We start from the raw sequence: 72,089 nt of genomic DNA on the forward strand, positions 1-72,089 counted from the left end.
GCTCTACAACATACTGAGGAGACCTCGGTGCAACGTAAAAATTGAGTTCCGTTTTCAACGTTAGCCATGCTGGTCTTAGGGTAGATGAAAAGAATCAGTGCCGTTAAAACAGACGTTATGTCAAAGATTTGTCACGTGTTAACGAAAAGGCGATCACACAAAGGCTGTGCTTTGGAAAATGATAATTGTAAGTGATTTAAGAGCTACCGGTAGCCTATGCGAAAAGTTTGTAAATATAAATTACCAGATAGACTTTTCTAAAAAAATTTAAATACAGGATTATACCTCCGATTCTAATGACCTGTCCAGTGTCCAAATTAGTCTTCAAATATTAAAGTTTAATTCTGAATAAAAAAAAAAACTTATCTAGCCTACATCGTCGCTGGAGATAGGGGGCGGCAGTCGTTTCCTTCTGCAAAAAAAAGTACTGTTTTCTCTGCTTTTGAAAGACACGTGGGACGTGGCCAAATAGCCCAGGCTAGGCTACATCGGTTCCTTGTATCGACTGTAAGGCATTTCCCAGGTTACCAGTTCCAAGTTTCTTTGATTACGGTTTGGGTTATGACTAGGCTAGGGGTTAGGGTTAAAAGTATGGTTCGACAACCCTTGAAAATATTTGAAAATTGCCGACAATTTTCAACAACTGCCAGATCTACGAGTTTTGCCTGTAAAACTGGGCTAGTTTTGCTTCCCAATTACGGAAATTATTAGCACTTAATGGTGAGTTGGGCAGTGATGTACACGCATACAAAAAATATTGACGCCGCCAGCGTAAACGTTCCAAAAACCATACGCCGTATGCGTCAACGCAACTTGTAAAAAATGTTGGCGGCGTCAGCGTTTTAGCGCATACACTAGCGTAAACTAGTTTTGTTTGCTAGGTGCCAAACATTTACACGGTATAAACCACTCGCAACGAACAAGTTTTATTTTGAATTTCCACGAAGAAACACAAGCATCTGAAAGTGTTTATCTGACATTTTGCTGTGTTTTGGTTTCCAATATGTGTTTGCCCATTGAAAACATTTATTCAACTGCAGCGCTGGAGCTGGAAGGTATTGGCGTGTTGTAGCGAAAATAATACATTAACAAGTATGCGTTGACGCTATGCGCTAAAAAACCGCGAAAACTTTACGGCGTAGCCTCAAGCGCAAACTATCCAAAAAAATGTGGCCGCAATGGTGAGTTAATTATGAGTTGGGGTAGGTATGGTTGAATTCTTTCATTTCCTATTATTTGGAATCGAATAAATACTAATTTTACTTGAAAACATCCTGCAAATACTGACAATCCCGACATTGGTCTAGTCTAGTCATCCCAAACACCAGGCAACGTCATCTCCGTTTGCAAGGTAAACTTTTACGGATGTCAAGAAACTGTAATATCAATTTAGAAGTGGACTGCTTTAAAATGACATAACATTAGGCTGCAACTTAGCAAAAATAATTCAATAAAATTTTATTTCTTAACAACAGCTGCACTTTTTTAAAAAGCAGAAAATTAATTGGCTATGAACAACATTCAAACTAAAATAAACGACAAACTGCTATGCAATCGCAACTAGGCTACGTGACAAAAAGCAATATAGATTATAAAATACATTGACAGTATAGTTTAAAGTTGAGACAACAGAAATGCTAACGTGACGTCACAAAATACGTTATTATTAGGGCCCGCAAAAGTCAATAAAGTCAAAAATTTTTAAGGATCTCGTCTGTCCACGAATCAAAGAAGAAAGTTGTTTTCAGCACCTAGGGGACTATTTCTAAGAAGTTTATAGGTCAACATAAAGTCAAAATTTTCATAAAGTCAAAATTTGTCAAATTATGGCTTTTGACAAACTTCCTGTGTTTCTTGAGAGTAATTTTTGTCAAAATCCTCGTAGAATCATTGTAAATCAAGAACTGCGACATAATTAAACCATAAAAGCAGGAAATATATCACAATGCCCACTTGGATCAGCAGTAACTTTTATCGCAAATTGTCCATTGTTTATTCATTGTTACGTATTTAAATAATTCTTATAAAACAATCCCTCTTCACAAACGTGTTTTTTTCGAAGATCAACAGTTTGGATTTTAGGAATAGCCAACTGACATTCTGTAATACAAAAATGCCTAAGCAAGCTAAATCGTATTCAGCAAAAGTTAGACAGATTTGTCGAGATTTTCCTGGTGAATTTAATGCAACTCCCGGGGGTGATTTAAGGTGCAATTTTTGCGAGTTTATAGTGAAGTGCGAGAAAATGTATTTTGTTGAAAACCACAGGAAAAGTAAACGCCATCAAGCTGGTTTGGAGCAACAACAAGCATCGCAATCAAGGCAAACTTTTACTGAACAAGCCCCTTTTATTGAACACGTTTGGGTTTGAAATCGACAAGATATTATGTTTGAGTAGGCTAACTGGTATCAATTCAAGGAAGAACTGTGGCATCTACAAACAAGCAATTTCGTTAGGTCAAAATAAAGTCAAAACATTTTTTTTAGGTCAAAATAAAAATGGCCCTAGTTATTATATTACAATAGGATATGAAACACAAACAATCAGTCGATGCAAACAAATTTTACAACAATTCATACTTTTTATGCTTAATTTTTCAATGCTTTTTCCAATTGTTTGTGGAAAGAATAACGTCAAACCCTTGGCTGTGGTACGCTACAAATGGTAGGCTGAATTTAAATAATGTGGTTTAAATTCATATCTTTTTGCTGGCAGTGTATGTTAGCCTACATGGCATTAAACTGGAAAACAGCCTAAAGAATTTGTTACCGACCTATGTTCAGAAACTACAAGCATCCTTAACCAAAGTATTGCACACAAAAGAAATAAAAGATGTTTTGTGGCAAGTGTGAAGATAAATGTTGACCTTTGGACAAAAAATCTAGTGTTAGTTTACACTTTAGTAGCCTACTAGTGTAATGTTACGCAATGTTACGTTACGCAACAGACGTTTTAACGTAAGTGATACGCTTATGTAACTTAGGTTAATAAAAAATTTGCACCGACAGAATTGGCATTCAAGGCACGTAAGTAAATGATGTCACAGAGAAAATACATAGGCCTAGACACCATGTGAAAGTGCATACAAGCAGTTTTTAAAATATAACACTTGGTGAATCAAATATGGCAAAACAAAGATACATTCTTTCGGAGATGAATTGAAACTTGAATTATATAATTACCGCTTTCCAAACCACATGAAAAGCAACACGACGCAGTGTTGAAAAATGTAGGCTATAAATTTATTTTGCCAAAAACTTCAAGTAAACAAGTAGCCTACCTACATTGGTAGTTTGTTCCAACGTTACTTTACAATGGGCAGTCACGCATGAACGTCGAAAGCATATTATGTTACGTCAGTGGGGCTAGATTTAAGTGGACTTTTCATAAAAGAAACAAAACAACAATAAGATTCAACATATTTAAAAAGGAACTGAATAAGAAAACGACTTCGAATCAGATTGAAGTCTGTTTTATTGCAACTGAATTCAGGAAGAAAAATATTAAAAAGCAATTTATGTGTGTAACAATCGAGATGCCGAGGCTGTAAAGGCCAGCAATAACCGTCCCTCAGATAAGAAATCAGCCGTTTTTTACATTGATTCAATGTCTGCAGACGGGTTGCCTATGTTATTTTAGCAATCAAGTAGCGGTGTTCAAAAAACACACTAAGTTTAACAGAAATTGTCGAAATGACATCACTTTTCTCGGACGTAATTTTTGTCCGATTCTTGGGGTGCAAGGTGGTATTCACTTTCTAATGATTCAAAGTCTGGGTCTGTTTTTCCTCCAGCAAGGAATCTCTGTTTCACCTCGTCCTTTTTTCCTAATTTTGGGGCACTGCAACAAAAAGCTATGTTAAGCTATGCAAGGCAGATTGCAACCAGTGTTAACAGTTGATCAATAACTTATCTAAACCAGTTGTTCTTAACAGCCGGTCCACGGACCAGAAACGGTCCGTGGCACCTTTTGTGTCAAAACGTTGGCTTAGTTTGTTTAGTTTGAAAGAGCTTCGGTGGAGAGTTTGTCTTGTTGAACCATAGGCATACGAAGCCAAGCAATGTGATCAAGTTGAACATATTCAAGTTTATTACATTCACAGAAAGACAAAACTACGCAACAAATTAAGTATCGAACGTTTTGACAACGCAAGATGTCCTCTTCGGGAATAACATACAATTTAAATACATCTGAATAAAATACAATGGCTTACTGAATCTATAAACAGAAAAAACAAAAACTGCACAGTACTTCTGACTAACTTCTGACTCACAGTACTTCTCAAACTCAACGATATGAGTTCTACGAGAATCAAATGTAACTGCATCAAAAGTTGTTGAACAGATCACATAATGTGGTAGAAAGACAAGGTGCGAACTCTTATTTTAAAATACAGAGAGCAAGAAAGATGAGCCGCAAGCATACAATTGTCTGTTCAAAGGTGAGTTTGTTCAGTTTGCTCAATGAATCACTTTTCGCTTCTTTGTTTTGGCATTTTCTTAGTGTCTGCAGGCTATGTATGTGTGTGTGTGTGTGTGTGTGTGTGTGTGTGTGTGTGTGTGTGTGTGTGTGTGTGTGTGTGTGTGTATGTATGTATGTATGTATGTATACTGTTATGCCATTTCTAATATGCTCCTTTGAGGTTAGGCTTATGCCAATCTTACTTCTAACACCGATGTTGTTCAAACTGATCGTACAAACACACAGTACACACATCATTGTATTTCGTTGGCCGTGTCAGCTAAACATGTACCTTGCCAGCGAAGCTACCACCCGCACTACTATCCATGTCTGTTCACAACCATATAATTTTGCTACGTTTTCACGTTCACTGGCATACTACGGTATACCGAGTACTGTAGATAATGTTGCACGTTAACCCCGGATAAGTAAACGACAAAAAATAAGAGAATAACATTCTCTTTACGTTAAATAGATGTTATTTTGATGACAAAAGCTGCTCAGTTATCGCGCAAGCAGTTGTTATTCCAAAGACACAATGCATCAGTTATAACTGAAGTGTTCGATGCAGCAAGAAGAGTTGACATTGACATAAAAGTCAAAATCTAACAAGTTGTGCGCTATCTAAAGATTCATACCAGGCAAAGGTCAAGAGCAAACTCAGAATAGAATATTGTTATATTGATTGAATAGCGGCGGAGTCAAAGCAAAATTGAGTCTTTTTCTTTTAAAAATTTCCAGCAACTTTTTCACACCAAGTCTCACCTGACACCAACAGCTTTTAGCTTAGCGCTCCATTGGTTGACTCTGGATAGAAGAAAGTGTTTGTCTTTTCCTTCCTGAAGAAGAAAAATGCATCAGTGATAATAGTCAAAAATGCGAATAAGGTGGTTGTATGAAATATCACCAACACATGTTAACTTTACGCTTGATAACGCAACAACAACAACAACAACGTGAAATGCTTCACAGTATCTTCATAATCCAGTAGTACCGAAAAATAAAAGTGAAATTTTTATTTTTTTAAAGTGTAGTCCAACCAACACAGAATATTTAGCAGTCAAAAAATTTGTTTAAATTTACAACATTGGGCTAGAAAGGGTAAATTGAGAGTATTATTTTATATGATTTTCTTCACAAATATTCATTTTACTCTACCAAAGTCATGCACTTCTCAAAAATCTTTGTTGTGTATATACAACATTGAGAGCTACTGGGTTTTAAACGTTTTTATCACGTTACGTTAAAAATTATTAAAAGGTTTTCATTATGGGAAAAACGTAAATACGTTTTGGGTTGCTCGATAGAAGATAACCGCTGATGAGATAACCGCTTTTTCATAGGAATAATCCCTTATTCCTGTAAATTGTAAAAAATATGCCTACAATCAACACTGGAAAGTGTAACAAGGAAAATGAACCCTTCACCATTAACCGCTGATGAGATAACCGCTGCTCTCCCAAAGGTCGTTTCAGTGAATAAAGTGGATATTGAAAGAGGAAGTAATTCCAGGGTAGTCAGTAAACATTCCACAATAAATTAGTAACTTAAATAAAGACACTCAAGTTTGGAAAGATTTATACATAGAGCTGTCGTCACCGTAAAGGCGACTTCATCAGTATTTTTATTCAAAAGGAAATCCAAATTGAGAATGAAATTTTGAATTTAATTCAAATTGAGAATGGATATCGCTACCAAACTATCACTACAATATTTGGTCTCCATTTGGGGGTCTTAATCGGGGCTTTTGTGGCATTGGATGGAAGTAGTCCATTGTAATTCTGAGGTTTTTTTTGCAGATTAAATTAAGGTTATAATGTTTAATATCTTTTCAGGCATTACCGATGTATTGTTTTTGCATGTTTTTAAGATCCTTTTGATAATCCCCCTTTTAAGGGTGAAACTGTAGTGTGGAGGTTTTAGAAAGCAATAACTATATTTGATGTAATTTTCTCTGCTTGGATTTTTTGCTTGGCATCGAGCACTTTTTGTAGTATTAATAGTATTTATTGTTTGGTTTTGACACATATTCTTGCCATCTGATAAATGCAACTTTGTGCACAAAGAGAAAAATTTTATGTCCCGTTCTTGTATCAAGTTACATAAAACAACAAGACAGTCAACTTGGCCTTACCAGTGTCAGTTGGATTTTGAGCACGGAGATCATCTCCCTATTAGCGAGAGCCAGTGTGAAATAATAATGGAGGATCAAGCTGAAGGAAAATAGAAGATGTAAGTCATATCAGAGTTTAAAGCGACAAACAGATCTAAATTTAAAACAAAAACAAGCAACTCTCGTCATACGAATGCTTTTTCTTTCCCTAACAAGCTATTCCCCATTCTTTCAACCTCGAGGTTAGGTGTTGGAAAGTGGACACATGTCAAGGAAGATTAACATGGCTAGCAGTTTTTGTTCCGAGCAGTCTTACGCTGTAACAAGCATTAAGGTAAAAGTACACAAAAAAAAACTTTTAGAATTCCAATAGTAAAACTCAGGTACAGAACCTCTGCGGTTATGATGATATTGAAGAAAGTTCATTCTCACCTTAATATTAAAATTATAAAAACAGAAAAGCCAGGAGTGCCGAGAAACCAGAATGTCTGTTGAGCCAACATAGGAAGCTTTTCCATGGAGGCAGTGATAACGTAAAACATTCTGGGAAGAAGACGGAACGGTCCGCAATCCTTGCTTGGCTCCATTCTGGTCATAGATAAGAATACAAAAGCAGCTTATAGATATTTTGATGGCGTAATGCGTAAGTATAGTAAAGAACATTCGGTCTATAACACTCTATCACAGCCATCTGGCAACACAAAATCTGGGTCTCTGATAAACCTTATTGACCAACAAAGTAGCCGCCCGTACAAGAAACTCAAAACAACAAGCCATGCCATACCATACGTATACCACACGTATTACGTAACAATGTATATTGTATATGTTTGATACATGCAGCCTTGTGAGATTATGACGATATATCAGTGGCAAGACTTCAAGAATCTGAGTTGTAGTTCAAGTAAAGCTGGGCTACAGTCGCTCATAGTCAAACATGCGAAATAGCCCCTAGAAAAACTTTAACATAGTTTTAAGCTTCAAATGTAGGGTAATGATTTGCTGTGATTGACAGCGATACTAAATGATTTTAATGTAAGTCCACTGGTAAACCAACCTCAACAATATGCTCGGCTGTGCGATTAAACATGCATAATATGTGAAATACACAGCGCTTTAGCCTACATACAGTCGCATACCATTACGAGTTTTTAATATAAGTTTCGAGGACATTTGGAAAGCTGAAGATGTTTCGTGAACGAATTCCAAGCTCAGCTTTTCAAATACGTACATTCCCACACCAATGGCCACTGGAAAAGCAGCAACTAGGAATCCAAACAGTAGAATCAGATAGTAGAAAGTTCCTGTCTTGCAAGCCTGGTAGGCTTTCGAACCAGGCCGGCAATTGTAGAGAAGTGTCAGTTTCTTTAAGTAGAAGAAAATGAAAAACTGTAAAATGACCATCACTGGCAACAAAGGGGCATAAAAAGAGCCAATCCTGAAACAAAAGTAAAAAAAAACATTCAAAACTAGTAATAATAATGTGCGGCGATGATACAAAATATTCGCTTTGAAAAACTGCTCAAGCTTTGAACGAGGAACAGCAAAACATCAAATAGCACTGCTGCTGGAATTGATCCAAGAAGATCAGCCAATCACAGAATGAAGTAACTCACCAACCCACGGTCTGTATATAGACCAGGTCAAGCACATTGGCAGGGATTGAAAATTCTTGTTGCCCCAACCGCTCGGAAAAACCGTAGCACTCTAAGTGGGTTACGATCAACCTGAGATTCAAACAACAGTGATGAATTTTTGTCATAAAAAAAACAGGCTTTCCCAAGCAATACGTGAAATGTTTCTCTTTAAATTTCTGTTTGTGTTCTGGTAAATAAAAAAAATGTTTTGCTTTATTGGGAAAAAAGCGATATTTTATCCGCTTTAAACTCATGTTACAAATCAAAATGAAGGGATTGAAGAAGTCGGTCAACTAAAACAAGAGCAAACAATTCAACGAAGCCCAACATACAAGTTACAACAGAGATTGTCATGTCTGACATTTAGGCTGATTATAGATTTCGCTCTAGCATACAAATATAGAACATTCATAACCAACCAACAACGGTAGAGGCAACCAACGATTACGTCACAAAGCAACGTCACAACAACCAACGATTACGTCACAAAGCAGCCTAAGCAAAACCATTCGTTTATAAATCTTGTTGTTCATTCTGATTTCTTACCGCATATCCAAAAAGCTGACATTTTTGTACGCTTTGCTGGTGGCTTGCTTTCCACTAAAAACCTTAAATCACTTTAAAACCAATCTCACTCTTCTTATATAACATTATTATGCAAAAAAAAACAAAAAACAAAACGTAACCCTTCTTTATAGTGTTGCGGATAAACAAAAAGCGGATGTAGTTTCGCATCCCTATGATCTACATTCCCTGGTCTTACTATGTGGAGTGAACAGTGTCAGTTTCGAAAAACCTCCTTCACGACGGTTATACGATGCAGCCCAGTCAATAAATCGCCTCTTTTTCGCATTGATCAAACGTGTGTAGACGTTTCACCAATGCAAAAAATGGTTTGGTTGGTTTGGTTTTGAATCTTTATCCTCGGACTGACAAAGCCTTGATAGGTTTTATTCCTGGTAGTTTCGCATACTTGTAGAGGCTCTTGACGCATGGCTGGTTACCGAGATTGACAGAGTGAAGTTTCCGATTGCTGAAGTGTTGTTGACGGAGAATTATTCCATTCACTAGGTGCCGCTGAATGGAGAGCAGTCATGAAATGCGTTGCTCAAGCGCACACCCCGAGAGTCGAACCAGTGCCGAGTGATCTTGAGCCGGGCGCGTAACCGCTGAGCTATCGGGCTATGTTGAAGTATGATCAACAAGGAGGAACTCACGTTCTAGGGAATTCCACTATGAAGGTCAGTCCGAGGACGATGAAGAAGTTAAGTAGCGCCAGCTTGTACATCTCCTGTCCCAGGTGCGTCTCCCAACACTGCAAGCATAAAGAAACGTCGTGTTTTCGCAAACAGACAAAGCACGCAGAACAAAGATCTTTTAATACAATCCATTGGTTTGAATTGGTAAACACAACTTATTTAAAGGTATTGATTTACAGTAGTTCGACCTCTGCAAGCGCTAAGGGTTGGATGCACAACAGCGGATTCTATAAGCGGCTGATTAGGCTAAACATTTGGTTAAATCAATCTGTGGATCAGTAATCGGCAGTACCAAAAAGCGGATTACGGTTGATGTACAAAAAAGTTGTCTGTAAAAGAAGTTACTTTAGCATGAAATTTGCTTAATCGATGAATATGATCCACTGTTAATGCATCATAAGGAGCAACACCAGTCATAAGGAGCAACATAAGTCAAAGGAAAGTGTACAGTTGGAGTAACACCTCTAGAAAATCGTGTCAGTGCATCATAGTTGATGGTAAAACTTTGATGAACCGGATGTAACAGTCTTCTACTCTCCCACACAACTTTACGTTTTTCTTTCCTCTAATCCCTTCCAAAAAATAAAACAAACCAAGTTGTTTTTTTATTCTTCTTCTTCCAAGTAATCTCCATTTTATTACTTAGTAAGCTCTCATGCAAAAAATGAATTACAAACATTGCAAATCCCACCCTTGCTTTCTTACAGCCACTACAACCAGTTCCCCAGTGCTCCATGGTTATGGATTTTTTTTTTAGGAAATTGAATAAAAATATTATGTGTTGTTTACCACGGGAGCACGTATCCCATGAAAGTGCATCACCAATGCACCCACGATAATATCCTTGCATCCCTTGTGTCACAACATCATCATTATGATTATGTGTCACAATATTATCGTTATGATTATGTGGTCACAAGATTATCATCATGGTTATGTGTCACATGAGTATAATTTGTCTTTATGTCTCGAATCTACGCTCAACCAAACGTTTGCAGACGTTGAAGCAATGTAAAATACGGTTGATTTGCCATCTGGGTATTTACCTCCACTCCAATGCAGATGTTACAGATAGGGTTAAACACGTTAACGTTGTTAGTATCGCAGTTGGTTTGCACATAAACGGCAACATACAGGAAAACGATTGACACCAGTCTCAGCAAAACCGCTCTGAAAGGTAGTGTTCAACTTATTAATTGATGAAATAGAGAAGGAATTACGGAACAAATTTTTTGTGTAATTACATCATCAATTTGATTACTCCATTCTTACATTAACGAAGTCAATTTCACGAAATACGTCTCCTGAGTAATCACACTTTCATTAAAACTGTTAATCAAAAGGAAATTTTAATCGTTTAAAATGATCAACTTTTCGTCTATTTGTGTTGCTTATGCAAGAAGAGCTTGTTGAGTGACTTACCTTATCAATGTGATGCGGATGGTGACCTCCGGAGTGTACTCCTCAAAAGTGACGAGGACCTCAAAGAGCAAGGGAGCGATAAAGTTTAAGAAGGTTATGAACAGTGACGTCATATAAGTGACTAACAAATCAACAAAGAAGCTGTTGTTTTTTGAGGTGTTTTGAAGAGAATATTGAGCCGCAAAGAAGATGCCCACCAAAGCACCCACAAGAAAGACCACAACGATGAGGTTTACAATAATCCTTTGGGAGTACAAGATAAACCTCTCCTTCTTCGTTCTGTTTTTGTGTTTCTCTTGATTGCGTTCTTCTTCAATGGCGGTCTGCAATCAAAAGATGACGTCATAAAATGTCGTCTTTAGATGATATCATTGTCATCGCTTTTAGCTATTATTATCAATCATTATCAAAATAAGTTTCTCCTAATGTCGTCATGAAATGACGTAATTATCATCACTCTGAAAAGAATGACGTCAAGTATGCATAACAAGTGAAAGAGGCCGTCAATTTTATTTATTATGAGTTATGTTTAAGCAAAATCAGTCAAGTTGGTAGCACAACATTTAAATCAGTTGATATTAAAATTAGCCACAAAACTTCAACGTTAAGTTGCAGCAAATAGACAAAATAAGATATAGACGGTATGAAGCCCGAAGTGGTCTCTCTTGGAGCCAAGTGGGATTTGTGGCACTTTGAAAAGCTATTTCGGAGGCCCAGCTCGTATTTGCCAAATTGCTGCAAGGGAATGAACAGAACACAATCAGAACAAAGGTGAAACAACAACAAACAAAATCTATCACCTTTTGATGAATCGCTCTTATTGCAAGTAGCCGTACACATACAAATATATATTCCAAGGATAAATCATATAGTAATTGCAAACGAAGTGCTCAATGCAGCTAGCAGAGCTAATACAATTACAGAAAAACTAAACTGGCTAAGCCATGCGCTACCTAAACTTTCATGCTAGGTGGACTGGCAATCATCAGGTGGAACACATATTCAAATAGAATATTGATATATATACTGTATTATTCTGGCATAAAACCTTAAATAGCGCATGACTTAGCTATTCAAGTTCTCCTGTAATCATATGCAAATACAAAAGTGTTTTTTTACTTGAGTGGTCGTGAAGAATTGGTCTCGCAGCCACAATAACTTTCTATTATGACGTTGATCCAACATTAGCTTTGATTTAAACTAAGCAATGGTTTCCAGCTGAAGCTGCTTTTGGCCAGGATACTCCAAACCACTCAAGGCATCTTTTATTAATCTTACGTTTACATTGATACTGTGTTGGGAGACGTCAAAACGATTCAACAAATGTGAATTAATCACTGCTTGGTTAATAGTAGGCTACAATATTAGAACAGATTCTTCTTTCTTATCTTCCCGGTAACTTTCCACAAAATAACGTATCCACCGCAACATCAGGGTTTCGTGAAAATTTCAAACAACTCCAGACATTAAATAACTTTGTCAACGGTTCGTAGCTAACCAAATATGTCCTTTTAACATTGGTTCAACGTCTACAGACAACGATCTATAGTCTATAACGATAAATAGAAATCGTCTATAGTCTAATGAAAAAAAGGGGGTTTAGATTTAGCCTAAATCTACACAAAAGCATTGAAGAATATCATTAACAAAATCATCAAAAAATAAAAATAAATGAAATATTAAACAAGGTTTAATACTCGTGTGAAAATAAATTCCTGTGTATTAAACAAGGTTTGTGTTAAAGATGATAAAGTATTGAGTATATAGGTAGACCATAAAACACCAATCTTTACTAGAAGACACGCAAAAAAGGCCCGAAAAATTCAAAAAGCAAAATAATAGATAAGAGAAATAAACGCTGGTATGTACAATAGCGTTGACATGTATTGCAATCCGCGATAGATACAGCGCTGATAGATACAGCTGATAGAGCTTGATGGACGCCACAGTTTTCAAATGTTTTTAATGTTAAAAGCCAAACTGCTAAAGTTTTCAAAAGAAAATTTGTGTCGGAACTCTTTCACATGAAGATAGACTGGCTCGGCTCACAGACGACAAAGAGAAATCCTGAAGCTGTTTTTGTGCTTGCATAGCACTTACTGGGATGGTGCAAGGTTAACGAACAAAGGGACGACAAAAAATGAAATGCTTTGACAATATCAAGCAAATTACCGGAATAAAAAATATGCCAGAAGTACTAGCAAAAACAAACAGAGCAAAATGGAGAGAGTTTATACGGGGGACCACAGCTGATCAAATATGATTAATCTGTTGAAGAAGGTAGCACTTACCATTATCTCGTATTTTAAATGTCCATGTTTCCAATCAGCAGCCCGTTTGTCAGTGAAGCAATAGTCCCACCCACAGAACACCTTGTTGACATAAGCGGTTGCCTGGTCACTATTGGATGTGGAGCTCTTAAGACCTTCGGCAGCCCTGGAAACAACAGTGTAACATTGTGGATTGAACAGTCAAACTTCAAGGTCGATAATAATTATCGATTTATGACGTCATCGATTCAACTTGAAGGTTGCGATTTCCTGGGTCCATCAGTGACTGATTTAGTTTCTGACTCAGAAACGAAAGGGCATCAGTTCGACACCCAATAACAGCAACTGGCTGTATCTTTGCAAGGCACTTAATAGCATGCACGAAAGAAGATGGCGAATGATTGGCGTGACGAGCATGCGCTTGGGACACGATAAAAGTATAGAAATCCAGTTAGTTTCTATTTACATTGATTTTACTGCAAACGTTGAATCAATGTAAGATACGACTGATTTGCTTGCCGAGAAGAACGTCATTTTCTTCGTAGCATAGTCAGGTGACCGTTGGTAACATAAAAGACAAACAAATCAATTTAGCAAACCAACGTTCGAAACTCAATCTATTGCACAATTTAGCAAACTTATGAATTCGCTTATAGAACTATACATAAATATACAAAAATTAAAGAACTTCAGTGAACCTGCAGCTCTTAGAGTTAACCTGCAGCTGTAGTGGATAAAATCAATAGCAGGTCGTCCTCACCTGCGCGTCAAAAGAATTAAGTTGAGAAGTAAATAAAAAAACGCGACCAGCAAATATGCCAGCGGCATGTTGTAGTGGAAGTTGAAATGTCGTGCTGACGTCAGTGCGTTGCTATAGTAACCGTAAAACAAAAGCGTGTTTTCCATGAAACCCTGAAACAATAAATTTCAAGAGCGCTAAGCGATAACCCACTTGAAAGCTCGTAAAAAGTGACCTGAGCCATGCAGAAGCATCTGCCAACTGCTGACGTCGCTATGAACAGCAACCTTCAACTTGAGGTGTAACTGGAACAATAGGTGATCCGATGAGGTAGTACCGGAACAAAAACAGAACGTCCGGTTGAAATACTAAAAGTTCGGGATAAAAGATTGAGAGCTCAGGATAAAAGACTAAAAGTAGCAGTGGGACATCAGGCTGATATTATCCTGAAAAATTGAACCAATAACTTTTATGTCACAAACACACACACCCAGGTACCAAATCGTTTTTTTTTTACATTGTAAATCATAGACAGACAAATATAAGTTGCTTTACAGGGTTTAACATAGGCTAATGTACCTGTATTGCAAAAAAACAAATAACATAATAAAATAAACTCTAACGTTTTTGACACGTAATTGTGTCCTCATCAGGAATTAAAAATCTGATTTTTGTGTTTAATACATTGGTAAACCCATTAAAGTTACTTGTCTATGGTTTAACAAAGCAAACTCTCTACCAAAGCTTTATCAAATCTTAAATCAACGTAAAAAAACTGATTTTCCATCTTGGAGATATTAAACTTGTCCAGAGTAAAACTAAGAGCTTGAATTAAAGTAAAAATGATTGATTTTGTTCCTACAAACAAACTACCTGTCCAGTGAACCACCAAATCAAGTATCGTGTGAAGGAGTTGATGGATTGTGGGTCATAGGGGCTGTACGCGCATTCGGATGACACTGTAACGCACAATATCGTTACAGCGAATTCGATCAATGTTAAACGTAAAACTATTTTACTATACAAAAGTCGTATCTCCTATTGGAGCGCACTTCCGGATACAATGCGGTCAACTGCTTTAGCCTTATGTTATTTGACCGCAGAAAATGTCTGCCTAGTTCAACGATAGAGCAAGAGCTTGCGTGATGCTCTGGGCTACGGCCGTGTGACACACGATGAAGAAGAATTCAAAAGTTGGCAATACAAATCCACTCTTGCACTCCATTCGTTTTCAGATAGGTGCTATTTGAAGATGTAACGTTTTTGTTAATTTAATTCTATTAAATTTGCTTTAAGTTCGTGGCTGGTTAGGCCATACACTTGCACTGAAGTATGTACGCCACAACTACTTTTGTACAAGCCAGAAAGAAATGCTACAAACAGCGAAAAAAAATCTTTTGTTGCAGTAATTTGAACTTACTCTTGCAATGGACTGAAGTAAAAAAAAACTACAAATTGTTTGTGCTGAAACGTATGAACGTCTACTTATTAAAGTACACAATAATCACAGCGCAACAAATATCTTGAGATCCTTATATTTTCAAGTAGAGCTATCGTGAAAAAAAACGGCAAAACCAAGCAGATACGGCGCAACTTTCGGTATGTGTTCTTAAGCAACGCACTTTAAGAACTTCTCATCATCCAACGAAACAGTACAAAATGAACAACATGCCACAAACAACATTCAGCTGCGTCCAGGGGATGGAAAATGCACAAGAAACTCTTGAACAACAACCGGAAACTTTGCTTTGTTAATCTTGCTGATATGGCTTGCGTCAGTGGTTCAAGGTTCCACAACTACGTGAAACTGCAAGGGTGAAGTTTTCAAAATTATTTTTAGTTTAAACCATACGATAAGCAAATTAATCCATGTAATAAACTTAATATTCGCAATAAAACCATAATCATAATAATTAATCAACATAATCATTGAATAAACATTCAAGCAATGACGTAATTTTAGTCACACAAAAATTGTAAAACATCACAAAATCCTGCGCACCATTCACCAGGGTGTCGCTGTTCGTGATGAAAGTTGAATTGCCCAGAATTTCAAAGACGACAGTTGGTACAACAATGAAGACGAGCGGAAGCAAGAATGTCAGCAAGTTGACGAGAAACAGCCATCGTAGGAACGAGAAGTATGAACCAATGCCGTGTCCAAAGCGCCCTGTGACGTCATCGAGTCGTTAGATAAAACACGCTGCAATTGTTGATGTGAAAAAAACATCTTTTTAAAATTTAGCTCTAAGTTATTTATTTGAAAGGAGTGTGCTATTAACAATGGTTGGACCGTTGAGACATAGGCTGTTTATTAACAGCCTATGCTCGGGGCCATTGCAGAGAATACTGTAAATCAACCGAGCACATTACTGATATTATACATAGCGGATGGAATAATTCCCTGTCAAAAACACTTCAACAATCGGAAACTTCACTGTGACAACCTCGGTGACCGGCCTGCATCAGTGATTCAAAGCTTCTACAAGTATGCGAAACTGCCAGGATTAAGCTCTGCAAGAAGCTTTTTCAGTCCGAGGATAAAGATTCAATCATCTTGGCTAGACGAGTCCACATAATAATGCACTGTGCAAGAAACGCTTTCAATAAGAAACAACACAATTCTTCAAAATAACCTTCAGAATATGAAGCGTGTTGTTGCAAATTTAAGATAAACTATCAAATTTTATTACTCGGTGAGAATGAATCAAAAATTTTTCGGCGAAAACCAATAATGGTAGATTATACAGTATACATATTCCATAACGAGAATTGTATTTGAATAACTCCTTCTGATGATCTCCCTTTTAGGAAGAAACAGGCTGTAGAAGTTTCAGAAACTACTAACTAATTAACTATATTTGATATATTCCGTAACTACATATGCTCGATGACTACACATTTATATACAGGTAAAACCACTAGTCTAGGATGGCCAAGGTAGATCCTACAGAACTGGGCCTAGTTGTGCTATCCACTTTGAAAAATTATTTTCTATTGCTGTGTTAAGAGCAGAGTGCAGCTAACAATTGTGAGAAACAATTTATGAATAAACAGGATTCTTTAAATGGAAAGAATGTTCAACTTTGCATGCAAAAAAAAAACACAAATGATGTACAAAAGTTACAAATATTTCAACCAATGATGCATGGTTGCCTCTCACCGCTGATCTCAGCCGAGATAAAGCCAAATATTGGCTCAGTGTCAAAACTCACTTGATAACAAAGGTAGCTTAACAGCTACAGGGAAAACTTGGCCTAGTTACGTAGCCTAACAGTTACATGGTAATCACATTAGGAGTGGACGGTTGGTTGAATGTCTTGTTCGCTTACACTCAGAAATCCATTAATTTTGCTTTGCAAAATTATGTTTAAATTTGCACTTCATTCTCAAGAATTTAGCTTGCTTGGTTTTTGAATCTTTATCCTCACACTGACAAGCCTTGATAGGTTATTCCTTGTAGTTTCGCATACTTGTAGAAGCTCTTGACAAAGGGCCGCTTTCCGAGATTGGCAGAGTGAAGTTTCCGATTGTTGAAGTGAAGCTTCATACAAAAGTGTGAGTACGGTACCATGAAAAATGCACTCACACTGTCTAGAAACCTCAGGCTACTGGTGGTTGAGAGCCGTTTTGCAAAAATAAAATGAAACATGACAAAAATGCAGATAAAATAAACAACGAAGAAACGTTGTTTTTTGATATATAATAAATTTTTGATATAATTTTTTTTGATATCTAAAAATTGACATATAATAAAAAATATTCTCGTTTGTTTTGTTAACAATGAACATTAATTTTGTAACATTAGAAAATTCCCATAGCGCAGAATTGTGCATATTACACAACACATACAGAGAATCATACACAAACTTTAAATGCAAAGCGGTTATGAAACAACAGTTACACGCAATGTTACTCAATGTAGCTGTTGTATAACTGTTACAATGACAAATAGATGCCAAACCTTCAATTTCACGCATGGACGACCCCCACAGCTGAAATTGGTTGTGTGTGTCACGAAAGTTTTCTTTGAATCGTCGCCATGTCTGAACAATGAACATATCAAAACCAACAAGCAAAACCTTACTTTCGGTGTTTATTTCGAGCAGAAATGGGGTGGTAGTGCACATTTAGAAGCACCAGTTTATATCTTTCCTGTCTTTTTACACACTTTAAACTTAAGCTTCTCATACAGCTTCCAACCTAGAGTTGTAATTTCCTTGCAGAAGTAAATGAAGAGTCATCTTCAGCAACTACGCCCACCCAATTTATTATACCTGGATAGAGGTGAGCGGTATTTTTTTAATAACTAGCTGAAGCCGGGAGTCGAACGAGGTTGGCATTATTGAAAAGCCAGTCTGCTACACCATCCCACCACCAAAGAAATATCATATGGGTTGCAAAAAAGGTCAGAATGAAATGACCAAAGCAAACGGTAAACTAGGTTTATGAATCGTGCCTTGATAGTTCTGTTTGGCTTCGCGGCATTAATTCTTTCCTTACACGCAGTTTAGAAGGTTCTTTGGATGAAAGAAGTTACTTCCAATTTATGAAATATTGCCGGAGGGTAAGATCGGCATAATTTAAAGCAGACTCTGTGATAAAAAAAGAAAAAAAAAAGTTTAATAAACGGCATTGCAACATTTCTCTGATACAGCCAAACTTTGCAAGCTGTTGTAAGCATGTAATTGTGAAAAAGTGGTTACATAATAAACGGACAGAGACACATTCCAAGATGATGGGCAACCCAGCTGGATCAAAGTATCGTTGAAGGTATGGTGAAAGGAGAAGATGTAAAAAAAGACGAAAAAGAAGTTTTGGAGATGAAATAATCCATTTCTTACTGAAAATCAGAGAAACAACAAGAGGGGAGGACTTAGATTTGTGAAAGCAATTGATAAAAAGTCATGTACTTGTGAGAGATATCTTAAATCGAATTTTATCACTCGTGTCTTGTGATCTGTTCAAACGTTTCGGATAAGTAGTTTAAAATTTTAAATCTTGACAGTGTAAATTAGTTAATGAATAGGCGCCGTACCACGAATACGTACCAGACCAGAGCTTGGAGACCATTCCGAAGTGTTTCCAAGTTTGCCATGGTCGTCAAAAATCTTTGCTCTGAAAATACAAACTAGTGTCGTGGATGTTGACATTTTAGACTTTCACCTTGAATGTCACAATCTGGTTATCAGCAATTTAGTGGGCTTCAAAACGAACTATGACATTGCCAACAATCCAATTTAGTGGGGTAGGCCTATATTGTCAATCGATTAAAGATTACAAATTGAAGCCATAGCTTACGATTTTTTACAAACACCACCTTTCGTTTAACGTGCATCTGGAGCCTACAACTTTTTTGAAAAACTTCTACCTAGTATTAACGTGTACCATTTAGGCAAAAACAATCTCCAGAATTCGATTGAGTTCCACCATACCGTTGTAATTTGGGCTGTTCAGTTACACTGGTTCGTTTCTATTCGTGTCGTTTCAATCAAGTTTGAAAAGTTTAGAGGTCTTAGTGTTTAGATTTTAATACTACTTATGATACAAGTTGTTTGAAAAACGTCGGGCCCTCCGAACACCTAAGCCAACGTGAAAGTAGTTTCCGTTTTCATGTATATACAAATCCATTGCTTGTAAATGCCACATTAATACAATCTTTCACGGTTGCTGTGAAAATTGTTCGATTGAGTTTTTCAAGAGTCTTAAAAATGTTCCTTAACTAAACAATTGAGATTCTTCTGAAATTTGTTGCATATTTACAACCGAAACTCACAGCAAAAACGTGACGAAAACGGCAGCAATTGGTAATCAATGCGAAGAAGTGAGTCTACGAAAAAATGTAGGCAAATATTCTATTTTATCATGGCTTATATAAGCAAATCTCCGTTCTGATAATTGCTGTTTGTTTAGCCATTTATGCTCCTTCCTAGTGTAGCTACTGTTACACGAAATCCTTGATGTCTGACTATCTCTGACGAACTGTCTTACGCAAACAGGTAGCTTTATTTAAATCTCAACATGTACTCAGACTTCAACATAAACCAACAACACAAACATAACACTAAAACGATTAAACTTATTATTGAAGCTAGAGTTGGAATTGGAATGTCCCGATGCTGTCAGGAAATATTTAACAGCGGCTAATCAAGAGGTCATGGAAAACGAATGCGAAACACAAGGTGCAAACATAAACGGCAAGTTCTCAAAAAAATTACAAGTTTAAAGGCACGTTTCCAATGTTACACCCAGGACTAACATTGAGAGCATCTTGAATGGCAATCAAATGTCGAATTTTGAAGGAGCTCCTTGTTGTTCGAAAGTAATTCATTCAGCCGCAGGGGAGCGGGCTGATCTCCCGACACCCAGCTCAGCGGCTGTGAATGACGTCGGGGAAGTACGTTAATAGCTTTAATTAATGACGATCAGACATTGTTTAAATAAAACAATGAAAACATTTAATATTACTGATTTACTGTATACTTGGAGCTGGAGGAACTAGAAAACACGTATTCATTGTTAGATCAAATTTCAGTTACTATTTTCTAATAACCAATATACAGCCTGTTTTGCTCTTACTGGGATCATCAAAGAGATCCTGATAATATGCAAAAATAATAAATCGGTAATACTTGAAAAGATAAACATTATATCCTTAATGTTGTCTGCAAAAACATCTCAGAACTATTAGAGGGCTACCACCAGCAGATGCCGAAAAATCCTTAATTAAGACGTCTATTAAAAACTAAACCAATCTAAATAACACCATTTATGACGTCATTGAGAAGAAAATGCTAACGCAACCTGTAGTGTACAGCATGCGCCATGCACAATTCAAGGAATACAGTACCGTTAGCCGAATACAGTAAGAAGACACCTTAAAGAAAGAAGACACGTCCCCAACATTCTACAACATCTGACGCTGCAAAAAGAAACCACTTCGGTACTTTGCAAATTAAGCAAAAGAATTCAGATAGAAATAAAATGATTTTGAGTACGTATCAGAATCCTGCAATGCTAATTCCCTTTTGTCTTCATCGCAGAATGAATCTCATAATCATATCGGTCAATGGAATAGATTACCCAGACAGCAAATCCGTCATTTATACATTGATTCAATGTATGCGGAAGATGAATGAAGGAATCTATGTAAAAGTGGGGGATTTTGTTGTCTGGGTAGGTGACTTTTGTACTGTTTTCAGTCTCTAAATATATTGAAAGCATTTAATTCCATAGTGAGATAAATAGAATTTGACAAAGCTTTAGTAGAGATGTTGTATGTCACATTATCCTAATATACATTTTTTAACTTTTTTAAACTACATTGTCAAGCAAAATAATATACCTTTTGGTAACACAGACTAAAGAAAAACTCATAAGATAAGACTTGTGTTTTAGTAAATAGAAATTAAATATATATATATATATATATATATATAAAACAATGAAAACGATTAATACTACAAAAAAGTGCTCAATGCTAAGCAAAAAAGCAAAGCAGAGCAAATTAAATCAAATATTAAAATATAATTAATAATTAAAATAAATTCTGATGATCCGTTAGGTGAAACAATTTGTAAAGGCTTCAGATAGTAATAACTATATTTGATTTATATATATATACACACATCATGAAGTATTTGTTTAAAAAGCAACATGATTTCTAAAATGTTTCACACTCAATTTTAATCAAAGCATTAAGTTTGGAGAAAAAAGCAATGTTTACAAACAAGACACATTCATCAACATTGACAGAGCAATGTTTCTGGTTGTTGGTCTGTGTTTGCGAAGACTGATGCTTGCTCAAATGAGTTAGCCATAACAAGGCTGTGGGAATACCCCCTAAATTTCACTACCATAGTTAAATACTGTACAGAAATTAATATACCATTTGAAAATCAAAAAGTTTAAAAAAATTCATATGATAAGTGACAAAAAGCTATATGAAAACTATTGTTATTACCAAGTATGAAAAACATCAACATAGCTAAAATAGTTGCATATTACATACCTCAACTCTTTCTTTTTTGACATAGGCAAGCTTAATTCTTTCAAGGTGTATAAATCCTTATAACTCAATTCATTCAATATCTGACTTGACATTGATACAGCAGATAGAAAAATATCAGGTCCACTCATAGTTCTTGAAGGCCCACCAATGTCTCCTAGTTCCAAATCTTGAGATCGTTGATCCCTCAAAGTCGTAGATACAAGTCCATCTCTAGCCAAGCGCCTTCCTTCAAACAATTTTCTGCGAACAACAGCCGTTCCTCCGCCACCGTGCCTGGCTTGGTGAGAAAGCATGAAAAGGGGGTGTTCCATTTCACTGCCCCTCCTGGCCCTGTTGGTCCGATCTAATTACAAAGATAAAGAAAAGGAATATTTTATATACGATAGTTGACACAAAAATGCACAAGCAAAACAAGTGTGTATCACAATTACATATAATATAAAAATATTCCAAGTGAATCTGAACATATTGATTATTTCTCAGCTCTGTTTTTTAGCTTCAATAGCGTTGCCAGTTCAGTTCAGTTTATTTTTTGTTTTGTTGGCGAAAAAGAAAGACACAAAAAGCAAAAACACAATAAACACAAATAATTCGCACAACAAGGATGGCAGCGAAAGACCAAAAGGTCACCAAAGTCAGCTGCCACCCAAACATTTAAACAAAAGACCCAAACTTAAGAACATTAACACATATGTATATAATATATAAGATATGCTAGATAAGGAAATCTGCCTTTATTTGAGAAAAGTTTAAAGCTGTTAAAAACAAACACTAGTAGGCTATTTTGGAATTTTTTTTTAGTCCTGGGCAGATCAAAACCCTAACCTTATTCCTAACTCTAACCTTTACCTTAAATACCTTACCCTTCCTAACTTTAATCCTAAATCTGGCAACAACTGATTGGAACCATGGCAACAAGTGGGTAGAAATAGCCAATTAGTTTTTTTTAATGTTGTGGTCAATTTTCTCATAAAAGTGTTGCCAGATGTAGAATAATGCCCAATATTTGAGAAAAGTGAAAAGCGAAGGAAGAGAAAAACTTGTGACTTGGAAAATTTAGAAGTTTGGGCAGGAAAAGAAACCCAATCACAGCCCTAACCTTAATCTTAACTGTGGCAACATCTGCTACAAACAATGCTTTTTGATAACCACTTTCTTTGTTTTAAAGATTTTTTAGCAAGAGTGTCGTTGCAATTAAAGTGCACAGTCAGATTTATCTTTTAATTCTTATGTACCGTAAGGAAAATGTCACATGGAGGTATATACCTTCATGGCCATTCCAGTGTAAACACTGCACTGACAAGACCGGAAGGTCGAAACGGTGTGCACTGTCTGCAGTAATATTATATGTATATTGCATATTCAAAGCAATTCTTGATTAGGACACAAGTACGCGTTGAAAATGTTTCTGTTCATTTTAATTATGTTGTATTTGTGCAATAAAAAATGTTAAACCCATTGAAGTTGCTTTGTTCTGTGGTACAACAAAGCAAACTCTCTACCAAAGCTTTTGCCAACACAACCAATGAATTTAACTAGTCATGAACAGTTGATAGGTTTGAAACAACTTACCTGCTGCGCTTCCATTATGAGAATATGTTGAGCAAAGTTTTGGTTCCGAATGTTGAGACATTTTGAAAAGTAATCCTGACACACCAGTGTATCACAATATGTTGGTTTTGATCAATTTGTTCACTATTATCCTGTGTTGACAATAAACAAAATTGTTTGCATGAAACAATGAAAACTATTAATACTACAAAAAGTGCTCAATGCCAAGCAAAAAGCAAAGCAGAGTGAATTAAATCAAATATATATAATATAGTTATTACTATCTAAACCCTTGACAGCGTGTTTCACCTAAATGAGAATCATCAGAAGGTCCTTATTCAAATAGAATTCAAATTGTTTGCATATATGACATATTTAACACTAAAAATAAATTATGTTAAATCAAAAATTACCATAACTTTTTGTGACTGAAACGTACAATAGGCTAAGTGAAATAAAGGCTGTAGATGAAGTAGCGGGCTGGGGTAAACTATATATATATTATATAACATGCTTTTGTTCTAGGCTGCAGGCGACCCAGTACGAATGTCTAAAACAGGCTTCTAAGTTCTCAGCGGCCATGGCAGCCAAGAAGTTGTTTGAAGTTGACCTCCAAAAGTACCGCACCTGTAAGCTATGTTAGATCACTGGCTTCTGCAAGCCAGAATTTCTACACTCTGTTGGTATTTGAAGCTTTTTTTCTTCACTCGTTTATGTACAGAGGTGGGCACCAGCTACTTTTAAAGTAGCGCGCTACTCGCTATCGCTACTTGGACCAAAATAGCGCGCACTGCCGGTACCCGCTACCAATTTTAAAAAAAGTGCGCTACCCGCTACTCGGACCAAAGTAGCACGCGCTACCGCTACTTCTGTCTAAAATGACACTAGGAAGCACTCTTCAAGTCCCTAGTGACGTAAAAATGACCTTGAAAACGAATGTGATCATTCGTTTACACTGTTATTTTAACGTCGTTATAGAGAACACATTCAAAGGAAATTTATTGTTACGCATCTTTTAAAAACACGTACATTTCAAAATAAGAGTCACTCAGTCCTGCCTGCTTTGGCTTTAAGCACATCTTTTCCAACAGAGAAAAGTCTCTCCACCGCAGCACTGGAAGGAATGGTGGTGTTGTATTTAATGAACAGATGTTTTAACTCGGTAGACCTATTCGAAAAGCTCAAGGACTTGCTCTTGTCCGTAAAAAAAAGTGTCCACAATTGCTGTTTCCTTCTGCACCGACGTTTCACGGGATGGCGCCAACACACCAAAAAATACATCCTTGGAGTCATGACTGGTGTTGGTGTCACTCTTCTCAGTATCAACCTGGCTTGATGTCTTCCGCAACAGTCGAATTACAGAACATCTGTCTTGACTTTTTCTCGCAGTGTGTCAGCATCCTCCATGGAAACGTAGTGTAGAAATTGTAGCCACGACGTCTTGAAGGATGGGTGAAAACATGATGCCATAACGCATTTCATGACGTTGAAGCACTTGTTGAATCGTTTCTTCATCTCTTCAAGGACTTTTACTCTCAACTCCTCACAGGTCACAAAATCACTGATCACAGTCAACTTCTTCGAGCAAATTGTAATGGTTGGAAGCAAGACTCTGTAATACACCTTGGACTCGCCCTGGAGAATGCCTAAAGCCTGGTAGATAGGCTTCATCACACGTAAATATTCATCGAAGAAGTTGACGTCAGCTAGAAATAAATGAGCTGTTTAGAAATAAAATAAACTATGTTGTAACTTCTAAGTTGTATGCAAAACAAATCACACAAAATTGCCCTGTAATGATTTCTTTCAACAAAAACCATCGTGTAAGAATACTTTATCAGCAACAAATATCTTAGCTAACCATTTGTCAACAGACTAAGATGTCCAAAAACCTTATTTTTGGACATCTTAGCATAGGTGATGACTGATGAGGTAATATTCACTGCATGTAGTCTATATTCTATATAAACCATATATATATATACAACTTTACTTCGGCAATTATTAAAATGAACATTATCGATTTCATACCTTGATTGCAGGATCGCAGCTCCACACCAGAAAACGAGATTCTCAAAAGACCGAAACTTTACAACCAAACCGATTATACAGGCTATATAATATAGCTGCTTGATCATGCCAGTGCGACTGAAAAAAGTAGCGCTTCTCCCGCTACCGCTACTTTGAAAAAAAAATACCGACGCTAAGTCTGCAACAGCTACTCCCATTAAAAAGTAGCGCCGCTACCGCTACTTTTATAAACAAAGTAGCGTGCTACTGCCCACCTCTGTCTATGTACGTGAAACTTGGTTTTCTTTATTCAGATTTGCAACTTTTTTTCATAAACAAGGCAAAACTAAAGTTTCTCAAACGCTGATGAGAAATGTTACATATAAAAGTTTTGCAATAAATCTGAGCGTTGATCTATAAACAATTGAACACTACCTCTAAACCTACTTGGGAAACATTTAAATACAACTACAAATACATTTTAGGGCTTTATTTACGTTGTTCTGACGGTTCCTGAAGAAACGCAAAAACACGATGTTAATTAACGGATTATTAAAAACACAATTTTAAATTTTTTTTTTATTTTGGCTGCCGGGTGTGAAAATTTGACCACCGAAAAGAAGCTCTGTTAGGCTGTAACATGTACCATGTTTCTAAACTAACAAATTTATATTATGAGAACATTTATCCGCAAATTATGAGAACTGCAACATGGTACATATTACAAGGCCATGCTTGAAAGACGAAAAAAAAATATTGTTATTAGAGGCCTGCAAAATACGGTAAATAAAATAAGAAGATTTTATGTTTTTATATCAATAAAACGTATGTATGTCAAAGCAAGCATCATAGCATAAGAACCTTTATTGAGCTATCGCACACTTATAGGCAAACGTAGAACTTTCTGACACTCTATCTAAGATCACACTGATACCCTTTAAACAAAATCAAACAATCCGAGAATTCCCGGGTCTTTCGCTTGCTTTGTTGCCATTTGCTACAGAGTTGCCAAGTCTACTTATAGAAAAAATGCCAAACAACTGGTCAAAAAATGCCAAATGACCTAAAAAAGGGCACAATAGGCAGACCGCTACAAAATCGAAGATTTCTTCATTAATGAGTAATTGATTCAATGAAAAAAGGAAAAAAAATGCAGCAAAGCTCAGCCTACACAGACTGTTATTGTAAACCCTAACTATCTTCATTTTTTGGAGTACCGTATTAGTCATGTGAACAACGTTTAAAAGGCTGAATTAAAACATGCAAAACAAAAAAGTTTTCGGGCCAAAGAACAACAAAAAGGCCAAAAAACTATCAAATTTAAAAAAATGCCAAACAGGATTTTTTCATATCAAACAACATAAAAAAATGCCAAACTTGTGAGATTTGGCATTAAAAATGCCAACCTGACAACTCTGATTGGCTACAGTCAAAAAACGTAACAACCAAGTGCAGCAAAAAAGAGTATGGTTTATGAAGAGGTGTATATACAAGGTGAAACAACAAACATGGTCATAGATATAACAATAAAAACCACACACGGAAAAAAAGTATGATTTTCATAAACCAGAAAATGAAAAAATACATTAACATAACGCAAGTTTTTTTTTCTTGTTTACTTAAACTATAGGCTACTCTTTTTTATTTTTTAACACCTATGAATGTTAAGCGGGGTGTGATTTTTGAGACTCTGAATCCACTCTTACACCATGAAACCAGACTCTACTCCAATCCTACTTCAGAAAGTTTCATTATTTTATAATCCAAATCGCTCCACTCCAAAGTTATGAGTTAAATTAGTGATATTAGTCAATACGCAAACACGAAAGAGCTCAGGGGTGCAAAAATCTTTGTCAACTTCAGTATCACGAAAATGCTTTTTGTATTGCACCCTTATAAGCTGTTGTACTGTTGTTGCTATGTGTGGTTAAATTTTCTCTTTAGGTATCAAAATTAGAAGATTCAACCATGAATTAATTTAAAAATTGCAAATATGGCTCAAGGTAGAAAGTAGGCTAAACATCGCTTGCGTGAGTTGCTGAAAAGTTGCTCTAACTCCAATGCAGTTTTCTGAAAGCAAAGCCACCTTTTTCTGCAGCAGTTCAGTGCTTAGCTATTTTAGAATGCTTTTTCTGCGTTAGTGCAATAAGTTGCAAATTGTTTATACCTTTTGCTCTGGCTTTTGGTTTTAGCTTTCATCTTTATCAAGCGTTGAACCGTTGAAAAGTAACATCTTGTTTGCTAATGCAACTCAAATGACCAGTAGGCTATTTGTTGTCCGCTAGATGGTAATACGAAACCTGACGTCTCCAAATGGTAAACTCATCAAGATTTATTTTACTTTTCAAACTTTGACGACTTGTAGCAAATAGTTGGAAATGGTTGTTTGGTTTGAACAGGGCCGGATTAAGGTTTTCATGGACCTGGGGCTATTGGTAATCTGAGGCCTATATTTCATTTCCCTCATTGTACCAATCACAATTAAAATGAAATAACAAAAATTATACCCGAAGTACAGTATTTACTTATTAAACTCATTCAAATGACATGTTTTCTGGACTTAGACAAAGCAAAGCTGTTAATAACATCATCGGTGTCTATTTTTTCCAAAATTTTGTTTTCAATGCAGAGTAGAGCCAAGGAATGCAATCTTTTCTGGTCCATGGATGAAGGCAGTTGATTCTTTACTCTTTTAAGCACTGAAAATGAGCGCTCACCTGAACAATTAGAAATCATCAGACAAAGATACATTCTTAGTAGCCTACAACAAATACGTTAGGAAATGCATACATAAACTCATTTTCATTGATGAATCTAAACATTCGAGTTTCTTTGCTGCATTCGCTGTTAAAATAGTGTTGTTTAAGCAGTGCAGAAAAATGAATTATCTCTTCAGGCAGTGATTCTTTCAGAATCTTGATCATCTGGATGATAGTGAAGCAATGTTTTAGCACTCTCTTCAATTTTACAGTTAGACATGGTGTTTAATTCCGCCAGAAACGAAAATCTTATTTGAAGACGATCGTATGCTGCGATTCGGGATTTCATACACAAAATAATTTGGTCAATGATTGGCAAATATGAGTCTACTTTGAATCTGCACGATGGATCAAGTGATGTGTCTTCAGATCCATCTTCGCTATCCAAGCATACTTTTCTTCTCTTCCTTCTTGAAATTTCTTCATTCAATATAATGATGACAGCCACTTAACCCCCCCCCCCCCCCCCCAGGGTTATTCAACTAATCTTAACAAAGGTCCAGTTTGACAAGTTGCATATTTTTAACGGTCCGGTGAACAAGTTATTTCACACGCAACCACGAAACCTAAACTAGTTTATCAAACCACTTTCTTAGGTAAAATGTAACTCGAATTAGATTTCTGAGAAAGTATTGGAGAGTTTGGGAGTCGACTACCCCCAGCAACTAGATTAATCACAGTAGAAATTGCTTCCTTCCAGTAGAAATATGTTTAAAAAAGCCCTGAAACGTGGCAAAGAGGGTATTCTTCCAAAAGCTCAAGGTCCACCATCAACCCCCAGAAGGTCCGGATTCGGACCGCGGTCCGCCAGTTGAGTAGCCCTGCTCTACCCTTTTGTTTGAGTTTTTGAAATTGGGATCTAAATTTTTGAACAAAGTTATATAGACCCTGAAGCAGATTTGTTGCCTTATTCAAAGTAATTTTGCTATCCTGTAGCGCCCGACTAGTTTTATAAAACCGTTCCATTATGCAAGACCATAACTCAATTAAAATAACGGTTTCAAGCTTTTCCATTGACAAGATAGCCTAAACCCCTTGGCTGTTTCTTTAGTTTGTGATTGTTCGTCATTGTCATCAGACATTGCTTTCAAGACTTGAAGAACTGCTTGATAACTTTTTCTTAGCGCATGTATAACGTCATATCGTGTGCCTCCCAACGTGTATCAGACGAAGGCTTAACCCTTACGAGGTTGGGCTCCCTGGAGTCTTGCTCAGTTTGGGGGGGGGCTGTCGATTCTTCTTATGCTTTAGGAGTGATATCTCTGTTATTTTTTAAGGTACGGTTTCAAACTTTGGGATTCACTTTGTAAAATTATTTACGCTGAGCATATCCGAAAATTAAACCTATGTAAATTTTAGAACTGCTCATAGACGTTGAAATGTTGAGGTGACTTATGACTTTTGGATTATTTTGCGATTAAAGCGATTGTAGCGTGAGTTTACACATTATTTTTTGATAGAGTAATGAAGAACATGCATTGCAATGTTGTGATTAAATTTTTTTTACATAATCTCAATTTGAATCTATATTTTTCATGCAAAATAATAACTTTTCCCACGCTCAAAATAAACCTCGCTACTTGACTAAAAGAACAATGCTTCATCTATTACATGCAGTAATGAGATTTCTGAACGCGTGTCACACCAATTTGGATTATGATCTTGTGACCTCGGTTCCAAGAACAGCAACTCCTACGCTTTATTAACAAATGTAGACCAGCTGAAGAAGCAGGGTCGCGTTTATCAAATACTATTATGTAATCCACGAAACGAATGGAAGATCATGCAACAAAAAACGCGGTTTAAATGCAATGTATTGTAGTTGCAACAGCGTCTCTCAATGTAAGTTCAATGTGAACTCGGCTACATACAAGGCTAGTACTAGGAGTAAGATTACCCGATAAAGTCGATGATGCTCTACGTAAACAGAAGTCAGAAAGAAATTCAAAATAAAACAGTTACGGTTCATTAATTAACAGAACGTCACAACGCTTTTCATCAAAAGGAAAATCTGTAATGCCTCGGGTCATTTTCTTGTGGATTCAATAAGCTCTCTAAGATTCATATGCCACACACTAAAATCCAAACAATATTTAGATTTATTCAAAGTAGTATTTATTATGCGTCAAATCATTGTGAACCTGGAGAAATACTTTACAAAGAATTAGCTGCCTAATGGGCGTTTATGCAATAAAAATGTCAGTTTGGCAGCAAAATATTGATAAGTATTTTGATTTGGTTACAGCAATACCGGACTGCAGCAATTGGCACAAGGCTCTTGCAGCAACGTTTTTCAACTTGATTCAATGGTAAAGCAACCTGTGTTCTGTCAGGTTATGTACACACAAGTTCAGAAATATTTAGGAATATGCAATGAGGCACATTGAAATTACAAGTGGCTGCACATTTACAGTTCGATAATACGAGGAATTGAATACAAGCTAATACAATCATTTCGACGTGGATTCAACATTGCAAGACAATGTGAACATGCGCGGGTTTGCAATTAGATTACTTCTCTTCTATCCTTGTTTGTATAAAAGTCATAACATCAGTCGTTGTATCCGTGCTAAAATTCAGCTATGTTCAAACCGCATTATATTGATATTTTCTAAATAGAAAATGGATTTATAAAATATGAATACAATACTGTTTCAGCATATAAAAATGCTGAATTTTACATCCAGTATTACGATTAGTTTTATGACCCACTTTTTATACAAAGAAGGATAGATGATTTTGATAAGCAATCAAATTGCAAAACCGCGCATGTTTACAAATATTCAACGTCTTGATATGTTGAATCAACCTAAAAATAGCTATCTGTCTAATGAAAGGAAAAACTTTCATTGAGCTCCGCGTTTTATTTAGGCTGTGATTGAAGCCAATGTTTATAAAACCGCAATCATTCAAATAGTTTATTCTGCCCAAAAGCAAGCTTGACATACTCGTGTGGAATGTGCAGGGCATAAAGGCTTTTCACAGCACTGACATTGGCCACGGTTTTTTGGTAGTTTATTTTTTCTGGCTTTGGCACCTTCTCCCATAATAGCGTGTTTGCATACGTCGCATCTACGTCGTGTCGACGATAGTTGGGGCAGAGTGGCCCTTCTGCCGCTTGGAGTTGTTGTTGAAGGTTGTTTCCCTATTACTGCTTCAATCTTATGTATGGTGTGATAGTTCAGGCCCTGGAGAGATCGCGACTTTATGAATGGCTTCACGAGTTCCATGGCCAGTTCCCAACCGAAGTCGAAGGATTTTCGCTTGCGTGGATCAGTCCCTTCATTTAGTGCTAAAACTGTAGATGCGTTGACGCGGCAAGTATCCAAAAAATAAGCAAACGCAGTAGTTGTCCACCGTGAGGACTTCGCTTTGCTCGTGAATGAACCCATCCTTTGGTCGATGATATCGGTGCCACCCTTTGTGAAGTCGTAAAGCTTATACAAGCCTGGCTTCTTTTTGCCGTCATCCTTGGTAATCCCCAATAGAGGTTGCATGGTCGTCAACATCAAAACATTCCGCATGCCAGAACTCTTCGTTTTTACTACATAAGAATGTAGACTAAGATCAGCCTCACTCGTCTGCCAATAAATTTCGTACGAAAATTTCTCCCTACCACTCACTTGCTTCACTTCCAGGGGTATTCCTCTACGTATAGCGTTGAGGGTTCCCACTGACATTATACCCCTGTCAAGCAACCACTGCGCGAGTGGTATGGAGGTGTACAAGCGGTCATACGAAATATTCCGACCTTGAAGGTCACCGTGTTGTTCCAGGCTCATCACCATTCCTTTTACCACTTCTTCTGTTCCACGAACGTAAAAATGAAATGGCTCTTCCTTCGGTTTACCTGAATAGACCGATGCCGTAAATGTGTATGGGAATCTGCTGGCGTTTACCGACTTGAACAGAAGGCCATATTTCGCAGGCTTGTTTGGATTATATTGCTTGAAGGCAATTTGTGTCCTCATGGGGTATAGCGTTTCGTCCAACGACAAGTAGTCACCTGGAATGACATGTTTGCCGCAGTTTTCCTTAAACATTTCGAAAATGACTCGAAATGCGGCAAACCGGTCATTCTTCCAACGTTGCGGCCTAGTATGTTGGTCGTCAAACGAAATGTTCGAAAATAAAAATTTAAAGCGGTTCTTGCTCATTGTTGCACTAAACACGGGATGCCCTTGCAGTTGATTGAACAATACATCCGTGGAATGACCAGCCTGTCCTAAAAGCCCCCGAAAATACCCCAATCCAACAAAGGCCAGCATCTCCTCGTTGTTGGTTGGGCCAAAATAGCAGTACCTGCTGTCATGTAAAATTCTCTCTGGCAATTGAGAAATGAGTGTGGCAATTTTTCTATTTGTTTCTTGAACAATAATGTTCAAAATGTTTAAAGAAAAAAATAGTTCCCATGCTTGCCGAGGAGTCTTGGCTTCTTTGGCCTCTCCTCTAACACCAGTCGGGCCAGATATAATGTTAGCCCGGCCCCTTCTCCCATTGTGCACCGGTCTCGCATTAGACCAAGTAATGCTGACGCCGCCCTCTTGTCTGTTCTTTGCCTTTTCTACAAAAGTTGTATAAGACTTCAGTGTGTCGGGAAACTCAACAGCATCGTAGTTGTTCATGTCGAGAGAGGAATCTATGCTGTTCACCAGTCTTTTCGATGTTATAATCCGTCGTGGTGGCGCAAACTCCGGTTGAACATCGCCCATGGAAGGTAACTGGTCGTCAATCTCGATCGGAATCGCTGTTGCGGAAGTTGACGGAGAAGAATCCGCTTCTTCATCTGAATCGGAGTGCCATAAATCCTCCAAATCATCCGCCTGGCTTTCGTCGTCAGAATCCAGTAAAACATGTTGCAGTATTTCTTCAGCACTGAATCCTTGCCTTGCCATGTTTTATTTAAAAGTGAAAAGGACGTAATTTTTTTAATAATGGCGTTGAAATACTAAAGAAAATGTATAATGAAACAAATTGTTAGTCACGTGGAAACTAGTTAGAAAAAAACTTTTACACAGAATTATAAAAGTCAAGAATAAACCAAAACTTTGCAATATAATAAATTGTCAGACCGTTGTCAAAAATTGTGAAGTGCACTTTACATATTTACTGATGATGAAACTATATGAATGCTATGGTTATCTATGATGATTCAGATTAGCTTCTTGAGCAATGCTTCACGTTTATGATAAACTACACGTAGAAGGGAAATCCAACAGGCGTTTGCACAATTTCGTCGTTTAGCGACGTAGATTCGACGAAAGCGGCGTAATAATTATTAGGCCTACCTGGTATCAATATTGGCTGTTTCTGCAATGTTGCGTTATGACCATGAACGCCACGTGGCTTGAAAAACAACATTATAACGCTGAATGAAACCATGTGCATGAAGCTGATAATTTATCTAATAAAATAATCTCTGATGTAAATTCAACGATTGGGCAATGGTATGTCTCAACAAAATTACCAAATATTCCATCATTTTGACGGCTAGAATGCATTGTTGAACCTAAACCGAAAAATATAGATGCGCTGTTCATCCATAATTTTTGATATTTGTTTATATGTTTAGTGAAAATAAGCTGTCATTCTTGTTATTATATTGAAAATTAAATAAAAGTTTGCAAAACGTCTATATTACCATGAATGCGGTTTCATCTATTTTGATTGTCCCTTGCTGTAGGCCTACTCAGGCAAGTTGTAATTATCACAATCTAACTTTTCCAAACTGTGAGCACTATATCTCGATGCGCATTTGTGTATTGTGTAAAATTTTGATGGTGTCCAAAAATCAAATATTATTTACAAAATAACTCGATCTCTTAGAATATCCTCATATGTCACATCAACAAATACTTTCCTGACTTACAAATAGGCCTAACTAAGGTAATAAAGAAACATTCTACTAACGGACAATTCAGTGATAAAAAAAATCCAAAAGTTTGATATTTCTTGCAAATGCAAACAATATAAGTTTTTCATAACAAGATGAAGTTCAATAGCATTACAAGAATTCCATCACTATAATGCAAAAAGAACCTTTCCATTACTTGGGTTGACCCTTGCAATTAATCCGCATATGGGTTATGTACCACTATGGTTCACCGTACTGCCGATTGCCTAAAGCAGGGGTGGGGAACCTGCGGCCCGCGGGCCGAATGCGGCCCGCGTAACTGTTCTATGTGGCCCGTGTCAAAATTTCGTAAAATTTTTTTTTTCTTTTGCAAAAGTGAAATCATTTGAAGTTAAATTACCTGTGGAAAGTACAACTTGAAAACAATAACACCGCACATTTTCCTACCTTGCAAGAGCAAAAGCTTTCTACAACAGCCAAATATAGGCTACCCATTGCCTATGTATGTGTCAATCTTATGGAGACATTTAATGCAAGATTTTTGGACATAAAGAGTAAAGAAATGGAGTTAGATATTTTTGCCTCTCCTTTCAATGTGGTTGCAACTGATGTTCCTAGTAACTTCCAACATGAAATAGTAGAGCTCACAGAGTGACGGTACGTTGAAAGCGATGTACCAAAATATTCCACTGCTCAACTTTTATCAACGCTACATAAATGCTGATGATTTTCCAGTCATGCGGAAACATGCTTTGAAACATGTGTCTCTGTTTGGAAGCACCTACCGTTGCGAGCAGTTTTTTTCCAAATTGAATCTAACAAAAAGTCGGCTTCGCTCCAGACTGACTGATAAAAACGTGGAGATGTAGTTAAGAGTTGCAACATCTTCCGTGTCAGCAGACATCACACGACTCACCAAAAATAAAAACTTTCAGAAATCCCACTAGCTGTGAAAGTGAAATAAATCATTGTCTACTTCGCTGCATTTTTTATCTGTAAATAAAATTTCGAAATTTTAGTGGCCCGCCTGTGTTATTTCTCATTTTATGTGGCCCGCAATACTAAAAAGGTTCCCCACCCCTGGCCTAAAGCATGAAAAAAGTTGCATCTGTCTGCGGTTATAAGTGATATTTTTTTCTAAATTGAACTAAAACAGCTATTCGCATTATGAAACAGTTGGATAAGTGCCATAAATCAAACTATGGAATAAGTTTGTTTCCCTATAAAAACGCCTGCCTGCAAGATGATACCATGTTCATAAAAATTACTCGATGTAGCCTGCATAACGCAATATACTTTATGATATTATATTTTCTGATTATACATTTCCAGTCCTTGTCACAGACTGCATAATGCTCACTCATTCACTTTCAATGTAACTGAAAATAGTTGTTAGATAAAACCTATATATCACACGCGCTATCAAGTAAAAGCGTTCTATTTTACATTGATTCGATTGGCTCAATATGAGATGGCTACTTCTAAACTACACTTATGAAGGCAGAGTCTGCAATTACTTGAATTTTTGCAGGTGTGACCTACAATAAATAATGCGATTAATCGAATACAATTCTCACACAACTCGTGAATATGTCTAGTCAATCAGCGCTGACATAATGCTGGATGATGCATTATTGTTTATTGAATAATTTAGTAAATATGCGTAACTTCATCTGTTTGTTATTGTGAGACGAAACTAGGAAGAATGGAAATAGAAATGGATAAAATAAAGGTATTTTTATTCAATGTAAACGCGCTGCCGCGTGTCATTATCTAACTAAAATATCTCTCGCCGCTAGCCTATCTCGATTCACCGTTTTCTGACGTCACGTCCATTCGACAACAAACGATTTCTTTCATGCATTCTCAGTTCAGGTTGGCAGTTACCCGCCTTTCCGTCGATTCAACATTGCAAGACGTCGCATAAGTTCATATCTTTAGTTTGGTAAACAGAGATAATATTTCATTGTGACATTGCTATGTAAACTTATATTTCACTTGAGACAACTTGACAAGTAAATATACAAGTTTTCACAATTTACGACGAGTTATAGCACATGGAAATGTTACGCTACAATTGCTTTGGGAGGTACTGCATTGTGGTTTAGTTTATCAGTGACAGTGAACCTGGTACAAGAAGCCTCGAATATATTGATTCAACTAAGCTGCATCACGTATAAACGTGGTGGAACGATCGTCCTTTTCACAAAAGCGTGATGTTCTGGTTTATCCTACACAAATGAGAAGCGTATTGCATTTCAAATCTTTACATGTCGACTTGGAAATAAATGTTTACAAGTATATGTGAGAAGCTTTGGGAACATCGACGCCTTTTCTGCTTTTGATAGTGTGTCGGACAAAAGGAAAGATTTGAAACCAAAATCATGATATGTTACAGCGCAGCTTCTACAGTAGCTAAATTTCTAATTATTCAAAAAAGCGTTGTGGCCCAAACAGTACAATCTAAAACCAGTCCACAACGTTGAATATGTCACGAGAAAGGAAAATGCAATCAAAAGAAACCAGCCAATCACTTTCAATACTTATCTCACATTTTATATCAAATCTACTCCAAATGACGCTGAGTCATTGCAATAACGTTGTAGCCTATGCTTTATTTGATTGAAAGGACATCATTTTCTGCGAAAAACAATTGTCGCGCTAGATGTATTGTCACCAAGTCTTATGTTTAATTTTACGCAATTTCAACCGCAAGCGACGGTAAATCATCGTATCAAAATTGAAGCTTTTCCTGTATCGACGTCGCTTGTAAGCCGTGGTGAGAACAAAAGATCCACGCATTCTGCCAATTTCCTTCACGCTGTGAAGCAGTTAGGATTAACGAGACATGGACCAAATTAATTACTTTCATCCAACTGGTGGGAAAGTTTTGAACAATAGAATATGAAATATTTCAGAGGATGTGCTGAGAAATGCCTTATATCTCTCAATTTATAACCTTTATTCGCTCAAAATTTCAGCTCAATAGAGGTGAATGAAAGTTAGGAAAAGTCAAGAAATCTCGTAGTCGCAGCCTCAGTGGTTTTAGAGATACAACTGTTGATGCAAAAAAGTTGAATTGACAGCCCCCCCCCAACCTTCAAACAGTTAATTGTTGGCAAATAAGTTAAGAACCACTGGTTTACACAGTTAGCGTTCGTTCTATGATATTCGTCCTTTATTTTTTCGATCGTGATAATAAGCATGTCAGTTGCTCTTAGTAAGTTGTTATCGGTGGGCCTATTTTTTGGTGGGCCTGGGGCTGCAGCCCCATCAGCCCCCGCCTTAATCCGGCCCTGGGTTTGAATCTATATCATTGGACTGTGAAAACCTCTGAATGTTTAACCCTGACAGTTTCTGATAGTTGTTGCATATCTCTGACTTGTTGAGTTGACGTTTTGGATCATTGACAAGGTCTGTTTGGTTACCGAGATTATGTTTGGTTACCGTTGTTTTGGTTACCGAGATTATGTTTGGTTACCGTTGTTTTGGTTACCGAGATTGACAGAGTTAAGTTTCCGCTTGTTGTAGTAGTTTGTGACGTAATCCACCCTCTAGGTGCAGCTGAATAAGCAGTCATGAAATGCGTTGCTCAAGTGCATACCCCTAGAGTCGAATCAGTTGTGGTTCTTGACCTGGTTTGTTCATGCATTTGGCAGTGTTGTACGTGTCAATGAAATAAATTGACGGCGTCAGCGCAAATTGCCTAAAAACTTTACGGCGTAAAGTACTGCGTAAGCTTTCAAAGAAATTGACGGCGTCAGCGTCAGCGCTAATTTCTAGCGCTATTTTAGCCAGGGTCTCACAAAACGGAAGTATTCGACTTCTAACGAGTTTGGTTTTTGAGACTGTTTCGAGCTGTGAAAAACAATTTTGTCTTTTCTCGACTCAAATTAACCCAGGAAACGATAAACAAACTTGAAACTGCATAATTGGATAGACGAACAGCTGCCACAGAAAAGATTGTTCATTGCTATCAGTCTGAAAGTCAAAACGTCAAACAAAAATTTACATTTTACTAGTGAAACGAGATTTTCCATGAAAACGAAAAATGACGCATATAGCGCGTGACGCCTAAAATCGGTAAAGTAGTTGACGGCGCTATCACTTCCGTCAACTAAAAAATAAACTAACGGCGCTAGCCTCAACGTCAACGTACGGCATTTGGCTACAAAAATCGGAGTACAGTCAAGTTTCAGCGACTCTAGTAACTAGACAGCGACTCACTAGTAAACGGCAACCGGAAAGAGACATTGCCGTCGGCTGCAGCGTGGGTCAGGTGTACGTCGGAAGGCGTACACCGATGCATATTGCATAGCGCTCTAGTCCGCTTTCCCGCAATGCAGGATAAAGATATGAAAAACAAAACAAACAAAACAAACTATTGCTCTATGTTATTGTTATTGATTATCAACCGTTGCATTCACTCCTCAGATCGCTTTATATCAGACCTGATGTCATCTGATTGTTTTTATCGTTTTGAAAAGGCTACTTTTAATTCTTCCAACCACGGCCTACTAAAACACGGTCAAATATGTTGCTATTTGGGAAAATTTCTAAGAGTCTGAATTGTTACAATCATAGCCGTGATAAACCTGTCATTTTTCCACTTACAGAAGAATGTAAAACAAGCAACATTTGCATCTTGGCATATTTTTGGCTTGTTTTGCCAGAGATTAAATATGTAGGCTATGTTAAGCGCAATTTATGCAATAATCATGTAAAATATGTAAGACTTTCCAACTGCATTCTGGAGGTAGTCTCATCAAACAGTCGTTAGGTTTTTTTGTAAAGCAGGATCTTTCACTAATAGCCATACTTTACTTGCAAAACTAAAGTTGGCGAAAAACAAACGAATTAAAATTTAAATTGTCACATCAAATGAACAACTTACAACATAGAATCCACAAAAAATCCTTGATATTTTAAATGGAACATGCAGTTACACCAAACGATACTACCTCCAAGGTGCAGTTGAAAAGTTTTACATATTACATTATTATTGTGTAAACTATGCTCAACGTACATACCTAATCTCCGGTTGAACACGACAAACATATGTCTAGGTGCAAATGTTGCTTATTTTACTTACCGTACTTCTGGTAATGGGAAGATGATAGGTTTATCATAGCTATGATTGTAACAATTCAGACTCTTAGAAATTTTCTCAAATAGCAACATATTTGGCCGTGTTCTAGTAAGTCGTGTTCCAACGCTCATTGTAGCCTATGTAAATTTGTAACAGTAGATATTTAGTGAGATTTTAAACTAACGCCATCCAAAGTGGCTCTCTGTGACCTTTGTGCATTTGCAGTTTGTGTATTATTTCGTTATTTTGTTTGGGATATGGACAGCTTTGTCTGACACAAATAAATAATAGAAATAATAAAATTCAGTTTCAAATCAATTAAACCTAATCTTACGCTTTTCCACTAGGCTAGATAATTTTCGTCAGCAAAATGAAAGTCCCAAGCAAGGCCGTGTGAGCACCATCTCGCCACCCCTTACCCGAAATCCACTAGTGGGTCCCTATGTTTAGTGATTGCTTTTAAAAAGAGGTGTAGAAAGCGTTTAGGGCGGCAAATTTTTTCAATGTAGGGAAAAAATACATTTATCATTTCAGCAAAGAGTAGGCTAACCAACTTTTAAGATTTTATCAGAGATGTAGGCTACGGATACGCCGCAAAGTGAAATTCGAAAAATGGCAACTTTCCACCTATATATCAAAGTTGTTAATAAAGATGAACACTTTCAGATGCTTGTGTTTCTTCGTGGAAATTCAAAATAAAACTTGTTTGTTTCGAGTGGTTTATACCGTGTGAATGTTTGGCACCTAGCAAACAAAATGAGTTTACGCTAGTGTATGCGCTGACACTGACGCCGCCAACATTTTTTACGTTATGTTGACGCATACGGCGAATAGTTTTTCGAGCGTTTGCGTTTACGCTGACGGCGTCAATATTTTTTGTATACTCGTACGTCACTTAGGCCTACCATATTTTCATCGCCTAAAAAGAGGACACATTTCGCCAGCGAGTAAAAAACAGGTAGAATGTTACGTATGAAGAATTTTTTACATCCTTTTGGATAATTACAGTATAGACACATACAGCAAAAGTTACAGCAAAAAACAGACACAAAAACCCAGACAAATTTGTTTTTCGCAAGCCGATTTGTTAGATTTGTGTAACAAAATAAAAATGTGATGTGATAATGTAATAAAAATGTAACAAATCAGGCAGTATCTGCAGGACCGTGCAAGTAGCCATGCCTTAACTTTTTTCAGAAAAAAAAGGATCAGCTCGAAATCATAAAACTATTTGCATGAAATATAATTGAATATTGAAGTTGTATAATGTACGCAGCTGTTAATGAGATGCTAAGGAGTTAAGGACAGTCTCAACTAAACGGCTGTTATCTTCCTTGTAAGTTACTATTGTGACTGCATCATAATTAAATTCACTCTATGTTTGCACCCACATAAGTTGTAGGCTAAGCATCCATGCCACGATTTATTTTAAAAATATTTATTTTGAAATATTTATTTTAGCCTATGCACAGTGCACATTGGAAATTTTTTTCGATTTGCTTCACTTGACAAATTAGCCAAACTATTAAGTTGGTAATCAGCAACGTCTACAACTACAACTCTTCAACCGCTGAATCAATACAAATAGATCTGGGTAAAACAACAATTTATTGTAAAAGTGTGAGAAGCTTAAAATGTAAATATGTCAAAATCTTTTGTAAGTTTTTTGCGTTTTTTAATGTTTAATTTCTTTGTGATTTACTCCATTTTTTTTTTTTGTTCCATTTTTTCATTTTCATAAGTTTGTTGATCAGATCTCCTCAAATGAGGAAATTTCCTCACAAGTGGATTTTTGCAGTTCCACTCGCACTCATCGCTGACCACTAGGCTATTTGGTTAGGTGCATCGCAAAGCAATGTAGTATGTTTCAATGAACGTCTAAGATTGTTTATAACAGCAGATCAAATAGTACGTCAATGTTTTTTTGAAAATCTATAAATCAGCATCTTGCATTGGTACAGAAATGGTTGGAAATTGCGAAAAAGTCACATAACAATGAAATCCTGTTGAAAATATGAGCAAGAAAACTGAAAATTAAAAAAAGAGGACATTTGAGCATTTTTGGGTGTCCTCGGAGGACAATTTACTTTTCTTCAAAAAAGAGGACAAATCCTCTTAAAAGAGGACATATGGTAGCCCTAACGTCACTGGATTTTATATAACAAAAAAGTTAATGGACTATGCCGACAACGCAGAAGGGAATCTAGAAAAATGTTGGAAAAGCATCAGAGCTCAAATTAAAGGTATGACATAAATAAACAATGCGATGCAAAACTTAATGTCCAAATAAATGAAACGAAAAGGGGGTGTTGGGGGGCTTGCCTCCCACAAAATTTAGACAAATATATTCTTGTTTTGGTTACTTTGCATTTTTAGAAGCAAAATTTTTATTTATCCAGATGCATACTTTGTATGTGACCAAATTTATCAAATTTAAATAAATTGGATTGGGGTAAAAGTTTTGTTTAAAATGTAAGTTAGCCTGCCATTTCGAATTTTTTTTATTCACAACCACAGAAAGATGTCAATACTTTATTTCTTGAAAGTTTCTATAGTGTTACAGTGTTAGTGTTACAGATTACTGTGTTACAGCCTTTCAGTAGGCTAGAACAGGGGTGGGCAAACTTTTTATCTCGAGGGCCGCATTCAGAATCTGAATTTGTTCGAGGGCCGCAGTATAGTACAATTAAGATTATAAACCAAAACATCAAATCTAAACTAGTCAAAACACAAGCTTTTATTTATTTTTAAAGTGACGAAAGAAAAGGAGATTTTATATACAGATAGCCTACATGTATTACATAAAAGATCTAAAAAAAATGTTTGTCTCAGTTATTTATTTGAATACAACCCACATCAAGATAACACTTCGCCAGACGCACTTTGAGCGAATTAAACAGAATACATCTGTGAGCGAATTTACATAATCAGAAAAACTATCTCAATCGCCGCTTTTCTCTCTACCAGCACCAAGAGTCTTGGCCTTGATCCAAGACTAAAACGACAAAGAAAGTTTCATGATGCGACAGGCTGAAGTCAGAAACTTCGATTGTGACGTAGGCCTCATCGACTGTTTAGCAATGGCTGCTTTGACACTAATAATAGCCATGCATTCATGCAAGATCACTATGTGGCTGGGGAAACAAACCACTACAATGTGACAAAAAGACTATAATTTATCTATCAAGACGAAATTTATAAAGAAAAAGTTTAATTAAGTCATTGTAGTAATTAAAATTTTCAAGCAATTTTAGGATTATTTTTTTATATAATTGCTTCAGGTTTTCGCGGGCCGTACAGAAAGTTGTTGCGGGCCGCATGCGGCCCGCGGGCCGTAGTTTGCCCACCTCTGGGCTAGAACATCAAAAATTTTAGCCTACCTGAAGTGTTCCCACCTTCACAGATAACATTTTCACTTCATAAGCGATCTCGATTCACATTGAAATTTATCAATTTAATTACGGTATTAATAAACTAGGCTATTTGAGTTGGCAGTGTCTACTTCGAAGTAGGCCTATTACACCATTTTGTTAGTTTTTTTTTTTAGACAAAATAAACATTTCACTCCCTTATTCACCAAACTATGCTTGCCCAATATCGCCGAGATGAACAAAATTAAGTTGAGCAAGCGACGCGAGCGAGACATTTTTTACAAAAATGGAATAAAAATTGTAAAGTTGCAAGTCGAAAAAACGCTGCACGAACTAAACATGAGTGGGCCCCTAGTTAGAAATAGGCCCTCAGTCCGTCGTCAACTATCCACTATGTCATCGGGAGTTTGGAAAGCAGTGAATACGACCTTGCATGATTTAATTATAGCCCTCAGTCGGGAGTTTGGAAAGCCCTCAGTTGGGAGTTTGAATAGTTTGAATAGCCCCTCAGTCGGGAGTTTGGAAAGCAGTGAATACGACCTTGCATGATTTATAGGTGTATGCGTATGGTGTAATTATATCATCATCATCAACAGTATCATAGCCGATGCGGCCTTTGATGAACTAGATGCTCAGTTCGTAAATTTTTTCCAGTGTTCCCTTTGTCGCGCAGTGTCCCAAAGTGTTCTTGGTTGGCTGATTGATGTATTGAAATTGGATATAAATGTTGTTCTTTGTCTGCCACGAGCACGTTTCCCGAGAAGGCGGCCGCTTAGACAGAGATTTTCGAAATCTTCCTTTCTGATAATGTGACCGAGAAATTTGAGTTGCCTTTGAGTTATGTAGTTGTAATTATATATATGGTGGTATTATGCATGTGGTGCAATTATAGCAATTGATTGTCGAGCTTCTGAAGTAATTTTTATTGTCTAAACAGTCAAAAAACAGACACATTAGAATGAGTGCCCCCTCCTCCGCCCGAGGGGCGATTAACACGGCCCTGGGCCTAAGCTTGTAGTGTTTCAAAATCAAATGCTAAAAGGTATTGCAATGTTTGTTTAAATTTTTATAAACGAAAGAAACTCTTATTTTTTAAACGGTTGGTTGAATAGATCTTTAGTAAAGCATTGTTTTGCTTTTTTAAAGACATGTATTGTGGTCTATAGGTTACTTTGATTCACGTTTAGAACATTTCAAGAAAGCTTTGCTATTTGATTTGATCAGGTACATGATAGGCTACCGTAGTGGCAAATATACATTGAACTCCATGTTGTCGTAATAAAGACAAAGTAAAAACGATGGAAAAAGTCAACATCTTTAAAAAAAGTTCTAACCGACCTCAAATTGCAAGGTTATCTGACAACAGTGAATATTTGCAACTGGTGATATGCGAGTAATCATTACTATTAAGATCATATACGGATTTACACGCCAACTAAACGCGAACCTAGAACAAAAGTGTTTTCTTGATTAATACAAAATGCATTGCATGTTGTCAAAATAGTATAGTACCAAAATAATACCAACACCACAACTCTATAAACCTGTCTCGAAAGCAGGGATATCTCAGTTTGTAAGATATCCCTGGTCGAAAGGCATTACCTTTTTTACAAATATACGACACAGTGACGCATCTTGTACTGTTTGTGTAATGCATGAAGTAACTCACGAAATACATGTGCCCAATATGACTAAATAGTGGCACGGGTGTGCGGTACAGTGACGAAGAAGAAACTGTTAGTTTCATTATTTGCACAAGCTTAGTTTGTTTATGAATCATCGTTTTGACCTTGACTTTTACCTTGTCACTGTCTGTGTCGTCATTCCGGCCAGATGATGAATGGCTTGCGGAAGAGGTGATGCCAAAATTAAATATTTATTAAGCAAAATACACTCCGGGAATGCTAGCTTGAAGAAACGGTGGATAGGGAATCAGTAGCGGATGGAGAAATGCACTTGGTCAAGTGTCCTCCAAAAACTGAGAAAGGGCGTGTAGTTTTTTCCGCTTTTGCAAATTTTCTCATTCTCTTCTCTCGCTCATTCTCATTTCATTAATCTAATCGCCAGCTAAAAAAAGTCATATTTTTCAGATGTGGATTAAATCGGAAGGGATTTGCCAATGCCTCTCATGAACTAAGAAAATATGTCATACGTAATCCGAAATGTATAAACATTAAGCTACATAGCTACTCAACTAGTGAGGCAACATTTGCCTTGTAAGCGAATAATCCAAGTCTGAGTGACGTTATGATAGGAACATAGTAACCAATCATACTTTTATGTATTAGACTTTTAGTGTCTTCCACCCTATCTGGTATTCGTTTCAAAGACACGCGAAAAGCACGAGACGTGGCCGTTTGGCCACGCCCTGATTTGGCTTATAACTCAGCCGCTAAATATCGCACATTTGAGAAAATTGGCATGCACATAGTCAAATGCTTTTATTTTATATTGTACTGTAATTATTTGTTTTCGAAATAAATGCTTAGTTTATGTATTCTGAAAACATATGTTGTAAAAAAGCTCTATAAACGCGAATTTTGCTGGCATTTCGTCATTTTATGTCCGATTTTCTTCGTTCGAATTTTAATTTTGATGATTTGTGAACATTCCAAAAAATACTTTGAAACAAATTATTTTTTCCTATAATAAATGCAGTATTTTTCATATTCATAATTTATCAAGCGGTTTTGAGGTTATTGTGATGAATTGCTTCTCCGCAGGTGGTCATGGCTGCTTAGCATTGTAGTATCTCTCATGACAAATCAAGACGAATGAAAGCATAAAATAGTTGTAGCGATCCCAGCCAACAAATCAGTTTTTTCACATTGATTCAACGTTGACAGATTGATTTTCTGGTTGAAATAACTCTAGTTTATCACATTCTTTCCCAGTCAGCAAAATTGGTCCTTTTTCCATTTATTTAACGTCTGCAGACGTCGAATCATTGTTAAAAGTGATTAATTTAATGGCTGGGTTAGAAGTATAGGTAACACGATTTTCAATCAGCTGTTTTGTCAGGCGTTTCATTTTATAGAGTGTAGCTTTCATTTTAACCTGCCAAAATGTCTTAAAATCAGAGGAAAAAAAACTTCTTTTTGATACTTTTCAATGTAGCTGAACGTTGAAACGATATAAAAGCCAACTTTTCTGCCTGGGCTGCTTGCTTTTTGCTAAATTTTCCAGACAGCAAAACCCGTCATTTTTCAGACGTTGAATCAATGTAAAAATGACGGGTTTGTCTGTCTGGGTTGTTTAACTTGAGTATGGCAATGTCGAGACAATGTAAGAAAAGTTAATTTTACTTTTCAAGATTCAAAATGAAATGTACTACAATTCTGGATCAACACACATCGAATGATCGTGGAGTTATGAAAAATTCAGTTTAGCGAAACACAATGCTCGCTGTTCTGTCGTGAGAAGTCAGGTAGTGCTGACGCCAGAAAAATCGCTCCTTCTCAACGGTACATGTCATGAATGCCAATAGCATACATAGTTTCAACATGTGCTTTGTGCAAAAAGGCATGTTGCATGATGAGGAACTTTGCCGAGATTATTTCTTTTTTAGAATAACCTGTTCCTCTGATGTCGTCTACACATTGGTACAAAACGCTTTGTGGGTGGCTGTGGTAGATGATTCGGTTGTGATTAGCTCTGTTTTTCTTTTCAGAAGTAGCAAAGTGTAAATACTAAACTAAAGTAACTGATCATTCCTAGTTGCCAAAGTTTGCTTTTCATGCTATGAACACGTCCTATCTTCGTAAAAACTGGTCAACTTTGCTTGCCTTGCAATGACGCAACAAAAACTGCCTGGATTGAGGTAAAACGATAAATTGTATTATGAGTCCCATTGCGTTTCGTTCTTAGTTTTAATGTGTGATTGATGACTTGACTCGCGGTTGACTGCGGCCACTGTGTATACAATAACAGAAGCGATGAGTCATTTCGATGCCGATTGTCAAAATCTAGGAATTTAGACAAAATTTCTGAACAACCTGTGACAAAATGCTTATTGTGAACCACATAATGTTACAAAAATAACCAAATTAGGTTTAAACGATGCTCAAATCAAAAAAAGTAAAAGTCAAGAAATATCAGCGTTTTAGGAAAATTCCTTTTATATAAAATTTCAAAACTAGTGAAGGGCGTGGCCATTTGACCACGTCTGATAACAGGTCGAGTTAATTTACTGCAAATTTCTTCTTTTTTGTCCAACTTACCATGTCTGTTCCAGACTTAGACCTTCAGGCATACCGGTACTTCTTTCTATTTATCCCGGTGTTTAACTCTATTGAAACTAAACTAGTATTGAAACACTGCAAACCAATGCAGTTTGAATGGAAATATGAGATAAATTGCGGCTTGTGTATTATAGAGAAAGGCACACTGCATTCTTATCAAAATAATATCGTTATATATGAACAATAAAAATTTAGACTTTGTTGGCGATCTTGCCATTTTGATTAAGTTTATGAAAAGAACAGTTTTAGCATTTGCAATTAGCTAAATCATGCAGATGTTGAATCAATGTTAAAAGAACGGATTTAGCTACTTGAAACTGAACATACGTATTTGGCAGTGACGATCGGTGAGGGAAAGCAAGGAAAGCAGTGCTTACCTGAGCGAAAACTATGCAAAATATAATGACTGAATTCTAGGTTTAACTTCTTATTATTTTTATCACGTCTATTTTAACTTGAAAATCACTGTATTCGTGACTAGAATTACTCGTAACACTTGTGAGTAGTCTAAGTCCTCACCAAACCACATGTCTTGCCTGTAAATGCCAATTAACGCAAACGCTTCTGTCAGAAACAATCACTGAGGCTCCAGGTAAGCAACTATCAAACTTGCTTTTCCAGATTCAAAAATGTCAAAAAACGCCTTCGTTTTATCCAATTCTCACTCGTTTTGCAAAACGTCACCAGCTGCTTAGCCAAGCAGATGTGTTATGGTTATGGTATGGTTAGTTGTGCTTTCCCAGTGACGTCAATGCGAACATTCGCTAGAGCGACTAGACTAACTCGTCAGAATGGTCTCTCGTCACGGTACACGCACAGCATCATAATGCCGAAATAATTGTTGCTGTTTTTTGATGTCTCCTCGCTATGTACTTTAGCCTACTAGCTTTCATAGTCATGTCTTTGCTCTTTTTACAGCGTTGATATAACGTTACTTCGCCAATGAACGTTCAGGTGCGGATGCAATATTTAGTTCGTTAAGTTTCTATATGCAGGAGGCAAACTTATCCAGCTTTTTGTACAAATTGCTTGCGGTTGTAATGTTTAGGCCTAAGTTTCTCGGCAGCCGATTTGTAGCAAGAATTGACAGCGACAGACACGTGTTTCGCCCATGAGGCTGGGCTCATCAGTATTGCACCGTATTTGTGGCTAGAATACGGTGCGATGCTGATGAGCCCAGCCTCATGGGCGAAACATGTGTCTGTCGCTGTCAATTCTTGCTACAAATCGGCTGCCGAGAAACATGTTGTTGATTGGATGGTCTGAATGGCTAGCGTGGAAGCTACACCGTTATGGTTAGCGAATCGCAACTGCTCGCTGTACTAGTGAGTGCTCAGCCTTGTGCTGATAGCTGGGAAGAACGCCCCTTTCTTCACAACTTAGGCCTAAGTGTTAGTTTTTGTAGTGTAGGCCTAACTGAATATCTGAGAATGAACATTCATGACGAATTAAATATTTAGACAACTATTATTCCATGTCTAACACTGGATTTTGGTCCTGCAACGTTAAAATTAAGATTATTCATGACTTCTAAACATTAAATGGATGTATGATCACGACATAGGCGAAGCACAATTTGACAGATTTTTATTTTTGATTTGTTTTGGAAATAATCTCAGAGCGCACCAAATTGGAAGTGTTTTTCAAAAATTTCTGGGGGAGGTCCCCCAGACCCCCCGCTGGAAGTGTTGCCTTTGGCAACACACCTTCGGGCTTCGCCCGACGGTTACGCCCTTCGTGCCTACTACCTTGCTGAAGCATATTTTCAAGTTGCTTTTCCAACGGTTTAAGCCACCGAACGTCACTGGTATTTGGCCGCTATACTCCACAATGAACACATTATCATCTGTTTCTGTTCTGATTTGAATAATGTTTTTCAACTGCTATGGTTTAAATGTATATTTCACATGGTCATGAAAGATACTTTCATTTGCGAATTCGTTGCACCTAAACTTCTTACAATTAAAAATTCTTATATTTTTTTGAGCTTCTGGAGCGGAGGGGCTATTCTTTTAGCACCTCAGATCCAAGAGGCACCCCGACCATTTTGGAAGGCTACTAGAAAGCAGCCAGGTATTAGGTTTACGTACGGTAATGTAAAAAAATGATGGTTTATTGCGCGATACTTGTTACAGCTCAAACTTCAATGGCAATTTTACGATTTTATAGTTACAACGTTACCTTGACGATGTTAGAGGGATTAACTTTTCCTCAGTTTTCCGTCATAATTTATGTTGTCACAGAGCACTCATTGGATACGACTTGCGTTAATTAAGAAAATGTTTTTGGAATTCGTCAAGACGTAAGTAAACAAAGAAAACAAAAGCACTGGTAAACGCTTCTTACACAAAAAGATGAGAATTAAGATCTTCTTTCGATTTTCTCAGAAATTATTCAAGAGGCAACTAAATCAACACAAAATGGTGATTAGTTCAGTCTTTAAAAACAAAATAATTAGCCTAGTAACGTCCATTACTTTGAGTGAAAGTGATTTATTGATCATAATCGGCGTGACATTTATTAGCATAATTATGACCGACGTGACCGCGTAGGAACAATTGGCATATCCGCCTAATCCATTGTCTGTATGTGTTTGAGAATCTCATTACATAATTGCTTGAACTTGTGTTTTTTCCTTAGCGACCGCAGTTTTCGAATCAACTCCACTTCTGGGTTCCTCTTGATGATTCTATTCTTGTGATTGAATCCATTTGTTTTCAGCAAACGCTCCAGAAAGATGTTGTCTCTGCATAATACTATTATTTATTTTCATCAAAAACATTTCATTATCAATCAGTGATAAAAATTGATTATTATTTTCAGTATCTTGTGGCAGCCCAGTCCAATGTTGCCATAAATGTGCAAGACAATTCTTATTGAAAAGACTTATTCTGTATTTAAGCATCATAGGTTGAATTTTTTTCAATCATAATTAAATGTTATACTCTCCTGAATCATCCAGCCTTCTGTAAATAGCCTAGCCTCTCCCCAACCCCCCAAAAAAGAATCTACAATAAACAATAGGCCACATTAAACCTATAGGCCTATGTCACAATCAAGGTGCAACTGCCTCGCGATGGCTTGCTTTGTATCTTCAACGAATGTGCTATTTTCATTATGGAATTCTGGTGCGTTGTGTTATTATCGGTTATGACCTGAAGTAACCTCTGATTGAGAAATTTGTATTATGTAACGTATTTCTAGAATCATCTGTAAGCATGCAAATCTAGAAGGTTCTGTTGTTTTTCATGATTTCTGAGCGTCGTTTGTCATGACGTCATAAGGTTGTTTATCAGTAAATGTCCGATTGCGAAATCGTTATTATGTAAGAATCTTCTTGCGGACGTGACCTTCTAGAGACTTCTGTTGTTTACCTTTTAAATGCTACGTGACCGAACGATGGTTCTTTATGATGTAACCTTCTCGAAGTTACTGGACTGAACAGCCAACTATAAATAGTGGTGTAGTTTGTATTTCTATATTATTCTAAAGATTATTATGAGTTGATTATGGGAGTTGTATTATGATGAGTTGGTGATGAGAGTTCATTATTGTAGTAGTAGCAGTTGTTAATAGACGCAAAGATTATTGTTGATCGAGAGTGGAAGTATTGAATACGAGTACTGTAAAGCAAAGTTGATGCTAATATAATTTCTGATTGAAATTAGAATCGTATGAGAAGCTGTGAGTGGATCACGTTAAACTCGATCAATAGTCGCAAGCATTGGAATCTATTGCTGTTTACTATTACTTTGATTAATTGTTGGAAGTGGTGAACCATTCGTTGGAGTCCTTCAAGCGTTTTTATATATCATTTCACCAGTAGAACTATCCGTGAATTTAATTGACTGCTTTTCGGTTTGACCCATTAAACTACGTCATTGAATCTTTCCAAGTCTTTTTCCTGGTAAGAGATAGAAAGAAATTGTGACATTCTGGGGGCTCGTCCGGGATAAACCGAAAAAAATTTAACCGAAAAACCGAAGAATACCGAAGATTTATTGAAAGAATAATAAATTAATGTCAAGATGGCGGATACTGTCAAACATGAGATGATTGAAGACTTAGGGAGCATGGCTGAACGAATGGGGCTGACTGGTAATGAGAAGTCTCAGTTTGTGATGGAAGAGTATCACAAGATAATGGACCAAAAAGCTCAGCGAGAAGCTGACGAAAGAGAAGATAGAAGAGCTGCTCGTGAAATAAGGAAAGCAGAACTTGAAGCTGAAGAAAAGCGAGCACAATTTGAAGCTGAAGCAGAGGAGAAGCGGGCGCAGCGCGAAGCTGAAGAAAAACAAGCTCAACGAGAAGCTGAAGAGAAACAAGCGCAGCGCGAAGCTGAAGAAAAACGTGCTCAATGGCAGTACGAAACAGAAGCTGAAGAAAGAAGAGCGCAATATGAATTGGAAAAGTTAAAACTTGAATTAGAAAGACAAAAGCTGGACATTGGTGAGCGATCTAATTCTAGTAATGATAATGCTCGAGATGTTATTGTGGCGCAAGTTAGACGTCCAGATTTGCCATCATTTGTTGAAGAAAAAGATGAGTTGGATAGTTATCTGTTAAGATTTGAAAGATATGCTACAATAGCCAAATTGGAGAAGTCGACGTGGGCTACCCAGCTAAGCATGTTATTATCGGGACAAGCTCTTGATGTATATTCAAGACTTTCGCAAGAAGAAGCCATGAACTACGACAGATTGAAGTTAGCTCTGTTAAAGCGATACAATTTTACCGAGCATGGATACCGTCAAAGATTCCGTGAGGCAAAGCCTGAAAAACACGAAAGCCCAGGTCAATTTATTGAACGTTTAAGAAACCTTTTGTTAAAATGGTTTGAACTTTCGGGGGCCGATCAATCATTGGACGGATTATTGGACGGATTGGCAAACCTTATAGTTAAGGAACAATTCACAGATTCATGTTCAAAAGATCTGTCTGTTTATTTAATGGAGAGAAGTCCAAAGAATCTAGAAGAAATAGCCAGTGTGGCAGAACAGTACTTAGTTGCTCATGATGAGAAGTTGTCGACTGAAGAAACGTTGTCATGCGATAATGACGAGGAGCAAACAAATAATTCTAAAGGAGGTGCTGTTCCAAGAGAAGTACGTTGTTTTAATTGTAATGGCTTAGGTCATAAGTCTGTTAACTGCCGGAGAAAGACTAATAGAAATCATCAGGAATCGAGGAAGTGGTGCAATCGTTGCAATAGGCAAGGACACGAAGCGAAGGAATGCAAGGACAAGTCGTTCTCCCGATCCAATCAGTCTGGAAAAGATAAAGACACAGAGGACGTTTATCGATGCGGTTGTGCATTAATGATTCCTGAACCCACGCTTGACGAGGAGAATCCGGATGAAGATGTTTGCGGAAAAATAATACCTGAAGATCACCTGCCAGTAGTGGATGGGAAAGTTGGAGACAAAAAGGTAAAAGTTTTACGTGATTCTGGTTCTACTGGTATAATAGTGAGGAGAGATTTGGTTAAAGACAGTCAATTAACGGGAAAAACTGGCCATGTGACAAAAATAGATACCACTTCAATCCAAGGACCGTTAGCGATGATATCTATCGAAACTCCGTATTGTAGTGGGACTGTGAAAGCGTTATGTTTACAAAACTCTTTAGTTGATCTGATAATCGGAAATGTTTTTGAGAGAAATTCTGAAGTTACTTGTTATTATTGTGGCAAGAATGGTCACTTTGCTCGAGATTGTTCTGCAGATAATCAGCAACGATCTCACGATGACGGATACAATGAGCGCGATGAACCGAGGAGAAGAGGCAGGCGACGACCATTTGGAGTTTGCTATAGATGCGGTAGACGCGGACACTTCGCCAGGGAGTGCGTTGCTGACGGCGGACATTCGGAAAATAGACGTTGCCGTGACAACCACTGCTACCGATGTGGGGAGATTGGACACATAGCCAGGAGCTGCCCTTCTGATGAAAAGGCTTGCTATAATTGTCATAAAGAAGGTCATCTCGCCAAGGACTGTCCGGAGAGGAGATGTTTCCGATGTAGGAAGATGGGTCATCTCGCTCGCCGATGCACTGAAGATGTTGAGGACGTTGGAGACTTTCGCAGAAAACGTGACTATTGTTTTGAGAAAAGCTATCGTTGGTAGATCATGCAACGATAGACTTATGAGAACTGATTATTGAGTAATTAATTGTTTTATGGTGTGTTTTGTATTGATTGTGTTGTTATATTGTTTGCAACAATATTCTGAGGGGGGGCGTATGTCACAATCAAGGTGCAACTGCCTCGCGATGGCTTGCTTTGTATCTTCAACGAATGTGCTATTTTCATTATGGAATTCTGGTGCGTTGTGTTATTATCGGTTATGACCTGAAGTAACCTCTGATTGAGAAATTTGTATTATGTAACGTATTTCTAGAATCATCTGTAAGCATGCAAATCTAGAAGGTTCTGTTGTTTTTCATGATTTCTGAGCGTCGTTTGTCATGACGTCATAAGGTTGTTTATCAGTAAATGTCCGATTGCGAAATCGTTATTATGTAAGAATCTTCTTGCGGACATGACTTTCTAGAGACTTCTGTTGTTTACCTTTTAAATGCTACGTGACCGAACGATGGTTCTTTATGATGTAACCTTCTCGAAGTTACTGGACTGAACAGCCAACTATAAATAGTGGTGTAGTTTGTATTTCTATATTATTCTAAAGATTATTATGAGTTGATTATGGGAGTTGTATTATGATGAGTTGGTGATGAGAGTTCATTATTGTAGTAGTAGCAGTTGTTAATAGACGCAAAGATTATTGTTGATCGAGAGTGGAAGTATTGAATACGAGTACTGTAAAGCAAAGTTGATGCTAATATAATTTCTGATTGAAATTAGAATCGTATGAGAAGCTGTGAGTGGATCACGTTAAACTCGATCAATAGTCGCAAGCATTGGAATCTATTGCTGTTTACTATTACTTTGATTAATTGTTGGAAGTGGTGAACCATTCGTTGGAGTCCTTCAAGCGTTTTTATATATCATTTCACCAGTAGAACTATCCGTGAATTTAATTGACTGCTTTTCGGTTTGACCCATTAAACTACGTCATTGAATCTTTCCAAGTCTTTTTCCTGGTAAGAGATAGAAAGAAATTGTGACAGCCTATAGGCCAAAACTTTCCATACAATCATTTTTTGTAATGCTTTTAAAGTCATAACTACAAAAAACTAACAAACGAAACAGTATTTTTTGAACTGATAGTTAGGCTAATGCCAAAATTATATGCAGGGCTGTGAAGTCGGATTCGTGGAGTCAGAGGTATTTTGGCGTGTCCGGAGTCGGAGTCGGCCAGTTAGGCTTATAAACCAAGGAGTCGGAGTCGTAGGGGAAGGGAAGGTAATTTGATACACTTTTAACATTTTTGCCTGTTAACTGAAAATTACGTGACACAAACTATTGATTTTAAGCTGAAATGAAAGTCTGATCCCTTACACACTTTTTAAAAACATTTTCACTTTTCTATTTTTGTTATTTTTTTTTTAATTGAAATTTTAAAAACGTCACTCAAATGTATCAATTTACCTTCCACGGAAGGTAAATTGATACACCCGGAAGGTAATTTGATACAGTAAAGCTAATACAGGAATCCCCTTTGACAGCAAAGCAATAAATGAAAATTTAATATGTGGTTGGCGTACTTGGGTGCAAGGACGACTGTTGAGGCCCATGTGTGCGGCGAAGCTTCTGCAGCGAAATGGACATGGGAAGGATCATTGGCTAGAGTTCTTATTCAAGGGGAGAGCATTGCGCTTTTCTCATTTTTTGACAGCAGACAGCGTGTAGGCCTACGAAAGCCTATATAATAGTTGTTTCTCAAAGTAGCAGGTCTTGTTAATAAAGAATAACTTATTAAAATCAACTAGATCAATGACAACATTTACTACAGTCGCAAAAAAGAATTTAATATACTGTATCAATTTACCTTCTCCACATGTATCAATTTACCTTTTTCAAAAAAAGTTATCAAATTCTGATTTTTGTATGCTCGGATGCACATTGCAGAAAAAACGTGACATGCCCTTGAAGCTTTATCAATGAACTGTCAAATGAGTTTGGTTTCATCTTTCAGAAAGTTTTCTTTAATTTTTCAGACGAAAATAATCATGAGTTAAAAATTTTACGAAAATACTCAAAAAACACATTTTTGCAATTTTATGCCATGAAAGCACGAGTTAGCTGCATGGTGCAATTTTTGTAGGCATTATTTTCACAGATCTTCCACCTAATAACAATATTTTTGACTAATATTATTTGTACACTTCCGTAGGGGGGGTGTATCAAATTACCTTCCGTATCAAATTACCTTCCCTTCCCCTATATTTTTTGCCCGACTTTACAGCCCTGTATAATGCAACTGGACTCATACTAGACTAGAGAATGAGCAACTTGGACAACTAACATCTAATCTCAGTTTTTGTCTAGTAAACTTTGGAATGACTAGTAGGCCTATAGCATGCAACTCATACGTATGAGAGTTTCTTTTTGAATCAAGGCCTCTTCTTGCTTTTAGTAGTTTCTGAAACAAATGCTGAAGTCACCATATTGAACGTAATGCTAGGCCAAGCCTTGGTTTACCAACTACTAACTATGTGATATAATTAATCATTAATACTTTTTAACCAAATATGTTTTCGACATGTTAGAACAGGTGAAGGTAACGGGAAGATAAAATAAGGCTGACCACCAAAGCGATGGCATGACAACATCCAGGCATGGACCGAACTCAATTTGACAACACTGGGAGTCGCTGTAAACCGCGACTCATGGAAACAGATAACCCATGTTAATGGGCAATCTGCTTCAAACGGAGATGGCGATTGAATATATATTATGACAAGATTAAAAAAATATATATACTTTGCAAGTCCAAACAAAGTTCAATAAAGCCTAAATTTCTTTGTTGAACTATTTCAATCAGTATGATTATTATTATTGTTCGTCAATAATTGTATTTTTAAATGATGCAATCAGATGAGTGGCCGTGTGGTGCGAACGCCTTCGTCACGCTTGAAAGGGTGCAAGTTCGACACCGCTTGTGATCACGTTGTCGTATCTTTGGCAGCACACTTAATGAGGATCATAGTTTGGGTGAGGATCTTCTATTCTCCCTGTCTATTTATCCTGAATCTACACCAGCATAAAATGTGTTTGGACATGTCATGAAATTAAATTCAAACTGCGAACTGCAAATTAGATACAAGCCCAAATAATAAATTAAGTTTTTTTTTTATATACATGCACCAAAACCCTTACGTCTAGCTCTAATAAATCTTAGGAGCCAAATGATTGGAACATCTGGTCAATCTAATAAAAAAGAAAAAGCCTTAAATGCAAAACCTAAAATCATATTCAGCAAACGATTCAAAAACGTAAACTGTTTTCTTCACCACTACTATGTAATGACATTTTCACTGGTACAATTTGTTTGTAATGTCACTAGGCTTTCACAACATACCGGTGAGAAGGACTTCAACCTTGATCCTTCCTCTGTAGAAGATTTTTTTGCATCACTTGTTACAAAAGCAACCAGGAAAAGAACCACAATCACAGAATTTAAGAGATTAAATTTTGACATTTTGGTTTGTGTTGTAACTCCTACTAAAAAGAAAATACCGTTCATTGTTATTTACTTTTGTTTCAATAACCGCTTGGCGTTTATGCCTACTAATGACTCAAAGACAATGCAGTCAAGCATATTCTTTCTATCCAGAGCTGCGGTTATAGCTTTTGTTTCTTAGTTTAACATTTTTCATATAACTCATGTCATATGAGCGGTGGCTTTTCAAAATTTAGCCAAATTTTTTAACATCGATTTGGAATGCTGCTTTGATAGTTTGATAATATTTACTGGTCATACAATTTTATTTCAGAAAGTAGCTCACAAAGAATAACATATATTTATAATGTGCTGCCACCGTGCCAAACTACTGATTATCCTGTTTCGATATCAAGCACGTTTTAACGTGCGCCTTTTGTCGTTTCTACCTTTTTATAGACGTCTGCTATGTTTTGTTTGGCATATGTATTTTTTGTTTGTGGTGGTTAAAAATAAAAACAAGTTGAACTGATATGTTTAGTATAAACAAAAAAAAGAACAAAAATGTGTTCTGTTGCTGAAAATCAAAAAATTATTTCATGAAGAGGGTCTTATGAAGCTTGTCACTCTTGTACTTAGATACACTTCAATGAATTTTCTTTTCTTCAATAAATTCTTCAATTACTAGCCGACACTTCAATGAATTTCAGGCCTTAGGGCGGCGTTGATCCAGAGCAATGAAACTAGAAAACTAAAATTGCAAAACTCGTTTTAAAAAGAGCAACCGTTTTATTACAGTTTATCATTGAAACTTTTTGAGCGTATACATTGCTTTAGTTCACAACCGAGGCTATAGGAAACATAAACAACACAGCTGAAGAAATACTTAGGTACATCTGTCAACCAAAGCACTAGAAAAATGCTTTTTTACTTTATCTGTTCATATTACATCTCATTGACAAACGCTCTTCAAATGTTAGTTTCTAAGTATAAGTTTCTAATCAAAATGACAACAAATCTTTGTGGTTTCAAACTAAGTTTGGTAGCTGCAACAAAATTGTCAAGACTTGCTCATGGACCTCAGGAAATAACCCCTTTGCTAAACGTTCATGTAATCTGTTGAATTTCCAAGAAATAGAATCATTTAAGTGGAGAGTGTATTTGCTCTAAAGTCTAAATGAAGGCACTTTGGCAAGTAGAAAATTACGAAAGGAGTTTTCTTATGCTTGCTATTTGTTCACCTCTGCTTGATTTGCTAACTTGTAAAAGATATTGTCAATCATTTGACCGAGTTTTTTTGCAACAACTTGAATAATATCATGGCTGTAATTTTTACGTTATATTTGCATTTGAAGATTTTAAATCGCTCCCAAAAATTTAGTTCTTAGAAATTTATAGTCTCTTCTCACGCGATGTCTCGCCCGAATAAACGAAATCTTTATTCAATTAGACATCTTTCCATGCTGATTAACGCTCGTGGAATTTGCTAAGATATAAGATGAAGGAAAAAGAAAGGCCAGCCTTCTTTGCACAGCAATGCGCAAATGTTAACTCTTTGTTTGACGATTATTTACATGTTTTTTGTTTGAATTTCCAATATTTTTTATTTTAAATGTCGGCGTCGATATCTTGGTAACTTTTAAAATCAATGAGCCAACAAAAACTCCATGTTGAGATCAAGATAAAATTAAACAAAGTAAATATTCAAGAGCTCTTCTGCGTTTTCCCTTGAGGAACGACAAACAACGAGCCATGTTAAATTAGCGCGTATTCTTCAACCAGAAATCACGACCAAGCTCAAAATATGATTTTTTAACATAACTTTTTGCTTTTGTTAGATGGAATTTGTCATCAAAGATGTGTGCAAGAAGTCTTTCCTGTGAAAAACAAAACATAGAGTAACTTACTCAACAATTCACCAATGCATTTTAGAGAAGCCGCAATTACCAAGCTAGTAAATGAGCTCTTGACATTGATTTGACGTCAGCATACGTTAATTCAGTCCATAAAAGTTGATTTGCTACCTAGGTTAACCGATTAAATTAACAAGTAATGGATGCAAAATAACCTACATTTTGTACAAGGACTAAGATATTTCAGGGACTTTTGGTGTCTAGTTTTGTTTTCGCTGAAATATTGCTTTCTGTGCATTTGACAACTATCAAAAACACGCTAAATGATTGCATTTGTGTCTGTTACCTATGTGCAAACTAAAAAAGAATTGGAAGAGAAAATGTTTCAATGCATATTTTCAGATAACCGCAAGCGGTTACCTGTGTACAAGAACTTCACAGGGCAAAATCTGTCCTTTTTACATTGATTCAACGCCTGCAAACGTTGAATCAATGTAAAAATGATAGATTTTGATGTCTAGCTCTGGGTTTGTGTATGTTTGTAATTTATCTTGAAAGTAATTTTTTTCGCGAAGTTTAAAGTATATGCAAAAAGTTGAAATGTCTCCATGAAACAATTAAATTAAAAACACAAGTTAGCAAAAAGTAATTTTAATAAAAAACGTAATACTAATTGATATGAAAGAGTTAAAAGCCAAATAGTACAATGTGCTTTATTTGGCTTTGACAGCCAAAAAAGGGGGGAGTAAAAACTCCAAACTTCTTCTTTCTGTTGGGGGGGTGTAAAGTCACGATAATTAATTCAATGACAGTAGTAATAAATAAACCCCCTTGGCTGATGTACCGCTTAGCTTTTATTAAAAGCTGTTCTTCTATGGAAACATAACAAAGTTGTTTGTCCACATGTTTGTAAGATGATCGTATTTTCCAGTAATCGTGACACTGGTGGTCAAATTGTAATATGTAAATAAGTTTAAGACTGTTTGATATAGCTTTCTATGTTCAAATCTGGAGTTTTTTTTAGGAAATACCAACAAGATCATTTATCAAAACATCTTTCAAAATTCCAATGAAACTACCTATTAGAGCAGGCTATCATCAAAAAGCATCGTCGTCCAAACTTCTTTACTAAATTTATAAACTTTGTTTTCAATTATTCGTTGCAGTAAACAGCTGTTAAAAAGTTGTTTTCGACAACACATAAATTAAAATCCTTGTAACTTATAGGAGAAATTGGCGTTCATCCAATTATCCGGGTTATTAATAACTTACAAAATGCTTGGAATTTCTTTTTGAATTACTTGATATTCGCCGAAATCTGTGGACATGCCATAATGTTGTGATTGGAAACGCCTTGTCCAGATCATAAACACTTTCGACAAGCCATTGATTACGTTGTGTGGGCGCTACAGCTTTCTTCCGTTATGACTCACCGATCTTACAACTCATTCACTCAAAATCTGTAACGGTCGCCGCACTTCATTAAATGTGACCTTTTGCCTTCCTTACACAGTTTGGCTTTAGACCGCATTATTAATGACGGTGCTTTTTGCATCCGATATATCGACTGTTGTGATGGGACTGATAGAAATGCAAGAGTATCTTTCACTATAAAACGTCTCATAATGCCACTCTACTGTCGATGTGTTGTAGCAGGTTTTACTCCATAACTTTAAAAACATCAGTGTATTATTCTCTGATATTGTCTCTACACCCCTTACAAATGAACACATTTGACAATTAAGTTCTCACAGATTAAAAAATAAGTTAATGTGTCTTTCTTCGTAAATTAAAAATTCAAACAAAACTAAACATTGAGCGCAGTTGCAAATATTGTGTTGTATTGTTTGTTGCTTTAGCATCTCAAATAAGTTTTGAAGTTTTTCCATAATTTTGGTGTGAAGTTGCAAGTCTTGTCATGCAGGATTGCCAAACTGGAAAAGAGTTGACATTCCGTGCTATCTTTATACCAATCAATTGATAGGTTTGGTCGTTCCAAGTAGGCCTATTACAATTTTCCGGTAGTTCTACATCTAGAGTGCTAAATTTTCAGAGATTAGAAAATCAATAAAAACTTAAGAATAGAGAATTCCTCTTGACGATTCTTGAGCAAGCACCCTAGAGCTAAATCATCTTTTTTTCTACGACGTAGACACTAAGTAACATGACGTAATACTCAGTATTTATTTTACTACGAGCTCACAATACGACAATACAATAAGTAATTTGATACGTTCAATGCAAATGTTTTAATGTTAGAATCGCCCTTTTCGAGGTTCCAAAAGCACAGTTAAACCGTGCGTGAGTGACATGTTCAATTGTTCATAATATTAAATTATGAGACAAGGAATGCGTTACAGGTACGATTATCTGACAAATACACAAGAAAACAACACAAGATTACCTACATGTTTTTTATCTAGTTTGGCAATGACAGCAAAAGAAGTTACAAAAAGTCACAATTATAATTGTAATTACAGTTACATGAAAACATATAATCAATTGTAATTGATCTAACTTTGCTGTATATATGCTAAACATTGAGGGATGAACAGAGGGATAATCCAGTTTCCAGCTAGTAACTACGGTACATTCACTTATGAAAGCATGCATACGGTGAAATTGTCTGATTTAGGGTAAGTCGCATTTTGAAGTTGATAAACTGAAATATAACCCATGCATGACGTAATCGTTTTCATGTAGCCTATGACGTATGACGTTGATATTTCCCGCCACAAACTAGGTAAGGTAACTTACAAATATTGAAGAAGCAATAAATAATAAATACAGTATGTGACAAGGCGTTATGTCAATCATTTACAGAAAAGCAACTGATCTTTTGCATTAACCAATCTCTTCCTGTGACCATGTGACAATCGCAGTTGAGCTCTTTGATTGGGTGATTTATTGGGACTATATAAGGAACCTTTTACGTGAAAGTGAATTGACATATCGTCGCCAATCTCAAAAAAATGTTTCTATTTGATTAAGTTATAAGTTTTGAGTGCTTTAAGTGACAGCGTAGGTTTGCTCTGTAACAATTTTGAATAAAGGCTAATAGCAGTAGGCTGTAGCACCAGGCCAAGGCTTTTGTCTCGTGTTTGTGTATAGTAAAGTTGCCTTGCATACATGTGTTTTTCTTCTTTATGTAATTTTTTAGAAATAGATTCTGAAAACAACATTTTTCGTTATTATTTTATTATGACAAAGCAAACGACAACAACTAAAATTAGATTTAACTCCATTCTATTTATTCAAAAAGTTATAGTGGGGGCAAAGGCATTAACAGAGCAAAATTAGTCGAAAAAATTCTAACAAATTAATCTTAAAGTCAAAACCAAAGTTTGAACTTTTTAAATGCTCATTTTTATTGATTTAGGCCATACTAAATCAGAACATAATAGTTTTAACCCATGGACAAATTTTGTGTTACATGGTGTAATAAATACTGTACAGTAAATGACAAGGCGTTATGTCAATCATTCACAGGAAGCAACTAATTTTTTGCATTAACCAATCTCTTCCTGTGACCATGTGACAATCGCAGTTGAGCTCTTTGATTGGGTGGTTTATATTTCCCATGATGCATCTGTTTGTTGTGTTTTCTTTGGTCTTGTGTTCCACTTTTTGTCTTTGATTTTCTACGTCTGTATTGCCGTCTGTAGCAACATACGGGGCGTACCTTATGTATTTTCACACCAAAAGAACCGAGTCGGCTTTCTGTCGTCAACGCGCCAAACTGTATTGTTGTCCTAATAGTATAAGATACGCGATTAAATGAAGTAGATATTAAAGTTAGCAACAGTGCAAACATTGTAGATAAATATATTTGTGCGAAATTGTGGGGATCTTCGTCTTCGGACTGAGACAGCGTCTTTGATAGCTTAGTCCTGGCAGTTTTATGTACTCGTAGAAGATTAGCTCCACTACCCGGATACCAGTATAAAAATTAACAGAGTGCTGTTGTAACAGAGTGTTGGTGTCTGTGAACTGTTCCATCTACTAAGTGCCGACCAATGAGAGCTGTCCTTGAAATGCGTTGCGGAAGCCTACACCCCAAGATTTGAACCCGCTGTGCTTGATCTTGTCATTTCTGGAATTGGCCTTCCGGGCAGACTTGCAGATCAGAACAGTTGCCCGTCCGTTAGCTCAGTAGTTAAGCGCCTGGCTTAAGATTACGCGGCGCTGGCTCAACTCTCGGGGTGTGCGCGTGACCAACGCATTTCCGGACTGGTCTCCATTCATGTGTTCCATTGAATATCTCAAAGGAATTAAATTAGGAGGTGTGAATACAAACAATATGACATATGCGGATTACCGTTTCTTGCACTAATTGCAACGTTCATCTGATGAAATTGAAAGTAACAACAATAATAAACAGAATGGTTTATTGCTTCACTGACTTTTCAGTATGCGGATGACACCGTACTAACTGCCACCTTAGAAGAAAAACTCCAACTAGCTACAAGAAAAAAGCGAAAATGTTAGCATGACAACTAACACTAAACAGACTGAAAGCATGATCGTTACCAAGAAAACAAACTCTTCTCTAACTTGCAGTATATTGATTTCAAACAAACCATTTAAACAAGTCAACTGTTTTAAATACCTTGGATCGTTCGTAACTAATGATGGTAAATGCAAAAACGAGATTGAAACAAGAATAACTCAAGCGACACAAGCTTTTTAAAACACTGCATAGATTCTTCGAAACAAAAATTCACAACAAGGAAGCGTGTGTTAACGTGGTATATCTTTCCTATTTTGCTGTATGGATGTAAAACCTGGACGCATGGCCACCTGGAAATGCGGCCTGATTTGTCACATTTTGCAGATTTTGATTACAGCTACTGCAAGTGCTTGACTGACATTTTTTGAGATGTTTTTACTTTTTGCGGTTTCTTAATGACATAAAACTTTTTTGTTGCCTTGGGGAAGCAGTAGCAAATGAGAAAAAGTAAGCAAATTTTCTTTGTTTTTCAACATGTGAGGATGTTAAAACTTATTGTGTCATCTGGGGAAAAGAATAAAGAAAGCGTTAAAATCTAATTTTTAGAAAAATTTATTTAAACGTTCGCGCAAAGTTAGAAAAACCTGGAAATTTCTGCAAGATGTGACAAATCAAGGCCGTATCTTTAGGTGGCCATGCTGGACGCTAAGCAAAGAAACACAGAAACATTTAAACGCTGCTGAAATGTTGTTCTTTCGAAAAATGCAACGAATAACATATATCAACCACAAAACAAATGAAGACGTACTAATTCAAACCGATGAAACTAGAACCCTCTTGGAAAACATCATCAAGCGGCAAACAGTTTCTTGGCCATGTCATGAGGAAGGAACAATCAGAACAGATTAATTTTTGTGGAAAGATCAAAGGAAAATTAGCTCATGGAAAACAGCGTCTCATTTTTCTCAATAATCTCAAGGATCATCTTAGGATAAATGGAAAGAGCCGTGCATGAACGTCTAAGCCTGGAACAGGCATCGTACATAAGAAAAAAAAGTGAATAGAATAATTCCCTTCCAGCAACACTTCAACAACTATCGGAAACTTCTCTCTATCATTCCTGGTACCAAGCCCTGTGTCAAAAACCTCTACCAGTATGCGAAACTACCAGGAATAACCTACAAAATTGTAAACACATTGAAGAAATATTGTCTTGAACAGCGTTGAAAATTGAACCGCCTCTGATTTCTCAGCACAAAAACATTTTCATAAAAATCTCACGTTTTGTGTGATTTGAAAGGGTTGGTTTCTAACAATGCCTAAACCGGATTAAACCGCTTTAAACTTGTGTTCGATCTTAAAAGTGCGATTTTATAACCGCAATTTCTTGCAAATCTTGAAAGTCCATTTGTAATTACTATAAACGTTAGGCTATTTTGACTTCTGTTATTATTATTATTGTTAGTACGGTAAGTTGTAGTTTCAAAATTAATAAAACTATTCTGAATGCTGTTAGAATCAAAAAGTAACTTAAAGTATTAAAAAGTCATTGTTAATTATTGTTATTTATTATTGTCATTTTCATGAAACAAGAATGTCCATATTCCCATTACGAATAAAAACAAAAATGGAAGAGATATGCAACAGTAGTAAACAAACAGCTGTGATAGGCTACTTCTTATAGGATCTGCTGTAATCGATTTTAGCTTGTCATAGAAAACTAGAAGTAGATAAACACATACCCATTTTTAGTGACAGTTTTCATTCCTACAAAACCATTTTGGCCAAGGCAAAAGCACCTTCTTCCAAGCTGTCGCTTGTTTTTGATCAGGTTTCTTCTGCAACACATATTAACGGGACGATTATTATCAAGATGTCATTAATTAATTTCGCTCAGTTGAGATCGCCTCATTATGACTGTCTACATTTCTTCTTCTCTCTCTATCTCTTTATTTAATTTGAATGTTTATACCAGTGGTTTTCGTATTGTATTGAAAACCGCATTGGAAAAAAATGTAAATTTGAAAATTTGAAAACTTTGAAAAATGCGCATTCTTTGAATTTAGTCCATTGTTTTTAGAAATATTTTTTTGGGCCCCGAGAATCTTAATTTGGGCCCTTAATCTCAGTGGTACCCGGCTCAAATTATCCTTGTAACGGCCTTGCGTAGCATACATGAGAAAATGTGTGTTGTTAATGTATAGAACATGCCGTTTGATCGATTGCGATGTACGCAAAGCTTGCAATTTATGTATTTATTGGGTTCCGCTAAGGATAAGGATCACCTGACTAAGAAGCAGAAGGCCAGCGATTCTCCATCAGGTATCAGTTCAGTATTTTATAATTAAAAATGTATGGAATTGGAGAATCAGTAGAGCCCTATTTAGGGCATATGTATTTCGCTCTACAACTGTAGAGCATCATTAGTGCCTTGATTGCGAATAGAATTCATGAAACTTAGAATGCAGATTATTGTCCAACAAGTAATGAAAATAAAACTGTACAAAAGGCCATAATGACATATTGGCATCTGAGGAATGTACTCACTAAAGTGGTGTCGTGCGATTGAATGCTATTACTAAATTCTTCTCGTAAACATTAAACTCCTTTTGCTTTTAACTTTTAATGTCCTTTTGCACTTTTGTGCATTTGTTTTTAGTGCAAATATTTACAATACGTATGTAGGGTAAGCTATTTGATATTTTTGCAGTCGATCCCAAAAAGATAACAGATAATTAATGAAAGGTATGGACCCCAAAACGGTGACTTGTTTTTAAGTCGTGCGTTGAATGTACCGCAGAAGTATTTTGTATATAAACGTCCCGAACAATTGGAAAGATCAAACCTGTCCCACAAAAATGAACAACATTCACTACATTCCAAAAAAAGTATTCGAATATTTATTGTTTACTTGCCATTATTACATTGCAGGATATAAGGGCAACCAGTTTCTTGTTTTTTTGTGGAATAAACACTAAAATGCTACAATCGGAACTAGTGATAAGAGTAGGCCTAATGATATGCCTAATAAAAACTATTTCCACTATTGTTAAATAGCACAGAATTTCTTACAAGGGTGGGTCTAACAAGTACCCTTAAGGGGGTGGGGCGATTTAAGTACCCTTAAGGGGGTGGGGGGATTTAAGTACCCTTAAGGGGGTGGGGGATTTAAGTACCCTTAAGGGAGTGGGGGGATTTAGGTACGCTTAAGGGGGTGGGGGATTTAAGTACCCTTAAGGAGGTGGAGGGATTTAAGTACCCTTAAGGGGGTGGGGGGATTTAAGTACTCTTAAGGGGGTGGGGATTTAAGTACCCTTAAGGGGGTGGGGAGATTTAAGTACCCTTAAGGGGGTGGGGCGATTTAAGTACCCTTAAGGAGGTGGGGGATTTAAGTACTCTTAAGGGGGTAGGGGGATTTAAGTACCCTTAAGAGGGTGGGGAGATTTAAGTACCCTTAAAGGGGGTGGGGATTTAAGTACCCTTAAGGGGGTGGGGGGATTTAAGTACCCTTAAGGGGGTGAGGAGATTTAAGTACCCTTAAGGGGGTGGGGGATTTAAGTACCCTTAAGGGGGTGGGGAGATTTAAGTACCCTTAAGGGGGTGGGGGATTTAAGTACCCTTAAGGAGGTGGAGGGATTTAAGTACCCTTAAGGGGGTGGGGGGGATTTCAACAAAACACAATAACCTAGTGTTTAGGTTTGCGACACCGTGAATAAAGTTACTTTTCTTTGTTTTAAAAGGGGGAAGGAGCGATTGCACCCAATCTTCCCTCTGTGGATATGCCACTTTTCACGTTCTATAACTTGATAGTTGTAATTAAGCCTGTCCGTTATTGAAAGATTCAGTTAAAATTAGAAGCGTGGTGCGAAAGCCAAGATAAGCGTTGAATGCATTTGTTAACATTATTTGTGACCAGTTGAGAAGGAGCGATCTTCCTGGCGTCAGCACTACCTGACTACTCACTACAGAACAGCGAGCATTGTGTTTTGATAACCATTATCGGTGTAACCTCCACGTTAGTCATTAAGCCTTTTTCCAAAAACGTTAAAATCGGAAGGTTGTTAAAGTTTTAATTTTTTGCTTAATACGTTTGCATTAATTTTCAATCGAGCTTCAGTGCCATAGTTAGAGTTTTCAAAATTTTTTAATCGACGCACACCAAACAATTTCGGAATCTTCCGCGTCACATTGACGTTCTACGTCATTGCTTTTTCGCGTAAGATTACTTTTTGCCAACGTGAACTTTTCACTGACGCTCTCTTAGTCCTTTTAACTATAGACTGTTAAATGACGTGACTTTAAACTACAATCTTCGCTTCGAAGTACACCACTCCCATATAATGCCAGTCAAATCATTTACTTTTACGTCAACGTGAGCAGAATTGGCAGGGTGAGAACTTCTGTCCACGTGATATCGCATTGTAAATAATTGTCGCTATCCTGTAGTAAACTAACTGGTTTAGACATTTTTGAGGCACCTCCTTTCAGAAAAATCTGATGTTCAATTGATATACAGTAGGCTAACAATGGCGTGGTTTGACTGGAAGAGCTCAGTTAATTTATTACACTCGTGAAATTACTTACGATCACGCTACTATAAGCGAAACTCAATCTATTGTTATTATACTGTACGTTAACAGTTAAACTATTTGGAAAAAAGGAACAGAGGCAATCTAAAAAAACGTGTTAATGAGAAGTATCTGTCCGCAAAATCATCCAGCTCTCACCTTGTTGGCAAAGTGTTTCCATATCGCATTAAGGAAAAGAGAAGCAAACATGTTGTCAACTTCATTTTGTTCATGATCAACGTGACGGAATGTGAAAGGTTGAACAACGTGTTTGCTAAGACACAAATTTCAAACCTTTTGTTGATTAACCTGTTACACAAATTTCAAAGACCTTTTGTTGATTAACTTGGCAATTGCAACAATACACTTTGGGAATAATTTTAGATAAATATATATTTATCATTATATCAAATTCAGTTACTATTTTCTAATAACCTCCAAATAAAGGTTATTAGAAAATATTAACTGAATTTGATATAAATTGCTCTGCTTGGCATTGAACAGTTTTTGTAGCGTTAATACCATTTATTTTTTATATATATTTTTGTTTGTATTTTTACTATTTACATGGCCTTCAAACATTATCATCTTGCTCAATGCTGAAGTAAATGTAATCTTTATTGGTCGACACGCGTTATGTTTAGGGCAAGATCTTTCAACGACGTTAACTTTTCGTCAGCAAGCTTGCGTGACGTTAATTTCTAGAAGAGTTCAAGAATAGTAGCCTAATTCTCCTAAGTTGTATTCCTTTAATTTTTAGATCGAACCATGATGAGTTTTTGTTATTTCTGAATTATTCCATCCACTAGGTGTGGCTAAATGCGTTGTTGCTCAAGCTCACCCTGACAGCCGAACCAGCGGTGCTTGATCTGACTGTTTTTTCGTGCACAAAGTCGGGCGCTTAAATAACTGCGCACAACACTTCGAACTTCACTCCGTCAAATCTCGGTGACCGGGCCGCGAAATTTTTTTCTCACGAGATTTCTGTCTCATTTACATATTTTGGTTCTCTTTGGCATTGTTGGTTCAGTGGTTTCATCCTCTGCCTAGTGGTCGTGAGAACGAGGGTTCGACGCCCGTCGAAGTCTAACTTTTTTTTTCCTTAAATTAATTTTTGCGGTGAAAAAGAGCGTTTCAAAAAAAGTAGGGTTAGGGAAAGCTTATATTTTATTATCATTGCAGAATTTCATTGGCAAATAGTTATTTCGCAATCTGAATCAACCAATTTCTCAAATCACTTTCAGAAAATCTTACTTTTAGAGTGGCTAGAATCAATGAGACAGAAATCTCGTGGGAAAAAAAAATTTGCGACCGGGCCTGCGTCTGTGGTTCAAAGCCTCTACAAGTATGCAAAGCTGCCAGGATAAAGCTCTCAAACAAGCTTTCCCACTTCCAGTCCGATGATAAAAATTTCCAGAATCAACCAAATTTTGTTAATTTTTTTTTTTAAACTTTTTATTAGTTTTTGTTGAAAAACTTGCCCCAGCCGATGTCTATGACGACAAGTCGGCGGTAAAATCAACACGAAAAAGACAAATCTTTAGTCAATGCAATATCTTGTATACTGTTCCTTGCAAAATTAATTTGAATAACTTACGCTTTTGTAAAAAATGAATTGAATGATATATTTCTTTGCATTTTTTTTAGATAATCTTGTTAAATATCATATCTTTTATTAACTGAGTGCGATGATAATCAGTGATTTAGTTTAATCTCCTTAGCAAAACCTTTGACGAGTTTGCACTTTTACGAAGCCATTCCATTGCACTTTATTTGCAATACCTTAAAACAAACCTCGCATTTTTGTGAATCTTATCAATCATGTCCAACCAAAGAGAACCAGATTATTTGCCAGATTCTCAACCCGCCGAACCCTTTATATAGAGGTTTTGAAAACTTTAAAAGAAAAAGTAAGCTTTCTTGTCGCGAAGAAACGTGGTTTTGCCAACGATGACATTTTTGAAAGTCCTACGTGGTTTTACTTATTGCACTGTTTTCTCTTTTGAGATAGAGAATATTTGTCATCATTTTATCATTTATCATCATGCTTTCCAAATATCACTTTCTTGATAAAATAGATTGTTAATTGCTTTTGTTGTAGTAGACATGGCTATCTAAAGATACGGCCTGATTTGTCACATTTTGCAAAAATTTCCAGATTTTGCTCACTTTGGGTGAATGTTTAAATAAATTTTTCTAAAAATTATATTTTTAAGCTTTCTCTACTGTTTTCCCCAGATGACACAATAAGTTTTAACATCCTCACATGTTGAAAAACAAAGGAAATTTTATTTCGAAGATTTTAGTCAGACTGTTAATTTTTCAATAACAGTCTGATTCAGCGTTTTTCAACTTACTTTTTCTCATTTGCCACTGCTTCCCTAAGGCAACAAAAAGCTTTTATATCATTAGGAGACTGTAAAAAGTAAAAACATCTCAGAAAATGTCAGCCAAACACTTGCAGTAGCTGTAATCAAAATCTGCAAAATGTGAAATATCAGGCCGGATCTCCAGGTGGCCATGTAATAGACTATAACCCTCTTTCTCCATCTATCTGGTGATTGCCGTGGTTTGCACTCTCACCAGCCATTAGTAGCGTTGACAGGGGGGATGGGGGCACGGAGGTAGTTTTGGGCTTGGGGGAGGGATAAGTTTCAGTTTCCAGAACCGTTTCAGATGGCCTGCAAGCTGTAAAATATATTTTGGATTCTTCAGAGTTCAATTCAGATATGAGACGGGTTTTGATAACTTCGTTTTATGTAAAAATCACTTCTTTGCATGATGAACATAAGTATAAAATTTGCTTTCGTTGAGGTAGTCGTATCCAGGCTTACACCCAGGGGTTGAAAACTTAGATTAAGTTGACGGGAAGGCAAGGAAGCCAGTCTTCGTGTCCACCTTCAGGCATGCCTTTAAGTGTCTTGCCAAAGACACAGCAACATGCTCTTCTGCGGTGTCGAACCGGCGCCTTTTCGATTGCCGTTCCAGGGCTCTCACCACTCAGCTATGCAGCCGAAATGAGGCAGTGTCTTTAAAGGTGTCCTCATTGTTAAACAACGGTCAAAATTATTCTCTTAACTTGTATTTCTTTTTTTTCTATTGTTTGTTTTTCTTGCAAATTTTTCTTAGCTCGCTTTACTTGCTCAATTTCAATTCATTCTCCAAGCGGGCGGTGGCCTATATTGGATGTGTTCGGTTTCAAGAATGGATTCAAGGGGTAAAAGGTTTTACGTGCCATTCAAAAACTAAAAAGTTAAAGCAATATTCTGAAATAAACACGTTACTCACTCAACTATAGTTAGGATAATAATTAAACTAACATTTTTCAGTGTGTGGGTTGTCAGCTAAAATGTACTTTATGCATTTTATGGAAAGGTGAAGTTTCGAAATTTAAGTGAAAAACTACAGATTATTGTAAAAAACCTTCAACAAATAAGTTATTGAGTTAACGACCTGTGCTAAAATAGCAGTGTATACAATTATGAAGTGCGGTAGGACAAGCTCATGATCGTGAACAATGGCGCATTGCCTTCCACTCCCAATACGAGAAAGGAATATAACGATCATGGTAATAAATCACCTTTTACTTTTTCACATAAGTCTATTCACATAAACTAATTTATAGGGTATGCACAATTGCACATTGCACTCGTAGGGTAATTTGCTCCATGAATTTGTCATGCGCACAGTTTTAGAACTTTCATAGACACAAGTGAATGCATTACATTACGATAAACTTATTCTTGACTGGTGCTGGGTTGGTATGATACTTATCAACAATTGTCTTCGGCATAAACTGATCAGCATCAAATTTAAATCCGTTAATTCAGAGACACGTATTTTGTTGCTATTTGTCATCAAACAATCACATACAAATGAATATCTGAGAGCAAACACTAGCCTACCGTTGTATGCATATTTTGTTGCACAAACACAAAAACGGTCAAAATTTATTTTTAAATGTTTGTTCACAAGCTGTAGACTAAAAGTGCGAATATTGTTTTCCAATTGAGTTGTCGAAGGTTGAACTTTTCAAAAGTCGGTTTATTGTCACGTAAACCATGTGTATAATGTTTATGAGCTGCTTGCTTCTACTTCGTGTTACCAGAAAATCAAAGCTAATGTGTTCACACATCATCAATTCTTGGATTTCCCCAAAGTAAATTCCTGTGAAGGCCACGCAAATAATGTCTACACAGTCATGCTCTTTGCTTTGAAATTATGTTTCTCAGGTAGTGAAAGTCTCTTTCTTAACATTATGACAACATACAACGACGCTGAAATGATGTAAAAAATAGCAGCTTTGGCAAGTTAGGTCATGACCTACATAGATAATATCAAGGCGAGATTAGATTTGTTTTGATCAGCATTTTTGTTGTATTTCTGTTTGCGATTTATCTTTCAAATAAATAGGCTACTGCATTGTGAAATCAAATAAGTAAAGTTTCAGAAGTTATATGCCGTATTTGTTTTTGAGTTTTCACGAACTGAAGTAGTCAAAACTATTTTTTGTCTTGTCCATGATAGGTTACTTTCATCTTATTGAAGTGTAAGAAGCATTATGAAATTAAGTGGATCAAATGACAAAATAGGAAATTTTACCGATGAACGTGTCATGCAAGGATAAATAAGGCATGAATGTATTTAACAGGACAATTTTCAACTGAACTTATTGTTTAAAACAAGGCTTAAAACAATAAGACTCTGCTATTCGGAGAAGCATGAAACGCTGCCTAATTGTCTCTTTACAGCAAATCAATACGGTGAATGCTTATTAACAACCATAAAGATAGGCTACTACACAAATATATGATGTAAATTGCTTGTTTGACTTATAACTTTAATACTTTGTGTAAAATTTGAC

The 72,089-nt window shown here is 36.7% G+C and overlaps 2 protein-coding genes across 2 annotated transcripts; both read right to left on the minus strand.

Moving 5' to 3' along the window:
- Window positions 1–1,477: 1,477 nt before the first annotated feature.
- On the minus strand, window positions 1,478–23,614 carry LOC145774374 (transmembrane channel-like protein 7). Its single transcript, XM_082585612.1, has 17 exons — window positions 23,486–23,614; window positions 21,914–22,256; window positions 18,954–19,020; window positions 17,867–17,948; window positions 15,905–16,072; window positions 14,776–14,861; window positions 13,924–14,075; window positions 13,185–13,329; window positions 10,894–11,216; window positions 10,518–10,641; window positions 9,430–9,527; window positions 8,192–8,302; window positions 7,807–8,013; window positions 7,008–7,163; window positions 6,597–6,675; window positions 5,228–5,301; window positions 1,478–3,841 (listed from the first exon to the last, which is right to left on the minus strand). The coding sequence occupies exons 1-17, from the start codon at window positions 23,544–23,546 to the stop codon at window positions 3,700–3,702; spliced, it is 2,418 nt and encodes an 805-aa protein (XP_082441738.1). The 5' UTR covers window positions 23,547–23,614; the 3' UTR covers window positions 1,478–3,699.
- Window positions 23,615–61,703: 38,089 nt separating this feature from the next.
- LOC145774646 (uncharacterized) lies at window positions 61,704–67,518 on the minus strand. Its single transcript, XM_082585973.1, has 3 exons — window positions 67,385–67,518; window positions 64,400–64,495; window positions 61,704–61,959 (listed from the first exon to the last, which is right to left on the minus strand). Exons 1-3 carry the CDS (start codon window positions 67,456–67,458, stop codon window positions 61,704–61,706), a joined length of 426 nt encoding a protein of 141 aa, XP_082442099.1. The 5' UTR covers window positions 67,459–67,518.
- Between the last annotated feature and the right edge of the window lie 4,571 nt (window positions 67,519–72,089).

Source organism: Aplidium turbinatum, chromosome 1, assembly GCF_918807975.1.
Source record: "Aplidium turbinatum chromosome 1, kaAplTurb1.1, whole genome shotgun sequence".
NCBI lineage: Eukaryota > Metazoa > Chordata > Ascidiacea > Aplousobranchia > Polyclinidae > Aplidium > Aplidium turbinatum.

Bases quoted from the DNA above. Each gene is read 5' to 3' on its own strand.
- LOC145774374 (XM_082585612.1), bottom strand. From the start codon at position 23,546: ATGTCTCAACATTCGGAACCAAAACTTTGCTCAACATATTCTCATAAT. The intron at 19,021-21,913 runs GTATGTAATATG...TTGTATTTTCAG, and splicing joins TCAAAAAAGAAAGAGTTGAG to AGCAAAGATTTTTGACGACC. The intron at 16,073-17,866 runs GTTTGGCATCTA...ATGACGTCACAG, and splicing joins GTCCATGCGTGAAATTGAAG to GGCGCTTTGGACACGGCATT.
- LOC145774646 (XM_082585973.1), bottom strand. From the start codon at position 67,458: ATGAACAAAATGAAGTTGACAACATGTTTGCTTCTCTTTTCCTTAATG. The intron at 64,496-67,384 runs GTGAGAGCTGGA...TATGTGTTGCAG, and splicing joins GGAAACACTTTGCCAACAAG to AAGAAACCTGATCAAAAACA. The intron at 61,960-64,399 runs GTATGTGTTTAT...TTATACTATTAG, and splicing joins AAAACTGTCACTAAAAATGG to GACAACAATACAGTTTGGCG.